The sequence below is a fragment of the Aethalodelphis obliquidens genome, unplaced genomic scaffold, assembly GCF_003676395.1.
Source record: "Aethalodelphis obliquidens isolate GAN/ISIS:26980383/991018 unplaced genomic scaffold, ASM367639v1 scaffold91, whole genome shotgun sequence".
Taxonomy (NCBI): Eukaryota; Metazoa; Chordata; class Mammalia; order Artiodactyla; family Delphinidae; genus Aethalodelphis; species Aethalodelphis obliquidens.
In genome coordinates, this window is record NW_020838035.1 from 552,410 (window position 1) to 624,498 (window position 72,089).

The following is a 72,089-nucleotide window of genomic DNA, read 5'->3' on the forward strand; positions in this document are numbered from 1 at the left end:
CACGTCCACAAGACCTTCTGAAGCTTGAGACAGAGCTGCAGGTCCTACAGGAAGGTGGCCGTTGGCTTTTTCCAGCTCCATCGTCTTGGTCAAGAAAAACCATCTTCTTCCTCTTGGCTTCCCCAAGAGGTGTGTCTTGGGGTGCAGGGAGGTGGCAACTCTGCTTTGCATGAACAATGAAGGGAGAGCAACGTCACCAGGACAGAAGAGTCAGCAGCAGCGGGTGTCTTTATTTCTCCGAAGAAACATTTCACCTTGACTGTATGCCTCCTATCTCCTCTGGAAAGCTTTGCCTGTAAAGGTCCTCATTTGTAAATATGGTGCTGGGCTCGCTCGCTACCCTTTGCTTGGGGTCGCCAGGTGTTTGCCCTCGGAGATGCCCAATCCCGTGTAGCTGGCGTTGTTTGCCCTCAGCTCACAAAGGCAACCGCCTCCCTCCAAGGGGACAGTCACATGTCCCCTGACAGCCCAAGCCTGCTGCCCAGCTCATCGTGGTCCCTTCTGAATCTCATTTCCGTGCCAGCCGCCATTTTCCGTCTCAAGCTGCACTGTATTTTAACGCCGCTTTTCGAGGCGTTTATGATCCCTCCTGCTTTCATATCCTTCATCTTCAGTATCAGATCCTGCGTCTCTTCCCACCGTTAATGAAACTACAGCAGAACAGTGGGTCTGAATCAGAGGTCACCCAAGCGTTCTCCGCCACTTCTTCCCAACCTGACATGAAATCATTAACAATTATTCCGTCACGCTTGAGTTTCCAGACAGTTGCTGTCTAATGATCCTTACTTTACTACGTGTTCCTAGGCTCTTGATGAGATGGTTAGGCCAGGCTCTGTCAGGTCCTAATGGGATTCAGCCACAGCGGGCTCACATTTTCCCTTCCTTGCTTCCTGGGCTTTCTCATCCCGAAATGAATTAATTTATTTGACAGGATTCAGGTGAAAAAATTCCGACTCTGTGGCTTATGATTTAACAACTTGTTGAACTCGAAGGCCCCATTCGATAACCTAAGTGTCGTTGGATTGAAATCACTGCTTAATTCTTCTCTTTAAAAAACTAAATGGCTGTAGTCGTGTGGGCAAAAATACGTTCACACCTCCGTGTTAATATCCCAGGGTGCATCTTATAACAGTGAGCGACCCCCAACGATGTTTCTAGGAGGTGCGATGTTTCTAGAATTATATTTCTACGAGGTGGGTTCAGCCCCCTCCCAGCCGGCCTTGGGAAGGTGGGTCCTAAGAGCGAAGCTGTTTCCTGACCTAGCTCCATTTCTGTAACAAGAGAGATGCCGGCATATTTACATGCCATGGACTTCCAGGGAAGCAGCTGTGTTTATTTGTACGTGTTATTATCTGCAAGCTTCAGGGAGCACCCCAGTCGACGGTGTTGCAGTGCCCCTATTTTCTTCCGACCAGGGAAAAAAATTTTTTTTTCTTTTTATCTTTTATTTAGTTTTTAAGGCAAATCTCTCTCCACACAATGCAATGCATTTTGTAGAGAGCCTCTCTCTCCCTCCCTCTCTCTCTCTCTCTCTCTCTTTTTTAGTTTCACTTCTTCTAATGAGGTAGAATACATAGAGCAGTTTTCCAACATGCCGTTTTAATTGAGACAAAACCAGCCACGAGATCGTCGAATCTATTTACCAACTTCCTCCGTAAACACGACCGAAAATATATTTTATTCAGACGTGTGCATATATTTTTTTCCTCCTCAGTCCCTCAAAAATATGTCGAGTGAAAATGAAGCCATATGAAAATGAACTCTTGTATATGAAATATTTCCGCCGTGGTGCTGGGGTCCTGTCCTTAGCTCTGCTGTGCGTGGCCTGGCTGGCCGTCCGCATGATGAGTGTGCTGTGGGGACCCATCAATTCTTGCATTATTTCCTCGTGTACCAAATGCATGTACATGACATGTCAACAATGTGAATTAAATCTTTCCTTATAGGCTTACTGATTTTTTTTTCCTCCATGGGCCAATAAACGGATGGATGAACATTCTTTTCCCTACCAAATGACAGCACTTCCGTTAAGAATAAAACGCAGGCATGGTTGAGTAGAAGAACATTTTTATCATTCTTTGAAGATGTGGGAAATGAGAGCTATCTAATAAAAAAGGTTCCAGAGACTACATTTTTCTTAAATTGTCTTCCAGAAATAAGCAATTTGCACATGCAAGCTTTTCTTTTTCCATCATTTTTGGGGGGTTGTTGTTGTTCAGGTATCGTTCCCACAGAATTGAAACGATACAGATTCACATCCCAGATAATTCCAGTGTAACCTTAATGAACTTTTTAACACACAGTATAAATGTTAGGATTCCTTGAGACCGTAGGAGATTCTGTTTTCACTTTTGTTCCTTAAACAATGCATGCTCTTGGCGCTGCTACAATTCGGACTTGATTAGTTAAAAATAGCCTGGAAACATTTTGAATTAAATTAAAATAGCACTGTCACTTTCTTTTCATGTAGTGTTCAGCATCACCTAACATTTGCATTTGTGGATGTTTTCCTCCCAGATAAATTGGAAGAATCATCAGCATTGTCAATAAAAATGGTACCAAGAGATGAACTCTGAGATGCACAAGGTTTACTGTTCGGGGTTTAATTTTGGAAAGCCAAGGGAGAGAAGAGTAGCACGCAGCTGCTGTGGATGTTAATACCTTGTCATAGGTACTGCATGTGTGAGCAGGTGTGTGTGAACATGCGTATATGAGTCTGATGTCGGGGGGTGGGGTGAACTCTGAGGGCAGACCCATGTTCCAGGTGGGGCTTCACAGCCCCGGAGGAGGTGGGCTCCCCCTAGGGACCCACATTCCAGGCAGACGTTCGTAGAACTTGAAGGAACCGCTCCAAGCTGCTTTTTCCAGCCACGTCCTTTACTCACCGAGACATTGGTCATGGACTTATTTGGAGTTTGGTTAATATTTTCTAAAGGACGTCTCTTCATGAAACCATATGCCACCATTCTCTCTAAAATTTGTTTTGAAGATGTGCATCTGTTCCAGAGCAACTGATCTCTATTAAAAAAAAAAAAAAACAAGTTGGACACAATGGGAGTTTTGCATTTGTTTATGCAAAATCTCATCCTAGAGAAAAACTAGGTGAATGCAGAAAACTGCACATGGTAGAAACGAGTCTTTAGAAGAATTGCACGTACAGCACGTACAGGGATGCCCACGCCTCGGACATCTCCCAGCGCCCTCCATTCATGGGGATATTAAGAAGGTGCCCCACCCACCCACATCTGGGGTTTCAACTTTCCCTCCAGACAGCCCTCTTTCCACATTCTCACGATAACCCAGGGCTGCAACCCTTCCAATGCCCAATTCCACAAGCAAACTCGGCGTCCTTTTTCAGATCAAGTGCCACGGGCATTGGAATACGGAAGCATTTCTTACTCCTTTAGCATGTAGAAAAGCATGCTACCATTGTTCCTAGATTCCTATCTTTTTTTAAGTGACCCTAATCCCATTTTCCCCCATCATGTCTGCGGTTACAGGGAGATTTTGCACAATGCAGTGATTTTCAGACATGCATATGTCTGTTGTCACACAACGGACTCCGTCATCTCCTTCAATTTCTGTTTTCGCTCAATTTTGAACGTTTTCTGTCCTCTGTACTTGCAGAAGAGGCAAGGGCGGTGGGCTTGCATATAACTCCAAATAGCTCAATTCGGAAAGAGACACCTCGATTCCAAGCAGGGTTTGTGGCAGGACACCGTCGTCCGCATGAGTTTCAAAGGGAAAACTGTCTTGCTGTCTCTTGAGATAACTCTTCTCCCTGTTCTTGGAGGGAGCAGGCTCAGCCCCTGTCACAGAAACATAGAAGTAGACCTGGTACTGGCAAAGAGAAGTGTCTCCAGTGAGACCAGCACATGGTTTTGACCTGATTTCTCATCTCGAGATTGTTGCTAACTCACCAGGTGACTGTGACCCATCCAGGGACAGAGACCTTCACCTGTAAGGTGTGGGGTGGAGGCAGACGACCCAGAGGTCACCTCCACACCCGACCTTGGGTGATTTCAAGGGCACCGTTAGCTTAAGCTAAGCTGAGGCTCTGTCCACCAGCAGAGGGCACAGATGAGCCCACGGGGATGTCCCTTCAAATGTTCCTCTTGAGACCCTGCCTCTCCTACTCAGCAAAGGTGGGACTTGGTGGCAGTAACAGGTAGGTATGGGCAGGTACCATGGATAAGGGCCCGATGTGCAAGGAGACCTACTTCTGGGACAGGAGGGGGTTTGCACAAATGTTTCTAGAGCCTGAGCTTCTTGTCTGTGTCTTGGGGTGACTGGTTCCACAGTGGGATTCCAGGGGGTGTTTCATCATTCATGAGTCAGACCCCCAGTGTGGGTGTGTCTGTGGGGTGCGGAGAAGGTGGTAGAGAGGAGGTGGCCCTTTGGGGTCTGCCTCTTTCCTGCTCCTCCCTGGCATTTCATACCTTGGCATCCCTCTACTGCCTCCTTCAAAGACGACAGTGAGCCATCGGTTTACAAGTTTCGGGAAAACTTTACTTCATGCAAAAAGAGCATCGGTGCATGACACTGACTTTTGGAATGTATAATAAAACACTCCAAAACACAATGAAAATAGTCCTTTTCCAATATCTCCCAGTACAAGACAGTCTATAATTTAAGGATTATTTTTATATACCCTGGTTGAGATCATAACTTTGCCCCATATTTTAAAAATGTCCCCTGTTGATTAAATAGGAGTTCCATTTAGATTTCTGTGAAGCTTACAACATGCCCGTGGTATTTGGGGTATGGGTTATTACGTAGGTGACTCCACCTGTATAAAGTACCCCAAATATACAGGTTACCCCAACTACATAGGGTACCTCACCTTTGTAATGCACCCCAAATATATAGGTTGCCTCGATACCATAGGGTCCCCCAAATGTATAGGATACTCCAACTACATAGGGTACCCCAACTGTATAGGACACCCCAACTATATAGGATACTATACCTGCATAAGATACCCCAAATATACAGGTTACCTCAATACCATAGGGTACCCCAAATATATAGGATACCCCAACTATGTAGGACATCCCAACTAGGTAGGACACCTCGAGTAGATAGGGTACCGCAACTACATAGGATACCCCAACTATATAAGACACCCCGCCTGCATAGGGTACCTCACCTTCTTAGGGCACCCCGCCTATGTTTCATCCACGTTCATCCAGCTGCATAATTCTCACACTGTCACCTTTCTAAGCACATCGTGTGTTGCTGCTTCAATACCCTCATCGACTTCAGCGCCACAAACCCAAGTTTACATTCTAAGGAACCTGCTCTGAATTGAGGACAGTGAACGTCTGTGGCGTGTGATGAGCCGAGTGGGGAATTCCCGGTGTCCTCCATGCATTATGCAAATGCACCGTGTGGTCAGACTCGAAGCTGCTAGGGTGGCACCCTTTGCATCCCCGGCGGGGAATGCTGAGTCCCAGTGTCAGATCCCCGTCGTCCACACCACAGGACTCGTCTTGTACTTGCGTTTCAGCCCCATTTGAGATGATTTTGGAACCAGGAAAGGCTGATGTTCCAGGTCACCTCTGCTTTATGGGTGGGTTTCATCGGACTTTAATACGAGTTTTACTTTCTGTGTCTCCGTGGCTTGATACACAAAGCCAACAGAAAGGAGGGATGAAGGACGTTTTCTGTTCCGCTGAGGACACATGCTCTGCGCCTTCATTGATGAAGGAAGTGGGTCGCTGACTTGCCTCTCATACCTTTTTTACATAATAGGTTACTTTTAATGGCTCCTTGAAAACAATTTCTAAAAATCGGGTAATTACCAAATGTACTGCCCTAGCTCTTCTTTCGAATATGCCGATTTTTTTTTTCAAAGTCTGACCTACTCTCCTTTCCCTGAATTCCTTTCCTTGATTGAAAGAGATACTTCTTCACGTGATACGTATCACCCAGTTGTGTCAGGGCACATATCATGAATGAGATGTAATTGATGTTCACAGATATTACAGAATCTGTGCTAGATTTATTTTTCTAATGGTCATGAGGCTCTTTTGGACACCCTCAAGCCTCATCTATCACTTTGGGGGCATCAGAGCGCTGGTAGAAAACAATGAGGTTTTACTCTTATTTGGGGAGGAAAAGACCTGGGCCAACCTGCTGGACACAGAGGTGGGGGTTCAAAGATGTCCTCGTCCTGCACTGCTGTTTGAAGCTACAATTTAATGATTTATAGGTAGTGTGCAAGCATCCTGGGGCGGCTGTAACAAATGACCATCAACTGGGAGGCTTAAACAACAAGAATCCATCCTCCTCCATCCTGGAGACCAGACGTCTGAGGCCAAGGTGTCCCAGGGCCGTGCTCCCTCCAGAGGCTCCAGGGGAGGGTCCTTCCTGCCTCTTCCAGCTTCTGGGGGCTCCAGGCGTCCCTGGACTTGTGGCCGCCTCCCTCCCGTCTCTGCCTCTGTCTTCCCGGGGCTTCTCCTCTGTGTCTGGGTCCCTCCTCTTCTGTGTCTTAGAAGGACCCTGTCATTGGATGTAGGGCCACCCTCCTCCAGGAGGACCTCATCTCAGACCCTTCACTGCATCACGTCTGCAAAGACCCTGTTTGCAAATAAGGTCCCGTTCCCAGAATCCAGATGGGCATGGATTTGGGGAACATCAATTCAGCCCAGGACAGGTGAGAACCAGATTCAGGAGAATGTGGGACCCCCAGGGATATTTGCAGAGCTGATCACACAGCCAGATACAAGCCCCTCTCATGGGACAGCCCAGCGGCACAGCTGGCAGACAACAGCCAGCAGGGTCCTGCCCACCCCGGGCAGCCACTTCCTTCCTTCAGAAAAAGTGCCCAAAGCACTCATCTTTGATGGAAGAAGGGCCTGTGAACACCCACCAAGCGCCCACCGCAGCTGGGAAAATGCACATCACGCCTGTTCCGTCTTTATCTTGTACAAGTCAATTACAGATGGCGCGTGTGTCACCCGAACCACCCATACGGTCGCCGCTTGTCACGAAGAAGTGAGATCTCTCCTCCGTCAAGTCAGGGGTGACTTTGAAGCCTCCAGGAAACCCACACCCGTGGCAGGTACCGTATTTGATCTCTGGAATTTGTGATCCTGTCCTGCGCACGGCTCCTGTGACTGCAGCAGATTTGGGAGAAAATGAATCAGAGAGTGTAAACTGTGATCTGAAAAGGGGATGCGGCCCGCCAGCAGCTCTGAGGCTGCAAGCAGCTCTTTAAACCAGCAAAGGGTGCTGGTTGCAAAGCCTGACTTCCAGGGGAAACAAAAAAAAGAAACTAAAAAACATGTTTTCCCTTGCAGCGTGAAGAGCATATCAGTCCTTAGCTGGACTTTTCAGCGTGAAGCAAGTGCACTGGTTCATCTCAAATAAACACTCTTTACTCACCTCTGGTCTATGAAGATGCTTTTCCATTATCCACGGCTCCTCTTTACGGCTGATAAAATAAGGATCCCAGTAATAGTGCTCTTTCCTCCATGGGACTCTACATTTTGAAAAAGATGACATTTTATAAAATAGATGACGTGTTAGAAAAATGACAAGTGTTACGCCATCTGACGGCTTAGAAAGAAACATTCCCCTTTACCTTTCTCTGTTATTCTGCTTCATGAGATGTCCCCGGTTCTGTTATCTTTGCACTTTCACGTGTCTTTTTCTAAAAAAATCTCAGCTCATTTTACAAACTGGAGAACAAGCAGCGTGTTCCAATACATGGTGATTTTTGGCAAGGTTTTCAGAGGCGCCTGGGAGTTTTTATGTACTCCTTTCACTGGTGATGAGCTCGGTGCTTTTCTTGAGCTCCTACAAGGTACCAAGATCAGGAATCCGGGCAATGAACAACTGTGGTCACAAGAGCGGGATCAGCCTGTGATTTCTCCAAGACACTCAGAGTTTCCAGGTAGAGGAAACCAGGAGGATGAAAAGGTGAGACCACCCCAGCTGCATCTTGCATCGGTGTGGGACGCCCATTTCCGATAAAGCCTCTCTGTGTGCGTTATTTACCTTAAAGATGTACCTGTATTGTCTGAAATGAAAGTAGTTGGAATACAAGTTGCATGTTACCTTAGCTTCCAAAACGATGATGACAAAACTGTTGAATGTTTAGCCGACATGGGACGGAGGCTACCTGCCTATAGCTGCAAGGCGGGGACAGGGGGGTGGGCGTGTGTTCGGGGCCCCACAAAGCTCACCTGTGTGGCCAGCAGGTCCCTCCCACCTCCGTCTCCATGGGTTCTCCCAGGACCAGTGAGCCTGGAATCTGCCCACAGGTGGGTGGTTGGAACGGCCGCCAGAGCACAAGGTTGCTTTTGACGAGACCCAGCGGCCAGTCAGAGCAGGCGCCCCTGCTTCGGGCTAAGTAGTAGCTTCAGAGCACCCACAACCTTGTTGTATGGGGCTGCCGAGGCCGTAGCCCATAGATCTTCCCCGGGCTGCAGTAATCCCCACGTTTCCCCTTCCCTCTCTGTCCCAGTGCCTCCCGAGCGAGCTTATCCAATCACCATCCTTGCAAAGTTTCTGGCAAACGTGGGGACAGGGAAGGGCTCATTCTGCAGAGGGTGGAGAGCTCTTTTCTTTGTAGCACATGCAAGGCAGTGCCCGGGTGATGAATGTGCAAGGGGGCTGCGACAGGAGCGCCCAGGAGAGTGAGTTTGAACAGCACAGAGGTTTGCTTGCCAAGAAAAGTCATGGAAATGCTATAAAAACAAGCTAGGAGAAGTCAATTTGGGTTCTAGAAAGAAGGCTGAACTTTTTACCTGCACAGAAAAATTCACCTGCCCACCTGGGTTGCTGGGGAGAAAGGGGGGTGCCCAGAAGGAGACCTCAGTGCTGACATTCTCGGGGACCCAAAGGGTATCTGGAAAGTGGATGTTCAAATGGAAAATCATACGCATATGTTCAAGGCAGCATTATTCACAGCAGCCACCCAAGCGTCCATGGATGGATGGATGGATGGATGGATGGAAGGATGATGGATGGATGGATAGGCGGATGGATGGATGGTGGATGGATGGATGGGTGGGTGGATGGATGGATGGATGGATGGATGGAAGGATGATGGATGGATGGATGGGCGGATGGATGGATGGTGGATGGATGGATGGATAAATGGATAGATGGACGAATGGATGGGTGGATGGTGGATGGATGAGCAAAATGTGGTTTATCCACAAAATGGAATGTTATTCAGCCATAAAAAGGGATGAGGCACTTACACACATTCCATGATGTTCAGTGAAAGAAGCCAGGCACCACCGGCCACGTAGTGAGTGATTCCATTATAGGAAATGTGCAGGATAGGTAAATCTATGGAGAGGAAAGTGGATTAGTGGTTACCAGAGGCTGGGGGAGAGGGAATGACTGCTTATGGGGACAGGGTCTCCTTTGGGAATGATGAAAAGAATATTCTGGACTTGATAGAGATGTGGGTTGCACAATATTGTGACTGCACTAAATGTCATGGAGTTGTACCCTTTCAAATGGTCGACTTTGTGTTATGTGAACTGTATCTCAATTTTGCTTTAAAGAAAAGCATTTTGCAGTCCCCACTGAACAGCTGGTGGCAGGCAATGGGCTTGGGTCATTTATCGAAGAGAAGGACTTGTCTCCAGCTGAGGTGCCCGTTTGCTCGGACATCAGGAAAATGAAACTAGAGTCTGTGTCAACGTGAAGGCAACGTCACGACTGGGAGAAGCTGCGTCATCTACCTAACTGGATATCAGAGAAAGACAGGAGTTATCCTAAGTGATAGAAATCCTCATGCTTGAGGAGCCCTGGGAAGAGAGAGACAGACAGAGACAGAGGGAGAGAGAGAAAAGGGGAGATACTGCAACAGTCAAACTCAAACCCATTCTCCCACCTGGACTTTTTCTAACGCCAGAATCCACAAGCAGGTGAGCTGGAATAATTCTAGAAAACAGCTGGTTCCATCTTCTCGTTTTTCCGGCGGGGACTCTAAGCCCAGACTGAGTCTAACCCCTCAAAGATATTTGAAAGTAGGTCTTCAAGCAAAAACGGGTTTGTGGACCTTCATAGCAGCATTATTCACACAAGCCAAAAGGGGGAGGTAGGCACTGCAGGTCCGGCTACGTGTCGAGAGCTGCTGTAGGCTTCTTACTCTCACAAGGGCTGTTTGAACATGGACCAGCCCCAAGGAGTTTAGCAGAGAGAGGTGGGGAGAAAAGAAAGCAGGCGCTTGCAGCCGTGTGAGGTGCCTTGATCGAGCCATTCTTAAAGCTGGATAGCACTGACGTTTGTGTTACATTAAGCAAATACTTTCTGTCTCAATTTGACCGGTTGAGTTTGAGATGTCTCTGAGTGGTGCCCAAACAGCTCTAATGGATACACATCCCACCATCCTTCCTTCTCCAGGACCTCTTACACCACATCCCCACTTCTAGAATGGGGTTCCCACTTCTGATACCATGGCTAAAAGCCACCAGTGTGCCTCAGTAGGGCCACTCACTTTGAAGGTGGCTTGCAGAGCTAGTTGTCTCTTGTCTTCGGGGTGAGATTCCCCTTGAGGTCTGGGTCAACCCCATATTTGGAGGTACCTTGCAAAGCCTTGGCTTCAGACGGTGTTTGTGAAAAATGCGTTTGTGGATGCAAAAACCCCTTCCCTGGAAAAGGAACCATGTATAATTTCACAGCAAGAATGCTTCCGAGTTGCAGCTCTGCATCAGAAAAGTAAATAAATAAAAAACGAGAAAATGAAAACCTTTAAGCATTTTTATACCGTTCTAGTTCACTTAATTAGGAGATGTAAAGAGTCAGCACAAAAATATAGGTTTATCACGTGGGCCTGATTTGGGGGGAAAAAAAAAGACATGGCTTAAATTCTAAACAATGGGGATTTTGTTCAATTTCCATCATTTCACTACTGATTAAATCCGAAAACAGTTCCCTTCGAACACACACGTTTAGGGAATAAACCTGAGTTTTACATCTTTGGGGAACTCAGTTGTCTGTGGTGAGTGTGTGTGTACGTAGAACGGGATCGTCTGATGCCTCCAGATCGTAAGAGACATAGATGGCGAAGTATTAACGGGAAAACCTTTACATACGATCACTTAGACCCCCAACATATTTCAAGCGGAATGAGACTGCACATAGGAGAGCAGATTTATCGCAGACTTGGGGAGGCCAGAGGTGCCAGCTGGGGGACTTGCAAGGACCTCAGAGCCTCTTACTTTTATTTTATTTCATTTTAGTTTTCTCTGGCTCCCTGTGACCTTGTGAAGAAAGAACCGATTCATAAAGGAACTGCAGGCTCGCCCTCCCGGCCGTGACTCTCATTAACACGTCCCCAACTGCAGGCAAGCGTATTTTCAATTTGCTAAAAGGAGAATCAAACTTTACAGCCGGGGGTCTAGCGCACGAGGGGCAGCCAGCGGGCCCTGGAAGCCGCCAGCCAGTGCCAGTGCTTCGGATGCAGGCGAGGGGGCCCGAACAGAGACCCCCCGCACGTGGGCTGCGCCAGCGGCTGGAACAGAGAGCCTCGGGGAGCCGGTGGGGCAGGTAGGCAGGGTGGCCGGCAGGGCAGCCCTCCGTGTCTGCAACAAACAAGGTAACTGGAACACGTGTTTATGTCGGGACCCTGCCCCATGTTCGTGCAATTAACACAGCGGGCATCAAAAGCCATGATCCAGGTAAGACTGACGTTGAACAATTAGACGGATGCTTGGTACAATTTCCAACTTCCCTGCAGGGACGGGCATGAGGTGGCCGGGCCACCGGTGCCCCTTCCTCTCCTGTTCCAGAGCTCTGTCCCAGATCTAAAACACCCATTTCCCAAATGCGAAAACACTGGCTTGGGCTGCGTTCTAGGACCCTCCCTGCTGTCTGTGGGCACGGCATTGTGCAGGCTCCGAACCGCTGGATGGCCCTGGGTCCCCTCCACACCCCACATTCCCACATGCTGCATTTATTTGAGATATGGGGTCCGCCTGCCTGCCTGAAGTCGGCGATCTCAAGAAGGGGTGCCTGGCCCTGGCTGGTGCAGAGGCGCGGCCAGCCGGCCAGCCAGCATCATCTCCCTGCACAGGTGGCACTTGGAAGCTTATTGAAATGTGAAGACTCATTATCCAGCTCCCATTTAATTGTTCCTTTGCCGATAGAAAAGCCCGGAGTTTCTCTAAGAGGCAGGAATGGGATATTCGTCCTTTTGTGCTTTCCCGGGGGAATAATCTTAAAAAATTTCCCTCCCTGTTTTTCCAGTGGCGAGAGGCTGCCATCACATTAAGTTACTCTGTAGAGTCAGGACATTTGGGGAGAAGGGGGGGGCGTGATTCAACCCTCTGGCTCCGAGAGAAATTGGTGAGGGTTGTCTCCAAACTCCCAGCCTTAAAAACCCTTGACACATTGACGTTCTCACTGGTAAGTGGAAGTGACGGAGCCCCGTCAACAAGAGGACATTCTGATCGACCCTGGCAGGGATCACGCCAGCAGCCTGATGGAAAGTGATGACTCCAGCGGGGCGAAGGCAATTGTGCTTCAGTTGTAGCCGGTGTCTGACGAGAAAAGTGAGGAGGTTGCTCAGAGAACTTGTGTTCACCTCGTTTCCACCTCAGTCATCTTGGAAATAGATTGCAAATTGCTTAAACCCCCCAAAATATGGCGGCATGAATGCCTCATTATGAAACCGAGTTTGGATACGACTTGGAAAAAACTAATAGGCTCCGGTGATGGGTTTCAGATGTGGGATCTCTGCCAGTACCAAAACGCCAGGCAAACGATGACGGCAAAAAAAAAGAGAAAGAAAGAAAGGGGAAAAAGGCTGCTGTCCTAGAGTGTGCCGATAATCTTTCTTGCTCTCTCTCTGTCTCTCTCTTTTTTTTCCTCCCCCAAGAATCTAGTTGCATTAATGAGAGACTTTGCACGCCCTGCGTGGCCGTGACCTTTCACGTCGGGGACATGCAGAGAAACACTGCCGGGGCCAGAGTGATAGGAGACCGGTTGGATCTGAAGGCTGCCCACACCCAGGCAGAAATGGTTTCTGACAAGTCGGAGCTGAATTCCCCCAGCACAGACACGGCCACCCCCCTTCCTCGCCCGTATTTTGTTGTTTTTTTTTTTTTTTTAAATGGTCCCAAATTGGCTGTTTAATATCTGAGCACTGCAGAGTCCCTGAGGATGTGGAAACGGAAAGCTAGTGCCGGGGCCACTGGAGGGGCCCCACCAGGTGAGGCTGTGGTGATGACAGCTCCAGGGGAGCCTGCTGGCGCCGGCCCTCCGCTCCTCCCTTCCTCCCATACACACTCCCCCCCAACCCTGGGCTTCCCCCCCCCAATCCGAGAGTGACCTTGAAGACTGTGTAGGAAGAAATTAACGGAAGGATTTGGGGGACTTACCTTCCCGCCCTGCCACCCTGCTTCAGGAGAGGCACTCAATAAATAAAAGGAAAGATGAAATATGTGCATTTCACTGCCCAGACCTGTTGACAAAAATGAGAAATGAAACGTGGGAAGGTGGTGTCAGACGGAGCAATGGCAGAAGAAGGTCTCCTTGGGGTGTCCTGGTGATGGGCGGAGACACAAGAGACCGCCAAACCCTGTGCCCTGATTTATGGGCAGACCTTGGAAGGGACCTGGAGGCCCCCCTATGAAAGACAGGCATTTCAAACACATCCTTCGGAGATATTTCTACATCAAGAAGGGGAGATATCACGCGAGAGTCCACCATGTCACAGAAGGGGGCTGAATCCCACTGGTCTGAAACGCACCTGGAAGTTCTCAGGAATACTTGCATTCTGTAAGATATATGCCCCTGTCCTCCACCTGCATCTACATAGAAATGCCCCTGTCCTCCATCTGGAGGTCCTGCATCTACATAGAAATACCTCTGTCCTCCACCTGGGTACCTGCATCGGATGTAGAAATGTCCACGCCCTCCACCTGGGGTAACTGCATCTACACAGAAATGCCCCTGTCCTCCACCTGGAGGTCATGCATCTACATAGAAATACCTCTGTCCTCCACCTGGGTACCTGCGTCGGATGTAGAAATGTCCGTGCCCTCCACCTGGGGCACCTGCATCTACACAGAAATGCCCCCTGTCCTCCCTCTGGATGCCCTGCACCGAGTGTAAATTCCTTCTGTCACCATCTTCTCTCTGTTGATCTAAAGAACAAGAAGGTTATCACTTACTCCTGAGATCCACTTTGCTTAACCATCTGTTTCTGCAATTTCTGAGCTTTTCTGGGGGGCGACTTCTCGGGAAAGCAAGTTGCAGAAGCATCGTGGCCGTGAAGGCTGCTCTCCTGTCCCTTTTCAGGAAGACTCCACAAGGCATTCCCTCACTTCCCAGTGCTTGGTGCCCCCAGTGATCCCAAGTTTCCCTGGGATGATGAAATCGCTGTCACCCACCTGGGCAGGCTAATGCTGGGGCCCCTCCGTTTTTCTGGGGGCATCTCAAGCACCCCAGCCTCTCGTGGAGGAAGCACCTGTTTCGTCCACACCCGGGGGCCGAGCCCTGCCCAGCTGCCTCCGTCCCTCCTGCTGTGGCTCAGAGGTCATCTCGGCCAACAGGTGTTTTCCCTCAGAATTGCCTCTTGTGTGAATTCAGCCCAGGAATCACAGGGCTGTGTGGCCAGGGGTCAAATGCAGCCGCGCGGGGTCCCCCGGGGGCCGGGGCTTACCAGGTGTTTAATATTATCAGACCTCATTTGCCGAGACGCTGATGGCGTGTTCTCCGTGGTCCCAAATAAATTTAACGAGAGCAACTTTCAAAGCCCACTTATTAGAGCGTCTGCTCAGTGGACGGGCAGGTTATGCTAATTCGAGAAGGCAGGTGGACCCTCTCGGAAAGGGAGCACGTGCGCTCCGCGGCTGGCCCCGTTTGTGGTAATTTTGGGGTCTCATTTCCATTTGTAAGAAAGATAACTACTTACATATGGAAGCAATAAATAAGAGAAGTCATTAAAATTTCTCTCATTTAGAAAAAAAAAATCTTAATGAAGTAATATCTTTGCCAAGGCAGGCAGAAATGTAAATTAGACATAAGAACGAAACCTATTAAAGAGAATTGCTATGTTGCTAGTGTTTTTTTTCTTTAATCTAATGAATTTATGAATTGTTGGTTGTTGGGTCACAGACTTGGTTAATTTCCTATGTGTTTAACTCAGCGGGGAAGAGAGAAGGGGCTTCTTAGGAACCCTAATGGTAAGTCCATTAGCTGCGTCTTGCTAATCAGAAGACAAATGACAATAGCAATGGCCTGATATTAAGAAACATGGATGCATTCTTCTAACTTTGGGGGGTTTTGCCCCGACAATTGTCAGTTGTCGTCAGAGAACTGAAGCAGGAGAAAGTACAGTCCACCTACCCCACCGGCCACTTGACTATAAAGTTTACGACAAGGCTTTCGAAATGTCCCGTTCCCCATGCCTTCCAGCGGGACATACCCACGAAGCGTGGCAGTCCCTGAGAAATGTACAGGGTAGTTGCTTTAGAGCAGAGGGAAATGCTGAACAGAACAGAAATCTAATTCAGCGGTCCCCGGGTGGCTGTGTAATAAAAACAGAGATATTTCTCCTATGCCACTATGGCTCCTGTAGCAATTTGCAAAGTCCTTTGGTTGAATAGGCAAGAGAAGGGCTGCCGTGAGTCTCAGCGGAGTTTCAGGGGGAGAAGCTGTCTGCCTCTGCACCCCTTGCTACACCTTGCTAGCAATCTTGCTACACGGGCAAGATTCTGGCGTCTGGAAGTATGTGATCGCCCTGGGGTTCCCCGTGGTTGAGGACTCCATTGGAATCAGCCAGCAGATGCATCTCAGCTGCACAGCAACTCTGCTGACCTCGCAGGGGTGAGCTCACCTGGGGACCCCAGACTGAAGCAAACTGGGGGCCATTGGCGCTTTCCTCCTTCAATGATCCTCCGTTTCTCTGTCATCCAATCACTGCACATGACTAACGTATGTCATAGCTTTTCAGGGAAATCTCCTCCTAAAAGTAAGAAGGGACTCGTCTTAGGGACTGTCGTAGGCTGAATTGTGTCTCCCCCCCCTCCCAAGTTCCTACATTGAAGTCCTGACCCCCAGGACCTCAGAATGTGGCTGGATTTGGAAGTGGGGTCTTTAAAGAGGAGATGAAGGTACAATTAGATCACTAGGGTGGGTCCTGATCCCATAGGACTGGTGTCCTTATAAGAAGAGGAGATCAGGACACAGACGCACACAGAGGGACGACTTTGTGAGGACACAGGGAGGAGACGGCCTTCTACATGCCCAGGGGAGAGGCCTCGGGAGGGACCAGCCCTGCTGACCCTAGGATCTCAGACTCCAGCCTCCGGGACTGGGAGACATAAATGTCTAATGTTTAAGCGGCCCCGTGTGTGGTATTTGCTCAGCATCCCCGAGCAAACTCATACCCTGCTATGCATGCTTGCAATTCTGCAGAGTCATTTAGGGAGATTTCCCCTTGTCCTAGGGGGAAGAGAAGGCTAAGTTACAGAGGCACTGGTCCTGGAAATGGGGTCCATTCCTCAGATAACTTCCTCCCGGTCATCCTGGTGGGACATGTGCCCTCAAGCGCACGATGACTGGAAAGAGAAATGGGGTCAGGTTTTCCCTGGAGAGCGGGTGTCTGCAGGTCTCAGAGGAAGCAGTCAGGCTGCCCCATCTTCTCAACGCTTTTGGTAAAGTCACTTGTAAATGAACATATCGGGAGTACAGAGACCTGATTTTTGACAGCTCTGACCACAGAAGCACGTGGGTTTACAAAGGAAAACTTGAGGCTGGGTTCTAGGAGAGAGTCCTTCCCGCCTCTCTTAGCTCCTGGGGGTTCCAGGCGTCCCTGGGCTTGGGGCCGCCTCCCCCCTGTCTCTGCCTCTGTCTTCACGTGGCTTCTCCTCTGTGGATCTGAAATCTCCCAGTGCTGTTTTATAAGGATCCAGCTGATGGATTCACATTTGGGGCTTACTCGGGTGAGAAACACAGTCACAAAAGGGATACGTATGGTCTGGAGGTCAAAGGGAGCCATCTGCGTTTACCTGGCCAGGAGAAGCAAGGTGGGACTAACCCCATTTTCAAAGAAAAATCCTGCTTCCCAGGAGCCCCCTCAGTTCCAGGCAAAGTGGGATGGCAATCACTCTGCACCTTGTCATTTGACCTCATCAGGGGTGCTGCCCTGGTCGCCTCCTGTCCCCTCCGGCTTCAGCCGTGTACTTCTTGCTGGCCAGCTGCCCGGGGTGGGGGGCAGGCAGCTCTGAGCATCGCTTGCTTCTCCTCTCGGTAAACCATCCGCGTGTTGGAGACACTCACATTGGAAAAGACTCGTCACGATGGGGTGTTACCTGGCAGGGTGACACAGGTGCTCCCAGGGGAATGAGCTGCTCATGCCAGGTAGCAACAGCCTTGAATGTCTACACTGGCTCCCAATCCTTTCTGAGATTACATCTGTGACCACAGGGCGACAATTTGATCGGAGAAAGGAGCTTCTTGTGTAATGAATGATTCCCTGTACATCTCTTAGCCAAACAGACACTGGGAGATCACCCATACCTGTCGACAGGTGAGGACTCCTGGCTGAGAACGTCCCCACCTGTCTACAAACAACAAGGTGTCTAAAGGGACTTATAAAGGGGGCTCCTCACCTGGAGATGATGCGGATGTGATCCTGGAAGTGAGAGTTCAGCGTGATGCCCTCTGAAGACAGCGGGGAGAGGTTATGAGCCCAGGAACACCAGCCGGCCCACATCAGACAGTTAGTAAAGGGGGAGACTGGGGTCCCACTGACATTTTAGGGTCCATGGTCTTTATCGCTAAAACCACCCAACTCTATCTTTTTAATATTTTTATTTTATTGGAGAAGAGTTGATTTACAAAGTTTTGTTAGTTTCAGGTGTACAGCAAAGTGATTCAATTATACATATATTCACTCTTTTTTAGATTTTTTTCTCATATAGGTTGTTACACAATATTGAGTAGAGTTCCCCATGCTATACAGTAGGCCCTTGTTGATTACCTGTCTCATATATAATAGTGTATGTGTGCTCCTCCCAAGCTCCAGATTTATCCCTCTCCCACCACGTTTCCCCTTTTAAGCCACCCAACTCTTAATGCCTGCTGGTTGGTGAGGGAAATGCCAGCTCTTAATGTTTTCCTCTTTGTCCTACAGCAGCTACATGGTGGGTATGCCTGACATCGTTTCTTTCCTTTCTAACATAGCTTTATATATAAAACAGATAACCAACAAGGACCTACTGTAGAGCACAGGGAACCCTGTTCAATATTCTATAATGACCTAAATGGGAAAAGAATCTGAAAAAGAATAGATACTTGTCTACGTATAACTGAATCACTTTGCTCTACACCTGAAACGAACACAACATTGTTAATCGACTCTACTCCAGTAGAAACTAAAATTTTTTTAATAAAATGGCTTTATTTATACTCCCAAAGATGTGAAGTCGGTCTTGAAGAGACCTTGCTGCACCCCCATGTTCATTACAGCATTATTCACAATAGGCAAGATATGGAAACAATTCAAGTGTGTGTCCGTGGATGAATGGATAAAGAAAACATGGTTTTAGATACACAATGGAATACTATTCAGCCTTGAAAAAGGAGACCCTGCCACTTGAAACAACATGGATGGACCTGGAGGGCATGATGTTGAGTGAAGTGAGCCAGTCACAGAAGGGCATATACTGCACAATTCCACGTATATGAGGTCTGCAAAATAGTCAGACTGAGAGAAGCAGAGGCTAGAACACCTGCCATGGTTTCTGTGGCTTCTTTCCAGTAAAACAAAGCAGGTGACGTGGTTGGGTGAGGTTCTTTGCCAAGTAGGGAAGACACACACGGCTACGTCCCTTGTTCCTCTGTGCCCAGACCGATCTGCAAAACCTCCCCTTCTTCCAAGCCCTGTTCCCCAGAACCACAGCAAGGGATCCCCATTCTCTCTGCTCCAAGGAGACCCCAGCACATTTTAATGCCGTTGTTCAAGTCAGAAGTTCATATTCGGGAGTCCCTGTCTTGCAACACCTCCCTCTCATCCGTGGAGATGCATCCTCATCTTCCAAGCTTTGGGCAGTGCAGATTGTACACGATAGGTGTGACCTAAAGATGCGTCCTTATGTCAATGCATTCAAAGTAGCCTCAGAGCCACTAATTCCCCGCCACAGAAAACCACACGGCTAAGTGTGTCTTCCAAGTGCAGAGAAGACAGACAAAAATACCCGGGAAGGAACATCTCCAGCACATTTTTTGTGCATCTGGATGTTCATCCATGATCCGAAATGTTTGAATATACAAGAGCGACAGAAACTGTGCTTTCTTCATGGGGGTTCTTGCCAGCAAATATGGAACATCGTAAAGGGCGATTTTCCTAAGTGCTCAGGCTGGCGAAGATCATCGTAGCCCAATTCGGAGAAGGAAAAAAAAACCTAAAACGCAGGGGCTGGGGACCTCAGGGAGGAGGGAGGAGAAAGTACTTTGAGAGGCAGTGTGGAAAAATCCACCGCAGACTGCCGTCAGTTTTATGTCCTGACCACAGTGGGTGTACATGGAAATACTTGGGTGGGTTTCTGTGTGAATTAAAACATTTATAGAGCCCCGGACTCCCGTTACCTCTTAGACGTCTTATTAAAGCCCCGTTAGTGTCAACATGGGGCTTGTAACCCTGCTGGACCCCAGCACCAATGAAAAGCAGCTGTCACAAAGTGAAGGGTGTTAGGCAAACTCCCCTGGACGAAGGGAAGGGAAGACCCGGCAGAAGCAGCTCCGCCTAGAGGCAGGGCGTGGGCTGCAAGAGAGAGCGGGCCCACGGGCTTCAGTTCTGATGGAAATGATGAGTTTTCAGGGCTGGGATGGAGCTTAAGGTCTGTGAGAGCCTTTGGGTTAAGTGAGGGGACAAACCTAACCTGCTGTGAAAGCAAGAAATAGGGCTCTGGACCAGCTGTACGGGTTGCGTGTTGTGCAGTGGGGCTGCACCCACACTCGGATCTCCAAGGACAGGGAAGCAAGCACCTGGGTGTCTCCACACTCCTGCTGGACCAGGAACACAGGACGGAGGGGCTAGAGCTGTCTGGGTGCCCTGATGTCCCCGAGCTGGGGAAGGAGGAGACGGGGTTGTCCCTGCACCCCTGATGTCCAAGGACAGGAGAGGAAGGACATGGGTGCCTCACACTCTGGCAGGACCAGAAGCTACAAATGGAGGGGACGGACCTGTCCCCACTTCCCTGATGTTCCATGGCTGGGGTGGAGAACAAAGGGTGTCGCTACACATTGCTGGACCAGGAACACAGTATGGACGGGATGCTGCTGGGGATGGGATGCTGCTGGGGATGGGCAGTGGGTCCCTGGCGACCATGACTCTGGAAAACCCTCCACCCCAGGAGGGGCATGTGCGCGCCCTGGGGACCAGGTTGGCCTGGGTCCTAGAGGGACACCCATGTCCTACACTCCCTGCCCTGTCCCTTCAGAGGTGTGTGTCCACTACTGCACACGAAGGATGCATACCAGCCTTCACACCACCTACCGTCCCACTTGCCTCACTCCCTTCCAGCCCCACCTGCCGTACCCCCGCCTCACCTCCTGAACCTCGGCCATCCCATCACCAGCTCCCCACATCATCATCTGCCGCTCTGCTCATCTCCCAGCCGACCTCACTCCCAGCCCCTCCCTTCCTTATAACCCACCGTCCCCTCTGCCACCCACACCTTCCCCGCCATCAGCAGCACTTCCTCAACCCACACATCCCATACCCAATTCCCAAACTGAAAACTTTCCCATCCCCAGCTTCACCTCCCACACCTCCCGCTCCACCATCCCCGCCCCCTTCCCCACCATCCCCGCCCCCCTCCCCACCATCCCCGCCCCCCTCCCCACCATCCCCGCCTCCCTCTCCACCATCCCCCGCTCCACCATCCGCGCCCCGCCCCCCGCTCCATCCCCGCCCCCCGCTCCGCCATCCCCGCCTCCCTCCCCACCAACCTCACCTTCTCAACCCCAGACACCCCATAACAAATTCCCCAAGCTGAACCCTGTCCCCTCCCCATCTCCACTCCCCCCACCTCCACCAAGTGTCTGCCCATCCCCCAGCACTCAATCACTCCCCTCCTCCGCCTCTGTCTCCGGTCCACCAGCTCCTTCTTATCCCTCCCTCCATCCCCACCTTCCTCACCTCTCTCCTCTCCCTCCTCCCCTCCCCACCTTCCAAGATTCAGTCTCTCCTTTGCAGGACTTCCCACCTTGGAATCATCTCTGAGCGTCACTTTTGGAGGCGTGGAGAAGCTCAGAATTCTCATGGAGAGAATGTCTCAGGGATGTTCGTAATGGAAGGAGTAGAACACGGATAGTAGAAGGATGGGCTGCAGGTGGCCTGAGATTCCCACGTTGAGGAGAAGCTCAGGAAGCGCTGGGAGGAGTGTCGCTGCCACAGATCCAAGTCCGGTCAGCGTTCCAGGCCCTGGACCTGGGCTCACTCCGCGTCGGCGTGCCTCTTGGAGGTACCCTATGCCCCTGAGCTGCTGCCTGGGGAGGCTGTGATGGGCAGGGGCTGGACCCGGATTTGGGAAAGCCTACTCAGTGGAACTGACAAGTCAGCCAGGAGAAACACCGGGAAACTTCCAAGGAAAGCTAGTTTGTAGTAGGTAGGGCCGTCTTGGCTTGAGGTGAGGTCACGGCAACACCTTAAAATGATTTTTCCGCTGCCCACTGTGCACTTTTCCGAGAACCTCTCTCGTTTCCAAATTCATGAATATGTCTGCCAAAATGTGAATCCATCTGTTACCGATTCGATGGCCGTTAACTCGGTGGGTCATCCTGGTTTTTTTCTTCTAGGTTGACGTTTGTTTTAGCAAATGAGTGGAGCTAGGTGAGTTCTGACAACTGCGGACGAGGTTTCAGGGCTAAAAGTTGAAGCGTCCAGATGTCTGGTGTTAAAACCACACGGCTTGCCTGTCCTCCAGTCTGGGTAGACGAGAGAGGGTTCTCCTGGAACCTTCCCTAAGGAGGCATCCTCCACCTGACCCCCACCCCATGCCCAGCGGGCATTCACATTCACGTCCCCCAAACTGCAAGACCTGAACAGTGATGGGGCCCCAGCGAAGAGCTAGACCCTCTCAGATGCGGCACCCAAGGGGATCAAGACTCTTTACTGCTTAGCCAAGGGTTCACAGATGGAAGGTTCATTTGTTTTGTTTGTTTGTCTTTATTGAAGGATAGTTGCTGTACAATATTATATGTAACAGGTGTACAATATTATAGGTAACAGGTGTACAATATTATACGTTACAGATGTACAATACAGTGAATCACAGTTTTTCAATATTATATTCCGTTTATAGTTATTATAAAATATTGGCTATCTTCCCCCATGTTGTATAATATATCCTTGTAGCTTATTCATTTTATACATAGTAGTTTGTACCTCTTCATCCCCTACCCTTATATTGCCCCCACCCCTTGTAATCACTACTTGGTTTTCTGTATATGTGAGTCTGCTTCTACTTCTAAAAATAGAATTCTCGTATGACCCAGCAAAACCAAAAACTGTAAAACGCTAATTTTAAAAGATACACACACCCCACTCTTCATAGCAGCACTATGTACAGTAGCCAAGACATGGAAGCAACCTAAGTGTCCATCGACAGATGAACGGATAAAGATGTGGCACATATATATATATACATATATATATGTATATATAATGCTGTAAATGGCATTATTTCATTTATATATATATATACACATATATATAATGGAATATGACTCAGCCATAAGAAAGAATGAAATAATGCCATTTACAGCAACATGGATGGACCTAGAGGTGATCATATTAGTTGAAGTAACTCAGAGAAAGACAAATACCATATGATATCACTTATATGCAGAATCAAAAAAATACAACAAACTGGAAAATATAAAAGAAGCAGACCAGGTGAGGGATGCATTTTCACCACTAAAGTGCTCACGGTGGACGTGGGAGAAGAGGGTGTGAACAGAGCACCACGGACTTGAGGGACATGTTCACATGAACAAACCACGGGGATTAACAGCATGCCGTAGAAAACTCACAAATTTCGTTTGAGAAAGGACTGCTTTTCCTGCATAGTGTTTTCTCACCAATCTTCACTCAATGTTCCTACCTCTGCACATTACATACCATCAATATGTGTATGCAGATCAAATAAAGGATGGAAAGAAACACCCGTGTTCCTTCCCAAGAGGGGAAAGGGATCTATTGCTTGAAAGAGTCAGCAATATGGAAGGTGTAGCCTACAAGTTAAGTGCAACAGCTGAGCATTTTAGGATAAGAGTAAAAAAGCCACCAAGGAATCATCAGCATTGGATTCAAATGGCGACAAGCATCAGTACAGAACGCAGACTCAGCTTAGCAGGTTTTGTTTATAAACATCATCTTCAGCCCACAGGATACAGGGTCGACATTGTGAAGAAGTGAAGCCCTCTTAGCAGTATTTATTTAAAAAGGCAAAGATAAGAGATGGGAAAAAGAATCATGACTCCAAGAAACTTGGGGGAATCAGCGGCTTTCATGAAAACTGCAAAATCCGTCCTTTTATGTACAGCGTGTGTTGATCACCGCGAAAATTATCCGTGCCTGTTTTATGGGACAGTGAGAAAGGTCACATGGTGGGCGATGTGAATTTTTTAAAGGTTGGTCTATCGTAGTTTAAAAATAATCACTGTTAGTTAATGGCAATGAGGCTTTGAAGTCACTGTGTGTACTGAATGAAGTAAAGTCACTGTATGTATTGAATGAAGATGTATACATGTGAGTATATATATGTATATGTGTGCAGATAGGTAGATGATTGACAGGTAGATTGATAGATGATAGAGATGATAGATAGATAGATAGATGATTGATACCTAGATAGATAGATAGATAGATAGATGGATAATTGAGTAAAAATCCAAATTAGGAATAGCTTCAAACCCCAGGAAGCTGACAGTCTCTGAGGAGTGGGCTGGTGTATCAAAGATGTAAATCACATCAAAGATCAATACAACCGTTATAAGGGAACTCAGGAAGGTCCTGAACCCCCTGAAATGCTTTTCTTTATTGCATTAATTATTGATTCATGCACTTCTGCCGATGGATGATTAGAAGCTCCGAGGTCATACTTTAAGTGAGATCACTTGGTACAGAGACGTGTGCACCTTGAGGCCACGCGTCTTGCATCCTCTGCTCCCTGGTGCAGGTGGGGGCAGGTGAGGCCACGTGGGTGATTGTGCGGACATGCACAGAGCACGCCGTGGTCACCACTGCATTTATAAATGTCACCTCTGGGGGCCACCAACTTGTAGGTCTTTCTTGGAGGTTATCTTTGCATCACGTCACACTCTGAGTTGCAGAGTGTGGAAGAGTACGCAATTTCAGCAATCTTTCCTGAAATGTCTAGTTGTGGAGTGGTTGATTGGATCGGGTCCCTGTTTGGGGGCATGCAGAGAAAGAAGGTTGCTGGATGGGAGGAGAATCATGGTAGATGTGGGTTTCTAGTATCTTTCTGGAATCATCTGCCTATACCTGGAGCACCCAGGGTGGTACCCAACACAGATTGTGTATTTTATACTGAGGAGAATTAAATTAAACCACACCAGGGCTGATGGGTGGGGATGAATCCAGTGGTGATGTCTGCTTTACACGGAGGAAGTGGGGAGGAGAAAGAAGTAGACCGGGGTGCACAGTGGACCATGGTGAGTAGGAGACCCAATAAGTGGATGGGTGGATGGATTGGAAGGGTAGTTTGCCAAAGTCAAGGGGATCTCAAGGGAAGTAATGAAGCATCTTGTTCCGAGGCATAACTTTGGAGACCAGGGTGACATTCTTCACATACAGAGAGACCATTTCAAACAAGACGGCCCCATAAGAAGGACTTTGGGTCCCTTCTGGATTGTTTTGGTGGGGGTGGTGAGGGCAAGGGGCTGCCATATTGAACCCATCAGATGAGGAGGGTACCTGGGGAGGAAACGAATTGAAGGGCACATTTTGGCATAAAGAAGAGGACTATTCATCAATTCACACAGCGTTTTCTGAGCATCCCAAGATCAAGGTTGGGTTACAATGGAAACAATAACCTTTGGCCTCGTGGAGCCCCTAATTGCTTGGGGCAACAAGGGACAGTTTATAAAGACTATTGCAATAGAAAGGTCGTATTGCAACAAGTGCTGAAATCAATCAGTGGATGGGTTGGCTCTTGCCTTGCTGTGGGAGGGACTTTCACCCAATCTAACGAGAGGGACATGTAGGGAGATTTCACTGTGTCTGACAGTGCAGAAGGGATTTGTGGGCAAGACCTTTCACTGCAGGGGTTATCAATAAAGGAAAGGGAAACTGTGAACCCAGAAGCAGGTTTCACACAAATGTCTCTAGTATTAAAAAGCCAAAAGCATCGCCTGACTCTTTGATTCCATCTGAGCAGTTAATTCCTAGCAGATGCGGACTTCCATGGGGGGCTTCACAGCCTTCATCCCTGTTCCTTCCCTGAGAAAGAAAAGATTACATTCTCCACACTCATCCACACACCCACCCCCTTCGAATCCAGTTATGCTAAATTCCACACTTAGTTTAGAGCAAAGCACATTTGTATTGTTACCAGAAGCTCCTGGTTATAAAAATTGGGGACACTTGTTCCAGGACCCAGCTGAGATCCATGGGAAGTATAATTGCTGGAAGATGCAGTTGTTCCTCCTCAGAGTCTGTGGGCTGTGGATTGTGTTCTGAACATAAAAATCATGCTCTGTGTATTGGCTTTTAGGGCTGCCGTAACTAGGCACCATAAACGTAAAGGACCCTAAATCCACGGACATGTGCAATGGAACCTCATTTGGAAACAGGGTCTCTGCAGACGTGATGAAGTGAAGGGTCTGAGATGAGGTCCTCCTGCATCAGGGTGGCCCTACATCCAATGACAGGGTCTTTATATGAGACAGAAGAGGAGAGACACAGACACAGAGGAGAAGCCACGTGAAGACAGAGGCAGAGATGGGAGGGATGTGGCCACAAGTTCAGGGACGCCTGGAGTCCCCAGAAGCTGGAAGAGGCAGGAAGGACCCTCCCCTGGAGCTTCCAGAGGGAGCGCAACTCTGAGACACCTTGACCTCAGATGTCTGGTCTCCAGGACTGGAGAGGGCTGAATTTCTATTGTTTGAATCCACTTGGTCTGTGGTCATTTGTTCCTACTGCCCCAGGACATTCATAAAGTTCATCCTTTGAAGACCAGCAAGGGAAAAAATGCCTTTATTTTTTTTCAGAGGCATTGCCTTTTCCTACAAAAAGCATTCTCTGTAGCTGGAGAGCTCATGGACCCTTTTACCAAATGGTAGAGGATTTGTCAGGTAGGTTCGCTGGGCCCCCGTGGGGAGGGAGCAGAGGAGATGCCTTGTACAAGAACAAGATGACAACCAAACACATCGGTAAACAGGTTTTCGTGTTTCCATTCCTGAGATACGTTCTGACTTACTGTGTGTCAGGCAAAAAAGAGACATCTGAGCACACCTAGAGGGCACTCGGGGAAAGGGGAGCCGGGTTTGAAATGATGCCCTCTTATTCCGTATTTCTCGTGCTGTTCTGAAGTGGCGGACTCCGTGTATGTTTCTTTTCGCTCGATGGGTTATGACAGTGAGAGACTCTGACGGGCTTCTTTTGGGAAAGCTTTTCTTTTTTTTTTTCACATGATATCAGATTATCTTCTTCTCTTGGAGAACCTGAGCAGGAAAAATGCCCAGATGGCTTTGAGCAACTGTTCCGTGACTCAGATGAAGAAATGTAATTTTCGAGAGATGCCTGTCACCGCTGAACGGTCAGGGGGTTCCCTGAGGCTTAGATCTTGACTCTCAGTTTTGCTCGGAAACCTCCAAACCACACCCCCAGGAAGATGTGGTGTAGATGCTTAGCGGGGGCACACGTGGGTCTTGCTCTTGCAGAGGTGGATTAGGCTCTGTCCTCCTGGGGCTCTGTAAGGAAGGACACACCAGCTCTGGTGAGGGGAAGGCACTAGACGTCCACTGGCACAGGCAGGCCACTTTCCATCAGCCCTTGTCCTGGAAGAACCTTCCTGGAGGTGGTGAGATGTACCCGACGGGGTTGCAGGATCCCTACGGCACTGACGTCACAAGTCTTCCCTCTGTGCCTCTCTTTGGCAGCTCTGACCCTCCTCACCTGTTGCATTTCCTTCTGACTTGCTTCCCTCTGGGACCACTTCAAAACTTCTGCTTTTAGTGCCCATGAGCAGAAGCTGCTTAGGAGGCCAGAGTTCCTCGCCGAGTCGTGTACAAGATGTTTGAAGCATCTCCCAGGCTTCTGAATGACTCCACTTGCTCTGGGACATTCTGGTAGAGCTGGTTTTCCATGCCTTTAATGACCTTTCTTCCAGAGGTCTCCGAGTATTTCTGAACTTCTTCCATTATGAATCCCACAAGCAGAAGGAATAAATTCCACATGACGGCTTTTTTTATATATATACATATATCCATTCTTTTTTTTTTTTTTAGATTCTTTTCCTATCTAGGCCATTACAGTGTATTGAGCAGAGTTCCCTGTGCTATACAGTAGGTTCTTATTAATTATCCGTTTTATATGTAATAGTGTGTACATGTCAATCCCAATCTCGCAATTTATCCCTACTACCCTTTCTCCTTTGGTAACCATAAATTAGTTTTCTACATCTCTGACTCTACTTCTCCTTTGTAAATAAGTTCATTTGTACCCTTTTTTCTCCTAGATTCCACATATAAGTGATACCCTATGATATTTGTCTTTCTGCGTCTGACTTACTTCACTCATTAGGACAATCTCTAGGTCCATCCACGTTGCTGCAAATGGCATTATTCTGTGTCTGACGGCTTTTGATGAGCATTTCCACCAAGCTGGTGGCTTCCTTTTAGGACGATCAAGAAACCCTTTAGAAATTGGTATACACTCGAGACACAGTTGGTACCTTGCACACACAATATCCACTTTTCTAAACACATTATTTTGCTTTAGAAATATCTTCAGCGGATTCCAAACTCCATCCCCAAAGCCTTCATAATTATCTTGAGTCATGGTTGAAAACACCAAGTTGTTCATACAAAATAAACATTTCCTGCTTATCAGTGAGGTTCATTTTTAAGTTCTGTGCGTGAAGCGTCACTTTGGGGGATGGTGTGCAAAATGGCGGCTGTGGTAACCCTGCTGGTAGTCAGCCCTCGAGTCCATGACCTCCAAGAGAAAATAAATCCTCCTGAGCTCCGGGGCTGTTTGTTCCACAGCAAATGCTGGCTATGATGTACGATTTTCGAGCTAGAGATCCAATGTCTTAAGTTCTCTTAATAGGAAAAACTTGCCTCCTTGCTGTGAGATGCATGCAGTGACATCTGCCTCTGTAATTAGGCTGTAGAGAAACTGGACAGTTTGATGGTTTTTGTTGTTGTTGTTTTAACTTTTTATTTTATATTGGAGCACAGTTGATTAACAATGCTGTGTTCGTTCCAGGTGTACAACGAAGTGATTCAATTATAGGTATACACGTATCTATTCTTTTTCAAGTTTTTTTCCCAATTAGGTTGTTACACAATATTGAGCAGAGTCCTCTGTGCTCAGTAGGTCCTTGTTGGTTACCCATTTTAAATATAGCGGTGCGTACACGTCAATCCCAAACTCCCAATCTCTCTCTCTGCCCCACCCTTCCCCCACTGCTAACCAGAAGTTCATCTCTAAGTCTGTGAGTCTAAGAAGCTGGACATTTTGAATCAATCAAGTGATTGTTGATATTCTAACCAAGGAGATTGAATTCTGATTAGCAGATTCAGTCGTGGCGAATCCCTTTATTGACTCGGTATCTTTGCATTCCGTTTTGATGGTTCTTTTCTGAAAGGATACCTTATCTATTTTTTTAACGTAAGCTTATATCTGCTAATATGCAAATATATAAATATTCAATTAGGGGCTATAGATAAACAAGATCTGAGCCGTAGTATAAAGTGGTTTTTAAAAGTCTATGGTTGATTAAAGACTGTATTTACTAGAATTTTATAAATCCCCCCAGTGTGTTATAAATTAATAATTCACTGTATTTGTGTGCCGTCTACGCTATCCAGTCAATTATTAATGAATCCATTTATTGCATATAAATAGTAAAATTTCCGTCTCGTAACACGACCAGTGCTTCATGTTAATATACTGAGAATGGCACATAAATAATGAAAGAAAGGTAGAATAAATAATAGTATTGGAGCTGCCAAGCATTTGTTTTCATTTTTTTTAATTAAAAAAGAAATTATGGAAGTATAGTTGATGTACATTCCGAGCATTTGTTTTTATTCAAACACGTCAAAGTAGTGTCTGAAAAGGCAAGGAACAGATTGGCAGTTGGGCTCAGAAGGACGTACACGTAAACCCTTATACTCCAGACAGGTTAACCTTCCAGAGTAGACAGGCCTAGATGTTTCTGCCCTTCAGTGCGGTCATAGCAACAAGCATTTATTGGGCACCTACTGTAAGCCGGACCCTGTACAAGGGGCTGACATGTACTCTGCTTAAGGCTCATGGCCACCTGGCAAAGATAAGCCATTACCCTCAAAACCAGACCCATACCCTATGACACAGAAATCCCACTTCTGGGTAAGTACCTAAAAGGATGGAGAGCAGAGTCTCCAAGAGATATCTGTACACCTGTCTTCAAATCACCATTATTCACAGCAGCCAAAAGGCAGAGGCAATCCAAGTGTCCGTGGCTGGATGACGGATAAACGAAGTATGGTCTGTGCACGCACCACCTGCTCTTTTTGACACCAGCTTCCTGATGAGGTCTTTGTGGACACAGCACTCCCTCCTCACGGAAAAGATGCCCCTCCCCGATGCTCCGTGGGGCATGTGCACATCTGCATCAGTGCTTGTTTTCCACCCAATTACCTCCCAAAGCTTGTGAACCCCAGGGATGCAGTGTCATTTATTCCTGCATCCTGGGATCCGACAGCCACATGGCTGACAAAGGCTTGTGCTCATGGCTTTGCAGGAAAGGGAGCAATCTCAGAAGTCAGAGCTATGGGCCTGGGGCCACCAGGAGAGGGAGGAAGCCCCGTTTCTGTCGCCATGTTGGCACTGAGATTACGTCAGCTTCTAGTCCCTGTCCTCCAACCTGGAGACCCCTCTCTCTTACTCCTCACTGGCACTGCCTTTCTCCGAAGTTCTGTGCATCCTTAAACACTCTGCAGGCATACCCGGTCTTATTCAGACATCTTCACTGACTCGCCAGGCTGAGGATGGTGATTAGGTCTCATGTCTCATGTGAAGTCAGTCAGTTGGAAATGGTTGCCCTCAGCAATGTGTTAAGAAGGGTTCTGAGGCTCTGTCCAGCTTGAAGGGAAGAAGGCTGTGACCTCCCATAATAAGGGGCCCCTGTTGTCTGTCCCAGGGAAGGAGGGGCAGGTGGCAAGGCAGGAAGTCAAGAGAAGGCAGTTTCTGTTTTCTTTCTGAAATTAAAAAAAACAATGGAAAGAAGGAAGCCTTGTAGGGCATCATATGGGGAAGTGGGGTGTCGAGTACTTTCAACCTAGAGTGAATAATGCAATGTCTTTCTTCCTTTCTTTCTCCCTCCCTCCCTCCCTCCCTTCCTTCTCTCTCATCTATCTATCTCTATTCTGTAATCTATCAATACATTATATCTATGATCGATCTATCTATGTATCTATCAGTCTATGAATCTATCAGTGTATCCATCTATCCATCCATCATATCTATCTATTCTATCATCTGTCATCTTTTATAAGTATGAGCTATTATATCTATCTATCGAACCATCCATCCATCCATCCACCCATCCATTCATTCATCCATCTTTCTACCCATCCATCTATCTGTCCACACTCATCTATCTATCCATCTATCTCTCTATCAATGTATCTATCCATCCATCATATCCAGCTAGCTAACTAGCTAGCTAGATATTCTACTATCTATCTACCTATGTATCTATCATCTGTCTATCTCTCATCCCTCTCCCCTCCCTCCCTCCCTCCCTTCATCCCTTTTTTCCTTCTTTCCTTCCTTCCTTCCCTTCTTTCATTTTCTTCCCTGTAACCTGGTTCTGTTACTGATTTGTCTGCAGTACTTTGGGCAAAAAGAAACACAACTACACACTGAGTTTATAAATCTATATTTGGTATCAACTGAAAATTGGAAAGGCATGGGCGAAAATGAGATTAACGGTACACTGGAGACCTCGTTTGCAGAGACCTGATAAGTCCAGGATGACTATTTCAAGGCAAATAGAACCAAATGTCAAAAAAAAAAATACACACACAACATATGTGATGCTTATCATGGTTTAAGCTTATCAGATGGATGAGGGGAAAACCACCAAGCACATGGAGGTTAATTCAGTGTTTACATGGGATTCTCATGATTGGCACCGTCTTTGTAATAAGATAACGTAAAGAAACATGAAAACACAAGAAGGAAAAATCTTTAGGATTCAGAAGTGAGAACAACTTTTGCAAAGTTCCGCATGGAAACCTTTCGTTTTGTCTTTGAAAAGGTATGTTGTTTTCGAATATGGCAACTATCTCAAAGCTGTAAGGGCGGTTATGCAACGCAAACTACTTGGACATTCACGTTTTCAAGTGTTTAAGAGTCTGGTAATGTTTGGCATCCCCATGTGTATGGAGGAGTGACTCTGGACTACAATAGACCTTGAATGAATCTACTGTGGTCTCAGCACCTAAAGGTTAAGGAAAAGGAGCTTGCACTCCCACAGAGATAAGTGGATTCTTTAGGATGAATTTTTAATGACCAAAGGGCCTAAAAATAATCAAATTAACTGTGAAATCCATTGAACCAAAGATTCAAGTCATAAAGCTTAAAAAGACAGCAAATCTCTGTGGCCCAGACTTTATTGTCCAGACCAGGGGATGGTCTATCTATCTATCTATCTATCCATCCATCCGCCCATCTACCTATCTACCATCAATCTATCCATCCATTTATTCATCTATCATCTATGTAACTATCTATCAATGTAACTAGCTATCCATCCATCATACCTATCTACCCATCTATCTATCCATCATTCATCCATCCATCATCTATCTCTCCATCCCTCTCTCCTTCCCTCCCTCCCTCTACCATCCATTCTCCCTCCTATCATATCTATCTATCTATCTATCTATCTATCTATCTCATGTATCTACCTATCTGTCCATCCATTCATCCTGTCTTCCTTCCTTCCTCCTTCTTTCCTCCCTTCTTTCCATCCTTTCTTCATCCTATCTATCCATCCCTTCTATCCATCTGTCTACCATCTATCCACATCACAATAGTTCTCAAGTGTGAACAATTTTGCCTTCCTGAGAACATCTGTCAATTTGTGGAGACATTTCTGGTTGTCACAGCTTGGAGAAGGGATTCTACTGGCATCTGGTGGGTGGAGACCAGGGAGGCTGCTCCACACCCCACAGTGCCCAGAACGCCACACCCCAGAGAATGATGCAGCCCCAAATGTCAGTAATATGAGGCTGAGAAACCCTCAGACAAATATTTGCCTCCTGGATGTAGATCTGGCAACTCTCCGAATATTTCCTTTCCTACCACTTTCTCTGATTTTTTTACTGTCACTCTTCCCCCTCGATATAAAGTCAGGTTCACAGCCCCCAAAATGCACTCAGAACAAAAGCCTCGTGGCCCAACTCTAAGGAAACATTAACCAAGAAACAATCAAACTTGATCCTCTGCTTGGGTCTGGGCACAGCCAAGGAAGCAGGATTCTCTGGGGGTTTTAGACAGTCTCTGTGGCTGCCCCCTGGGACCGAGACATTGTGAAAAAGACAAAAAAAAAAAAAAAAAGGTTGGGGACCCTGCAGAGACCAGCTGGGCAGGGGTCCAGCCTTTGTGAAAGGTCTTTCATATTCAAATATGCCTCCTCCCCTCTTCCCTGGGGCTCCAAGCTCACCAAACTCATTCTTCCTTGGATGTGGAATTTGGAAAGAGGCCCCCAGCCTGCAGGCTCAGAGCTTAGAGGCAGGGTGACCCAAGTGTCACTCCAGGCCAGTATGTTTTCCAAGCAGAAACCCCAAGAATGTCTTCCAAGGAGCCCCTATTACCTGGCGGGATTTCTCACGCCACAGCCAACTGCCTTGGGCTGAGTTGAACAGAATACTCTTATATCGATCGCGCAATTTGAGTGCATCCCTTTCTGGGCAACATAAGCCACATTCTGGCAAAGCCGCCTTGAAGGGCTGGTACCCAGGGACCCAGGCTGAGGGAATCCCAGTGCACAGCCCCTATTCTTGGTGATGCAGGAATACAGCAGCCCAGGGCTGATGCCAAATAGGTAGGAAAAAGCCCCCCTCTCTTTGGGTTGTCTGGTTTGCAGATATTATTGATTCCATTGGGCAAATCCCTGACTCCAAAATAAATTAGGCTAAGTCAGAAGCCTTTGATAGTCGTTTGTTTTAAATGCTGTCTTTTCTCCCCCTCCCCCGCCAAACTGTGGCTGAGGGTCTTTAAATGAGCCTTCAGAGGATTCCAATTACCTTGGTGTATTTACCTCATCATCGCCAACCACACTGTCCAAAGGATATGCTGTCTCATTGAGGATGCCGTTCCAACAAAATTCGTGGAGCCCAGATTCTAATGTTTGGCCTTTTGCAAACCTGCCCATTCGTAGAAGAAGAAAAAATATATATATATTAAATGCTCTGCAATCCTGAACAGTATTTGTCATCTTTGCAAATCAGAACACTGGTTTATTACTCTATTATATAGACTTTTTAACGGTGCAAAGAGCATTGATTCTGAGCTTGGTCACATCCCTGCAGGGTGTAGAATGTAGGGCACTGAGCTACATGAGCTGTAAAATGACAAGGATTTATGTTTGCTTGAAGGAACCGTATAAATGAAGATTGAAGGACCACTGGGTTTGTGTGAGATGTGAGGATGGGTGAGTGACCAGTGGGGAACAGCAGGAGGCTGGTTGGTTGTTGAGTCTTTAATTCAATGCCTCTTTATTGAGTGTCTACTAGGTAATAGGTAAAAGGCAGCACAATGGAAATAGAACCTCAAAGTGCCTGGTGCGGCATCTGCTAATGTGCTGGGCACATAGGTGTGACGGGGTTCAGCTGACATGGGACCCCAAATACGGCCCCTTGCCAGACTGACTGTTTTAAGCGGAAGGAGTTAGTGAAAACAGCAGGAGCAAGAAGGTCACTCCCATCCTGTCTCCCTCTACTTTCTCCCCTGAGACAGGTCATAAAACCCTCATGTGACACAGCCTGACACACAGGTCTACTGAAGGTGGGTAGAGGGCAGCAGAGCATCTCTCTGGGTGGAGGGGTTGGAGGGAAACAGGGTGGAGATGGATGGACACACCCTCGGGGAGTGGTATGCCATCTTGGACAATGGTGATGTGGGCTGCTTGACATGGAGTAATGTTGGAGGGCGAAGTGAGGCCAGCAAACAGAGGTTCAGGACAGTTAGGGTTGTTGGGTGGGTCAAGGTGGTGGTGCATCACGAAAGCTGGCTTGGAGGGCTTCGTGGGGTGGAGGATGTAGGACAGATGAGGCAGAGTATTGGGAAGAGGGCATTAGGAAGTGGCTGTTACCCAGAGACAGGCAAAGGTGTGATGGTTATTGGACCAGAAATGGGGCGACATCACACAAGGGATTTGTAAAATGGGAATGTAAAAGGGACTGCCTCAACATGCTTAAAGTTGAAACACTGGAAGAATTTACGCTGATGACACTGAAGAGGTAATGAAGATCGAGAACCATGAACCAGTAACTGGCAAAAAAATACCGGAGATAGGAAAAGTGAACATATGATGGAAATACAACATGTAGAACATATAAAAATCATGTTACTATTACAACAAAATAAACTTCATAGGAAACGTACTGGAGCAATTGAAAAGGAAAATGCAAGGTTTTACGGAGGCACATAAAAGAATACTTAAATAGAGAAGCATGTTGTCTTCCTGGATGTAAAGGTTTACTGTTATAAATATGTCACTATTTCCCAGATTAAAATATAGACTTAATCCCTTAGGAATTTTTTTCTAAGGTTTGGAAATAGTACAGTGATTCCCAAACTATGTCCATAAGAATACATTGGTGAAAAACTCCAAGCCATTTCTGAAGAAGAGTGGAAAAAAATGAATGTGCATTAGCAGACAATAAAATCCTTTATAAAGACCCAATAAATGAAAGCAGTAAGGTCCTGGCGTAGGAATAGACAGATCAATAACAGTTGAGAAATATATTGAAAGTTTATGATGTGACAAAGGTGGTTTTTCTAATTCATTCCATAAAAAAAAAGCCAAGACTTCTGTGCGTCACAAAATATATACAAAATTAAAGGGAACATGAGGGACCGCTTGGAAAATACATTATACACCAAAAAACATCCTTAATCCATAAAGAACTGTTTCAAATTAAAGGTAATGTTCCCCAATCTGAGAGCCAAAGGACACGAGACAAATGGGCAATAATCAAAAGAAAATGTTCGAGTTCAGTAAACATTACAGAACACTTTCTTTCAAACAGTGGGATCCCATTTGGGTCTTGTAAATCAGTGCTTTTGCCCCAGCAGGGTACTAGCCGTGAGTGAGTTCTTCAGGGAAGGTGGTGTACAATTAGGACCCTCTTTTGGGAAAGCGCTTGGTTGACAAATGAGAAGGCTTAAAAATGCCCTCCCCCTCTGTGATCCAAGAATTACATCTCCGCTAAGTGCTGTGAAGTCAAAACAAACGACATGAACAAGAAAACAATGAGAGGCGTGGACACCCGTAGTGAAGAGTATCTGTCTTCCAGTGGAGAGAGGCACTACGGACGATTTCATAAAATCTTCTTCACATTGTTTTCTCCTTGCACTTTTGACAGTTCATACTGGGAACGTATATAAAGTAGGGTTAAGAAACAACAAAGCATACTTTGAAGGGGTGTCTTGAGTTTGGTTGTAAGAGGGTGGCAGACCCATCATGGCAGTAGGTAAGATGAGCCATGTCTAAGAAGCCTGGGAGAATGGTGGTCCCCGTACCAGTATGAGGCAAATGCAGGGAGATGCCTGATGAGATAACGTGCTGGTGACACCCCACTTGGGATTATCCAGAGGGCGTTTGGACAAGAAGGGCCAGGCATATATCTGCACAAAGCCGTGCACAGAATTCTAGTCCACATGGCTGCATTCTCTGGAGCAATGGTCAGCATCACGAATGATACCCTCCTGTGACAGGGCAGAACCTTTGTATTCTATTGCAAGTTAATCACTACAGGGATGTTACCTATAAGCTTAGATTATACATAATAGTCCATCTCTGGGAACCAGACCTCCCAGGCAATGAGCATGAAGCTAAAATACCTTTGTTTAGCTCACGGGAAACATCCTGATCAGGCCCACCTGTGAATGGTTGCAGGAAGGAAGAAATTAACACATCCCCTCCAGAGGCTGACCAGAACAAGGAAATATTTGACCTTACTGCCTTCCCTTTTAGTACAAAAGAAGCCTGAATTCTAACTCAGGGAATATGGTTCTTCGGGACACAGGTCCAGCAACTTCTCAGTCTGTCGGCTTTCCGAATAAAGTCGCTCTTCCTTGCTCCAACAACACATCTCTCGGTTTAATGGCCTGTTGTGCGGTGAGCGGTATGGGCTTGGACTCATAACATTCCTTCCCACAGCCTCCTGGGTGGATGCTGCGTCATGGGTGCAAACAGAGCACAGCCCAAGGTGAAGAGCACACGCATGTCCTCTGCCAGGAGGAAGTGGACACTGGTCTTGTCCTGCAGTGGCATAAAGTACATCCTAATGGACGTTTGAGCTTCTGCCGTGGGTGGAAAGTTTCGTTTGCAGAGTTTTCATGGGCTGGCAGGAGAAATGATGGATTCATCCCACATGTAAAGTCATGTTCTCTTCTCTGTGCTCAATGGAGTAGGGCACCTAGGAGAACGTGACTGTGATGCTTTCAAACAATGAACATGGCAGGAAACCAACAGGAGGGGTAAATAGATGGTGAGACCTCCCACCAGATGTGCTGGAAAGAGAGGAATCAGCGACACCCCTCCCCCTCAGGAGTCTCATCCAACATCCAGCGGATACCGCTCTTGGGAGACACAGATATGGATACTCACATCCATATGCATAGGGATGTTTCGTTGTTACACGGGTTAAATAAGCAACTATGTGTGCCTCCGTCGAGAGCTTGAACAAGTGCTTTTAGAAACGTTTACAGGGAAGTGCATGACACGTCATACCGGCACTCTTCCTCACCCAGGCTGGCTGTCCCGCCACGTTGCATGCGAGAAGATGGCAGGAGGGGACGCTCAGGACACCGCCAGATTCTTGACGCCTCCCCTGAAACATCTGGTCTGGGTTTTTCTGTTTGTTTTGTTTTGTTTTGTTTTGTTTTCCAGCCGGCCGTGCCACACCAGCGGGGAGGAAATGCAATTAAAATAAAAACGGCCCACGAACGTAGTTCTGAAGGCAGTTTGGGGAATTTCAATGGTGACCTCTGATTGGACCATAAATATAAAATTCATATGTGCTTGGCTTCCTGCCTGTAATTACCTATCAGAAAGTTCAGAGTTTAAATGAAATTCTTTGTGAAGAAGAAATGGCATCATCGTAGAATCTGGCTGGCAGCACCCCCCGCCCCAAACACCCACGGGGTGAAGACACATTTTCACATTTCCAAGATGTACAACGGCATGTGGAGTCCAGGAATGTTGAATGCTTTAATCCTATCACAAGACGTTTGGTTTTTTATTAATGTTCCTCATAGAATGTTTCCTTCCTCCTCTCGAGGCACCTACAACCACGCCGGATGCGTGGAACTAGGCAACAGAAGGTCTTGCCCTTCAAAATTCCAAAACGCGACCATTTGTGAACTGAGGAACTGGGCTGCGTGTTTCCAGCTCTGTGGCCTAGAGGCCACGCACCGTCCGTAGTTATTTGCATGTCGTTGTCAAGGACGTCTTCCCACCTCAGAAGCGAAAGTTCTACGGGACGTAGACAGTCCCTTGATTTTTGCCTCCTTATGTTCTAAATTCTTCCGGGAAATCTTTAATCACTGAGGGCCCTTTCCAAGAACCTCTGTATCTACCCTAGTCACTAGGGAAGCTGATTGTTTTTACATTCTACCATTTCCTCTGCATGGACGTGCTCTTGTTCTCAAATTCTTCCTCGTGTTCCAGAGATTCTGGGTTGTCTGCTCTGCTAACAATTTCCACGGGCACAGCTCACTGGCTCAGACAATGACAGATTCATCTCCGTATGTCGAGAGCCGGGGTACTGGGGGGAAACAAACGCCGTACAGAAGTCAGCCATCACTAACGCTTTTCAAAGGGTCGCCGATGGTCTGGTGAATCAGTATCCTCCTAATGGATGTTTCTGTCTGCTCCGCAAATAAGGCTGCGCCATGTGTTACACATTTTTGTTTCCCTCTCTTTTCCTCTGCATGTAATTTTTAAACTCTTTCTTCTCTCCCCCTTCTTGGCTTACTTGCTAAGACAGAGCTAAATCAACCTAATTCTAGAGGAGTACAAATTCCGGGTTAATCAGAATCTGTGCTTGTTAAGATAAAGACCGTGTAACAGCTGGTCTTTATTTGCAGGGAGGTCTTTGGAGACGGCTGTGCTCTGGGGCAGCTGCGATGTGGATGCTATCTGGTGTAGCCTATGGGATGCGGGGCCACTGTAAGGATGGGTGTGGATCTCAGCCACAGGACTCACCTTGACCCCCACGGATGCATCCCTGTGGCTCAGTGAACACTCTGCTTATCACGTGCATGACCTTAGCAGGAAGCCTTGAGGACTAGCCCCCTGTAGCTCACGCCTTGCTTCTCAGCAGTTCGGAAAGGTTCATCCTCTCTTACCTCCTGATAGCCTGACCAGGTCCTACGTATAAAACCAGAAGGTGTTCAGAAAACAATAGAAACCAAAGAGCACAGGGTATTTTTCAGCTTTAAAACTGACTATGTGGGGCTCCCCTGGTGGAGCAGTGGTTGGGAGTCCGCCTGCCGATGCAGGGGACACGGGCTCGAGCCCCGGTCCGGGAGGATCCCACATGCCATGGAGCGGCTGGGCCCGTGAGCGATGGCCGCTGAGCCTGCGCGTCCAGAGCCTGTGCTCCGCGACAGGAGAGGCTGCAACAGTGAGAGGCCCGCATACCGCAAAAAAAAAAAAAAAAATTGACTATGTGACCCCCTACCCCCCAAAAAAATAGGTAGAAAAATCTCTTTAGCATCACTTAATCCACATTTAAAAGCACCACCGTATCCCAGATCACATTTTCCAAGATGTTGCCCAAGTCGAATGCATATGGCGTCATTTCAGGAAACTATCACCCGTAAGAGATCCTTCTCCAATGGATCCCAAGTATGAGCTCTTAAACTTTAATTCTGGGATTTCCAGTTACATCTACAATGTGCCAGTTTCTCTGGGGGAGAGTTGACGTGATGTCTGCCGATCTGTACATTTCAGGAAACGTGCTGGACTTTGAGACTCAGCCTTTATCAGCCTCCGTTTCCTCGATGGTCAAGTCGATGAGTGGAGGATGCTTCTAAAAGTGCCTCGGCCGTAATGATCCACGGAGCTCATTAACCGAGAGCGGGGGTCTCCTAACTCACTCGCTCACCCAGTGTAAATTGAAATCTTTAGAGTCTTGGCCGGTTCATTAGAAAAATAGGCAACGTCACTCTCGCCGTTCCCGAGACAACATGATAGATGACCTAACAAGCAATTAATAGGTTCATAAGTTATCTGACAAATCGATTTTGAGGCTGGACTCTGTCCATTACTTTAGCCATAGAGATATCAGATTAGGATCGACCGCTCAGTGTCAAATGAATTCCGATGGACCCTCATGGCAACAGGAGTAACGGGTCCAGGGACACCAGCCTTTTCCAAATATGTGAACGTCCACCCTTAAATACAGGTGGATGCTAAGGGCTGATTTTTTCTGAACAGTAGACTTTCAGGTCTGGGGGTCACTCACAGGGCTGGAGCTAGGGTGAGGCAACTGAGGCTTTGCCTCGGGTACAAAATTTAGGGGGGCCTCCAAAAGTTTACCCAAGACAAATAGTTTAATGCAAAGTTTTTAAACAATCAAAGTAAATGCCAAAAAAAAACAATCCGTGATGAACAAATATGAACACTTTAAACGAAGACAGGATCTTTACAGGGACAGGAAGCAGCACATGGCAGAGTCCTGCTGGAGCTTGAGGAGAAGAGAAAAGTCCTGATTTTGCCTTTTCTTAAAGACAAGGCAAGCGAGTGTCTCACACAACCCACCCTCGTCCCAATCCTGCTGGCATAGTTGACCTATAAAATAAGTCATTCCCGTCTCAGGATCACAGTAAAATGATGCCTCTTTTCAAAGCACATCTTCTGGTTCTCTTTTCTTTTTTTTGAACACTTGAAAATATTTTTGCTGTCTTAAGGGAAAAAAGCAGGTCGTAAAACTGTAATTTTGTGTGTGGGTGTGTTGTGAGAACACTTAACATGAGTTCTATCCTCTTACCACATTTTTAAGTGCACGATATATTAAGTGCACGATATAACTATAGTCACAATGCTGTACAGACGATGTCTAGAAATTATTCATCTTACATAATTGAGACAATGAACTACTCCTTTCCCCCTTGTCCCAGCACCCAGTCAGCCGCCACTCTACCCTCTGATTCTATGAGTTTGACTATTTCATGTTCCTCCTCATAGAATTGAGATCATGCTTGTCCTTCAGTGACTGGTTTATTTCACTGAACATAATGTTCCCAAGGGTCATCCACGTTGTCACATAAGGCAAGTTTCTTTCCTTTTTAATGGCTGAATAATATTCCATTGTGTATATTTATAACACCTGCCAGAGGGTTCATGCAAATGACGTTGTTCTCTCCCTTCAACCCTTCAGGAACGAAGTCTGAGGATGTGGATCCACCTTGGTCCTCTCCCAATGATCTGGGTCCCTTCCTTGTAGCTGAAACGCAAGCTCAAGGCACATGACATGGCATCTGAAGACATCCATGTGAAGACATCCATCTTTGTCTGGGGGTATACCAGATGTTCCATTGCCATTGCCTTATTGTCTGCATCACTTGTGCTCAATCTCTTTCCTTTATAATCAGAAGCGCTGACGGCGTTGGTGGGAACATCACCTCAATGCTTGTTGCTTTTTTTTTTTTTTTATACATAGTAGTTTGTACCACTTAATACCCTTCCCCTATTTTTCCCCTCCTGCTTCTCTCTCCCCACTGGTAACCATATTTATGGAAAACATGTTATTGAACATAATGTCCTCAAGGTTTATCCACCTTGTAGCCTGTGTCAGAACTTCCCTCCTTTTCATGGCTGAGTCATATTCCATTGTGTGGATGGACCCCATTTTCTTTATCCATTCATCCACTGATGGACACTTGGGCTGTTTCTTCCTTTTGGCTGCTCTGAACACGCAGCTAGAAACAGACATATGCTCTGCCTGTTTTTAGAGGAAATTTTGAGAGAGGTTAAAATATAGACTTCTACAATGCAAAGGGAGAAAAGCATTTTATGAGACGCTATGACAAAACTCTGCATATGCTCACAGACTATATTCACAGTACAAACACTAGAAGAAACACAACACTTATGAACAATTATCACAACACAGCAGAACTAGGGATGGTGTAATTTTAATGTGCTCTTCAATCCTTGCTGTGTTTGCCAATATTTCTCTAATGAATAGAATTAGGGGAGGAAAAGGTTTTTTTTTTTTTTTAGATATTTTTTGATGTGGACCATTTTTAAAGTCTTTATTGAATTTGTTACAATATTGTTTGTGTTTTATGTTTTGGTTTTTTTAGCTGCAAGGCATGTGGGATCTTAGCTCCCAGACCAGGGATCGAACCCACACCCCACTGAGTTGGAAGGCAAAGTCTTAACCACTGGACTGCCAGGGAGGTCCCGGAAAAGCTATTTTGTAAGAAGACGATATCTGACTCTGATGCAATAGTAGACTTAAACTGTATTACGTAATTTTGTTTCTACCAGAACGTGAAACAATAGAAATTTATTTCATTGCCATCCACTCTCTAAGCCCCTCTGTCTAGGCAAGCTATTTCATGTTTACAAAATAAATTTTTAAAATTTGGACCAGTGAAATATGTTTTTAAAATCAACCAGACTCTATTTACACTTTTTAAAAATGCCTGAGAGGTGGAGATTTGAGGTCCCTCTGTCAGAGGGATGGTGGGGAAATTTGAACCGTCTGTGCTGTATTCATACCTTGTCATATTTTCAGAAGAAACCCATCTGGTCGTGTGCTTTCCCACCAGCTCTCTGCTTGTTCTGCTTTCGGTCTTCTTCATCTTCTGTGCAGACCTGTGAACTGGCATCACCTGGATAATCCCTTCTAGAGGGTATGTTCCAAATGCTCTGATCTCCTCTGGAGTATTTCAAGCCACAGGCTCAGTTTGAATGAGTCTGTCTGCAGCAAGAAGCGGGTCCGTGTCGTGACCTGTGCAAGACTCAGCTTTGCCCAGTGAAGCACACGCTCAGGTAGGGCCAAGGGTACCAGATCCACCTGTAAGAAGCTCACGTCTCATCCTCAGGTGAGGCACATCCCTCTCTCCAGGCACAGGAAAAACTCCTGTCTGGGTCCTCATTCGAAAGAGCAGTGACCTGTGTCTTTTCAGAGGCTGTCTTCGCCGGGGCTTTACCAAGCCTATGAAACATGTCAATATATCCTGACACCTGTGATAACTTGAAACTGCCAGGCGGGGATCCTCCGGGCTGATCAAAAACATTCTCCCCAAACAAACGTGGAGGTTACATTTTTAAAATTTGATCCTTATTCCAAAGTCAGAGACCGCCTTGGAAATACAGCAGCGTTCAGTGTTGGACTCCATGGCTGTACATCGATTACAAAATATGTCGTCATGTGTTTGAAATAAATCCTCATAAAGGGCTGGTTGGAGTAACCTTTTCTCTGCAAGAGACACAAGTTTAAAAGTTTCCAGGAATGATGCTTACAGTGTAGGGAAAGAAGATGAGAACCCCTGGCTCCAGTGCATGGCTTTGCCCACTGTGTCCTCAGAGTCCCAGTTTTTATTTGTACACATTCGCTGGGGGACCTTCGACCGGCACCCCCGTTTTGAGCTGTATCCCTCTTGCATGGGAGTGTGTAGGGAACTCATCCCTTTTGCACCTATCATCTTCTTTCCTTGTGTTTTCACACCTGAATTTTGAGATGTGAATTGGTTTCATGGTTTTCTTATCACTGTGCAATGTTTATGGACCAAAAAGAAAGTGTCTCAGAAATGTGTGACTCAGGGACAGAGATGTTTGAAAAAGTTACAATGTGTTCCTTCTGACGCTCGTTGTTGAGGCGTTGACCCGAAACGCGTGCCCTGCAAGGGGGTCTATCTGTCCCTATACAAATATTCCTAATCTCACCTCTAATTCCCTATCGACATCACATTTATTTTCATCTTAAACCGATATGGCTGCTGCTGTATCCATTTTTTTAACTTTTATTTTATATTGGAGCACAGTTGATTAACCACGTTGTGTTGGTTCCAGGTGTACAACAAAGGGATTCAGCTATACATGTACATGTATAGAATATTGAGCAGAGTTCCCTGTGCTCTACAGCAGGTCCTTGTGTTGCTGTATCAATTTGATGTCACGGGGACGCCTTTCCAAAGGGAACCTTAAAGTTTCGGGAACTTTCAGACTCTTCTGAGGGCACGAGTCATGTTAAGCGTCTACCTGGTCACCAGGAGGAAGACCCCCATCCTGCGAAAATGATGAGATGCCCTGGGGCTGGGGTGGGAGTCCCAAGAAATGGGCTCGGACACATTTTCTGCAGGCGAATCAGGAGAGCTTTCGGAATGGGATGCGGACGTGCATTGCTTTGAGGCTGAGAAGGACGTGGAGATTCTGGGGTGCCTTCCGGACGGAGCTGGCCCCGCCGGTGTCTGGCTGACTCTGGCTGAAGGCCTCAGCTGTCTCAGAAGGGCCCGAGGCTGTGCAGACTTCGCGCGTCAGAAGAGGAGGGGCAGGGGGGCAGGCTTCGCCCGTCAGAGCAGGAGGGGCGGGGGGGGGGGGGGGGGGGGGGGCAGGGAATGATGCAGGGCTCGGATGGCGCCGAGTCGCGTTGTGAGGTAGGTCTTGCGGTGGGCGGTCGGGCGGCCTTGCCAGTTTTCATGTGGACCACGGAAACAACCGTAGCTCCATCAGGCCACACAGCGAGTCGGCTGGAAGGGCCATAGGACTCAGGAACCCGCCAGTCCCCATCCCATACTTGGCATCGGCGTTTTATTAGGATGACTAAGCACCTGGTTGGTGAGCATGGGAAATGTGTTGAAATACTAACGCTGGGGTCTTTGAGTTAATGGTTTAATTATGCGGCCCGGGGATTTCCACCACACTGTAACCTTGGGTAGGGGCGGGGGGTTCTTCTCGGCCCTCTTTCATCCCCTCCTTTCTGAAGAAAATTGGGTGATTGATACAGAGGTGAAGCTAAACGATGGGCAGAAACAATGGCAGAGTCTATGGTGGAAGTAGATGAGAAGCCGGATCGTGGATGTCGGGACCTCCTGCTGGAGGAACTGGTGGCATTGTTAAGTAACTGTCTTGCTGGCGTGGCATCCATGCAACTTTGTCCTTAGCTCTGGGGTGTCCGAGAATCAAGGGAGGGAATGAATGAGGGTGGAAGGATTTTGAATAATAATCCAGCCAGTTCCAGAACCTTACCAGCAACACAAACACAGCCTCGTTTTTCCCGTCAGAGTCTAACTTTCAAAGCACAACAATTACCCTCCATCATAAAAATAAAGGTACACGTCTCTACGGTGGGTCCCGTGCAGCCCAGGCTCTCTGTGCAGGTGCTAACGGCAGACAGCACACGCTGACAGCAGGAGAGCTTATGTGACAGATGGCCTCGTATGGAGCTTTGGAGGGGGTGTAGGTCTGCGCACTTTGGGCGTGGTTTCCAACCATTCAGCTCGAGGTGGAATGTGAAGCGTCGATGCCTGTCAGATACACGTTTTAGGAGATGGGATGTTTAATATTGAAAGTCAGGTCATGCTGAAGGAACATGAGTCCCAGCTGGTTGGGTGGATGTAGAGGAAAGTGGTCATTTTTCTCATGCAGAAATTGCTAACTGTGATTCGGATGCAAAGGAACCCCCAGGACAGGCCAGACTTGGATCAACAGTGCCTTCTTCCTCCCCAAGGTCCCAGGACACCCAAAGCCAGAGGCAGACACTGAACATCCACCTGGCTCTCCCAAGACTCACTCACACCAGGAGCGTCCCCGTTGGCCCATAATTGGCCCAAAACATGGCAGACGTGGAAAGACCCCAAGATATTATGGAGTCCCACCCCCCATGTTTCACAAACACAGGAGCTAAAGCTCAGAGAGATGATGTGGTTTCCCAAGGTCACACAGCCAATGGGTCAACGCTTTATTTTTTAATCCCCATCCCAAACTCTTGTCCAGTTTCAGGACATCGCACTTTCTACATCCATCTTTTTAAATTCCTTGGGCCTTTGGAACTTTGCGTGAAAGAGTGTTTTCACACTCATGAGGGGGTCGCAGAATAAACACAGACATTGCACATCATTTCCTGCTGGCAGGGGCACCATCTGAGAATGGTCCTCCCGGTCTGGGTCTGGATCCTGAGACAGGATCCCCAGTGCTGGTTCTTCACGGGAGGACTTGCCTTGGCCAATGGAATGTAGGCAGGAGGGCCAGCACGCCCAGTGCAAGCCGGCCCTTCCCAGCGCTGGGCATTTTCTCTAGCTGTCTTGCAGGAAAAGAGTATTCTCAGGCTGGACCACTTGCCCCTGGAGGAAGACGAGGGATTCACAGGGAGCTCCCCTCTGCCCGCTTGTCAGCATCATGAATCAAGGATGCTGCACCTACCTGCACCCATGAGAGAGAAAGAAACAGGTGTCCATGGTTCTGCCATCCACCAGCTTCTCCAGATCCCTCCTTGGGCTGAGACACACCAGCACGTCTGAGACAGTGGGATGCTGCCTGCTTGTTGGCTCGAAGCTCACCTGTGAACCTGGCAATGTTGGTATGATGTTGTCATACGGTGAGAAAGAGAGAAATAAGTCTGACAGAGAAAGACTAATAGTGTATGATATCACTTATATTCGGAACCTAAAAAATAATACAAATGAATGTACATAGCAAAACAGACTCACAGATATACAAAGCAAACCAGTTTTCTATATGGTTACCAGAGGGAGAAGGAAAGGGGGAAGGGCAAGTTAGGGTATAGAATTTAAAGATACAAACTACTATGTATAAAATAGATGAGCAGCAAGGGTACATTGTACAGCACAGGAGATTATAGCCATTGTCTTATAATTTTTAATAGATTATAATCTGCAAAAATACTAAATCACTATGCTGAACACCTGAAACTGATATAATGTTGTAAATCAACTATACTTTAATAAATTTTTTTTAATCAAAAAAGAAAGAGAGACTTCCCTGGGGATCCAGGGACTAGAAGGGAAGGACTTCGCCTTCCAGTGCAGGGGGCACGGGTTTGATTCCTGGTTAGGGAGCTAAGATCTCACATGCCTTGTGGCCAGAAAACCAAAATATAAGACAGAAGCAATATTGTAACAAATTCAATAAAGACTTTAAACTTTTTCCAATCAAAAGTACTTTAAAAAAAAGAAACAGGGCTTCCCTGGTGGCGCAGTGGTTGAGAGTCTGCCTGCCAATGCAGGGGACACGGGTTCATGCCCTGGTCCGGGGGGATCCCACATGCCGTGGAGCGGCTGGGCCCGTGAGCCATGGCCGCTGAGCCTGCGCGTCTGGAGCCTGTGCTCCACAACGGGAGAGGCCACAACAGTGAGAGGCCCATGTACCGCAAAAAAAAAAAAAAAAAGAAACAGAAAGAAATAGATATTTGGTCTTCATACCTGATTCATGGCAAAGAGCTCCTAAACCCCTTGGGTTGTCCTGAGGGATGGGATGACAGGACCCAACCTAACGACCTCATTTTACCTTAATCCCCTCTTCAAAGACCTCATCTCCAAATATAATCATATTCTGAGGTCCTGGGGGTTAGGGGTCCCAACATAGGAATTTGGGGGACACAGTTTAGAATGGGGGCATTCTATGCCATGCCCTTTCTGGCAAATTCAGAAGGTAGCCAGAGAGCGCGCCATCATGCAGATCTGTGTTTTGAGAACTTGATGGTGGGGAACGTACCATGCTGACCACTCAGGGCTCTGTTCTTACTAGAAAGAAATAGATCTGTAATTCCTTCCACGCCGCCCAACTCCAGGCTGTCCTCTTTGGAGATGAAAATCAGATAAGAACTGGCAGATCTAGGGGTACGGTTCCCCGAGGATCTCCATAGCTGACTAAATTAGCAGGATCCTATCATTACCAAATGAATGGTCTTGGTGGGACGGGCGGCTGGCGTGATCAAACGGAGCTTCTGCCGCCTTGACAGGTGAGGTGCAGAGTTGCCCGTGTGCCCCTGCGGTCCCTTACATCAGCAGCAGGGGGGGCGGAGCAGAGCCGGGCTCCCTGTGTTCCAAGGCGGTTACCAGGGCAACCGGAGGAGATGTGCAGACACTCGGGGACGGAGCTCTCCGAACGCACGTGGAGGCCCATATTAATCAGAGGACTTGGGGCTGCCGGCCGCCTGTCCGGACCGATGCAAGCAGAACTGCTACCTGTGACGTGCCCGGTGATGGCCCGTCGAAGCTGACACCTGCCCTGATTGCCGCTGTGAACCAGACCCTCACCTCTCCTGCAAGAGAATTGATTTCTGTTTGGAGGCGCTCCAATTTAAATCATTCTCTGATCTGTTGGAAAATGCAGTGCTTCCAACTCACGGTTCAAGGCTTTGAAACAGGAGCATTGGTACCTGGATCCCACAGAGCTGTCACATCGTAGCATCTTATTACGTCCCAGGAGGAAGCAGACTGTGGCTGGGCTTACACCCTTCCCTCACAGGGAACAGCAGAACATCTGTCTCTGCTCTCCTGGGTTTCCCCTGATCCTTATCGTCTGCACATCTGTTTCGGGAGCTTTTGGGTCACACTCTTTCCATCCCAGCCAGACGAGGCGATATGCAGACAGTTGGAGACATAAGTGTGTCTGCTCTTCACTGTTTTGACCCCCATCTGCTGTAGGAACAGAAGGGGAAAGGCATCTTCAAATACCCACTTGTTGAGATGGCTTGGCTTTCTAAACCCAAGAGGGCCTCCATCCAGATTCTCTTTAAGGCGTATCTCCCACTGTTTGATGTGCTTAGCTTTGGGGAAGGAAGAGGTCTTGATGTTTGGTTGTGTGGGGCTCCGCGATGATGAATTTTACATGTCAACCTAACTTGGCTGAGAGATGCCCTGAAAGCTGGTTAAACAGGGTTCTGGGTGTGTCTGGGAGGGTGTTTCTGGAAGAGTTGAGAATTTGGATCCGTGGACTGAGTGAAGCAGATGGTCCTCTGAGGGTGGGTGGGCCTCGTCTGATCAGCTGAGGGTCCGAAGAGAGCAAAAAGATGGAGGAAGGGAGAATTTGCTCTACTTGAACCTAGATGTTCATCTTCTTCTGCCCTTGGACATCAGAGCTCCTGGTTCATGGGACTTCAGGTTTGGACTGGAGCTTATACCAACTGCTCTCCTGGGTCATCAGCTTTCAGGTGGCCAACTGTGGACCTCTCAGCTTCCATAACCATCTGAGACAATCCTGCATAATAAATCTCTTTCTAGATATCTATCTCTTTTCTGTCTGTCCCTCTCTAACTACCTACATCTGTACCTACAGCTATGTCTACATTTACATCTGTATCTGTATCCTATTGGTTTTGTTCCTCTGAAGAACCCTGACTAACACCTTTGGGTCACTTTGAGACTCACCTGCGTCACCATCCATGTGCAAAAGCACGTGAGGTTGAGAATCTGAGGACCAGCGCCCCTTCCAGCTTCCCCCATGATCCCATGACGTCTTCACCTCTCTGCCCTAAAATGTTCATGTTCTTCAACCCAAGGCTGAGCTGGGCTGGGGATGGACGTCCTTCATTTTGGATCCTGGTCTGGCCAAGCTCACATCAGGCAGGTGGTAAATGGGGCTTTGTCCCTGGGACTTAAATTTAGAACATTCACAACTGTAATCCTACACCTTTAAAAATGTATTTATTCATTTAAAGTAGGGTGTTCTGATCACTCAGAGTTGACCTCACTACGTTGGCACCGAGGGGCAAGAATGCTTCGTGTAGAAGGAACCAAAGACCCACTGTTAACAGAGCAGATCCTTGGGTCACGCTGAGAACCCCAAAGTTGCCCCACGGAGGGAGGACACATACAATAAATAGTTCATTGCTAAAAAATGCCAACAATCATCTGAGCCTTCAGCAAGCTGTCATCTGTTTGCGAGTAATATCACAGATCACTGAGTACAGATCACCATAGCAAATATAGTAATAATGAAGAAGTCTGAAATAGTGCAAGAATTTCCAAATTGCGACACAGAGACTCAAAGTGAGCAGATGCTTTTGGGAAAATGGCACCGATAGACTTTCAATGCAAGGTTGCCACAAGCCTTCAATATTAAAAAAAAAAAAAAAAAAAAAAAGCAATATTTGGGAAATGCAATGAAACAAGGTGTGCCTGTTTTCCCGTGATAGGAACGCACTAAAATGGATTCACCCACGTTCCCATGGATGGACCACTGGGTTTCCACAGTTGGACCTCATGAATCAAGATGCTATAGGAATTCAGGCATCCTGTGTCTCAGAGCACATGGTTTTTCCACTCTGATGGACACACTTCCAGGAAAGGAATGTTTGGGTCATCACTTGAGTGTATGTTCAACGTGAGCAGTTACTGCCAGACAGTCTTCTAATGTGCGTGTTCAAATTTCCTCTCCCACCAGAAAGGGATGCAAGGTCCACTTCCCCTCCACATCCTTCCCATTACTTGATATCGGCAGCCTCTTTTCCCCTCTTGGGGTTAAGACATACGCAGGAGAGCCTACTGACCCTAAATGCACAGCTTAGTAAGCTGTGGTGCTTCCTTCATCAGCGACGTTGTGTCTCTGGATTTTTCTCTTCCTGCTTGCGGTGCGTTCTGAATCCCTCTACCATGTTCTTCATTCTTCTGCCAAAGATGCACGATTTCCACCAGAAAGAATTCAGAGAGCAAGTTCCAGTGCATAGACAAATGAGAAAGCAAGAGCGGGTGGCCCTGGGTGTCCATCTCTGGTGGGAAATATGGGACTTTGGAGGAACTTTTCGTTTTCCAAGCTGTGCTCAGAGCCCACGGAGGGTTCTGTGTGGGGGACAGGGGAATGGATGGTGGGAACGGGATTTAGGGTGCTTCGAAGCTCTCGGGGTGCTTGTTACAAGCGGGGCTGCTTCTAATTACCCAGGGTAATCTACAGGCAAAGGCGCCAGGGAGCGCGCCGAGGACCGGTAATCTATGGAGATGTAAGCTAATTACTTAATTGGTTGCATTTGTAAATCGCATTATTGGAAAAGAAATTACTCTGGTGATCGAATTACAGATATTTATCTGCTAATAGCCCTGATTAACTGGTGATACTAATCTGTCATTTTGAAAGCTAATATTAACAGCATCAATCTCACCGGAAAATAAACCGTTTATAGGAAATAAAAGTTGGGTCTATTTAAAGGGCGGAGTGTCAGAGATGCTGGATCTAGGGTGTTCTGGGGTTGAGCCTCGTCAGCTCATTAACCCTTTAGGGGTCACAAAACGCCCCTCGATGGAGAACAGGCGATACCACGGGGCATTTGACTAGCTCGACGAATGTAAATTAAAACAACAACTTGTTACCGGAACAAGTTGTTACTGGAAAGTTCCAAGGGCTTCGGAAAACAGAAACCTCCAAGGGAAAAGGTCAGTGTTGACTTATGAGTCTTCTCAGTGAGAAGCGTCACCTGAAGTTCCGAGAAAGGAAGAATTGATTTACCCAGAAGATACCCGATGGATGCCATTGTCTTCCAAGTGGTCAAATAAAAATTCTTCTCTTTAAAGAGGGCCGATTTCCAGTAAAAGGAAAGCAATGCGATTGGAAGTTATAGATCAAGACCCTCATCTCGTTGCAGGGAAAACCGTCATGGGAAATGAAATTCCAAACAGACTTTGCCAAGTTGTGCGGCATCGTAATAAGTACTGGCCAAAGCAAAGGCTGGCAGTTTCGAGAAGTTGTTTAAATGACCCTCCTCCCTCCCGGGAAGCCCAGAGGTCCCGGGTCTGTGTGACATTCACTTAACGTGGGGACTCCAGCACCTGTGGAATCTGTGTTCCACGGACCTGCAGATCTGGAACCAAGCTGCGTTCTGGGCAGCGCTCAGAAGTGACCCGAAGTCATACTTCATAGATACATCTGGCGGTTTCTTTTCTTCTTATTCGTCTATTTCCTCTTTGATGGAGGTACCATTGACGAAAGTTGCACGTATGTGAGGTGTGCAAGGGGATGACTTGACACACATTGTGAAATGACAACCACACACAGTCACACTAAGGGACACATTTGTCACCTCACACGGGTACCATTTTGAATGGAGTGAGAACGCTACCCTTGGACCAACACCTCCCCATCTCCCCCCGCCACACAGTCCCGGATAACTAGTCCATTCTCTCTTTCTACGAGTTTGACCTTCTCGGGTTCCACATGTAAGTAAGATCACGCAGTATTTGTCCTTCTGTGTCTGGCATATTTCATTGAGCATAATGCCCTCATTATGCCCTCCAATGTTGTCACAAATGGATTTCCTTTTTTATGGCCAAATTTTATATATATATAATAATATATATATTATATATAGTACAAATATATATTTTATATATGCATATATATATTTTATATATTTCTATGTATTTTATGTATAATACACCATATAGAGTATATATTTTATATATACTCTATATGGTGCATTGTATACAATTATGTTTATAATATTATGATTATATATGTAATTTTATATATATATAAAATACATCATATAGAGTATATAGACAAAATCTAGAGAGAAATATAATACACATATAGGAAGAAAATATATATATACCCCATTTTGTTTATCCATTCATTGGTCAGTGGACGCTTAGACTGTCAATGCACCTGGTTTTACAATTATTTTTTTAAAAATTACAAGATATCTGGGTAACAAATAGAAAAACACCAGTGGAATCTGGAGGTCACTAGGCATCCTCTGTTACCACATTACCTACAATAAATGCTATTTCAAATTAAGGCCTTAATGTTGATTAAAATGATCAAGTCGCATGCCTTTCCAAGCAGCATTTCTAGAAGACCATCCAGAAAGTTTTCAGATGCGTCCTCTAGGAAGCTTACACCAGGACGTTCATGGCTGCATGGTTTGTCAGACCTGGGACTCGGAAATAATGACCACCGTTGACTATTTGTTTCCACACGTGCTTCAGGGACTCAGAGATGGAACCAAGGAGACACCCACCATCGGTCTTAACTCACATTCTTGTCCATCTCCAGCTGGCCTGTGATCATTTTTTTGCTGTCTCCTCCCCGTGGAGATCCCACCTGAAAGGAGGGGACGAATAAGGAATTTCCCACCTGTCCGTGCAACGCCAGGCAACAGCTGCTGGGGAGAAGGGATGGACCTTCTTCCTCTTTAATTTTTCATATTCTCTCCAGGATATGGGTGGGGCGAGAAGGATGGAGTAAAGTCTATCCAAGTGAGCTTTATGAAAATGTGCATCTCTCAAAGTCTGTCCATGCTTCTTGCAGCCTCTGGGAAAGACTGAAGACATTGCGAAAGTTCAAAACCCGTAAATGAGCCTGAATGGATCGCTGAGTATGCTTGAGTGGAAACACATTAGACACGGTGAGACATGAGCCCTTCTAAATCCTCAAGGTGTTGCCGAGTGTTACGGGTTGAGTTGGGTTCTAGTTCCTGTGGGTGAGACCTTATTGGGAAGTAGGTCCTTTACACATGTAATCAAGTTAAGATGAGGTCGTTGAGGTAGACCCTGACCAACAGGACTGGTGTCCTTGCAAGAAGAAGAGGTAAAGACAGAGACAGGCACAGACTGATGACCATGTGAGGATGGAGGCAAAGATGGGGGTGAAGCTTCTACAAGCCCAAGAACACCAAGGATTACGTGCAGCCCCCAGAAGCTGGTGGAAAGGATGGGGCAGATTCTCCCCTGGACCTCCAGAAGGAGCCAGCCCTGCCCACACGTTCATCTCAGACGTCTTGTCACCAGGACTGAGCGAGAATGAGTTCCTGTTGTGTTAAGCGCCTCTGGATTTGTAATGGACAAGCTGAAACCGTGGGGCTCGATCATTCATGGGGTGTTCAGGTTCTAATCATCAGGGAAACCAAAGGAGACAACCCAAAGCATTCTGCTGAATTCGAGATCCCACTCCTGGGCATATATCCAGGAAAGATGAAAACTCTAATTAGAAAAGATACATGCACCACAATGTTCACAGCAGCCAGGACATGGAAGCAACCTAAATGTCCATTGACAGACGAATGGATAAAGAAGATGTGGTACATATATACAAAGGAATACTACTCAGCCATGAAAAAGAATGAAATAATGCCATTTGCAGCAACATGGATGGACTTGGAGGGCATGATGCCTAGTGAAATGTCAGACAGAGAAAGGCAAATATCATATGATATCACTAATATGTGGAATCTAAACAAACGATATAAATGAACTTACTTAGAAAACAGAAATAGACTCACAGACATAGAAAACAAACTTATGGTTACCAAAGGGGAAGGAGGGGGAGGGATCAATTTGGAGTTTGAGATGCGAAGATACACACAATTATATGTAAAGTAAACAACAAGGACCTGCTGTATAGCACAGAGAACTATATTCAATATCTTGTAATAAAAGAGAAAAGAAGAGAAAAGAATCTGAAATATATATATAATATGACTGAATGACTTTGCTGTGCACCTAAAATTAACACAATACTGTAAATCAACTATACTTCAACGAAAAACAAAAAAAAAACCACAACAAAAGACTCATTAAAAAAAAAAAACCACTAGGGTTGCTTGAAATACCTTTTTTTCCCCTAAAGTTCTTACCTAAGGAGGTTCATATTTTCCCAACTTCCCTCTGACACTTTCCCCATCTCCACATTTGTTTCCTTCTGCTTTCCTGAATTTCCATTGCCGGGTACACCTCTTGGAAACCTCTAAGAAGCTCAAGACCTTAGATTCACTTACTGATTCTCATCAACCCTGTCGACCTCATAAGCTGTCCGTGTGTGTTCAGCTCTGTGGAAACTACAGAATTTTGCTGCAGTCTTGTAAAAATATAAGTATTCATTCATTGGGAAACAAGACAGCTTTGGAATCAACAATACCATAAATGGCTTTTCGATGAGGTCAGGGTATTGACTGCCTGTAGGCTCAACCAGGCTCAATATCCTTGTTATCATAAAACATATAAAACATGTTATCGTAGGAATGTGTGACCAGATGGGGAATTCTCAGAAGACTACGGGGAAACCACCAAAAGGCACTAAAGATTCTTGAAGAATAGAGTAGACTTAATAGCTATTAAGTCTATTAAAGATTCTCGAAGAATAGAGTAGACTTCCAAAGACCTTAATAGCTGAGCTCTAAATTTTTTCTGTTGAAAAATTTGCTGTCCTAGGACTAAAGTTTATCTCCTGGAGACAGGATCACCCCCAGTAGAGAACGGCTGCCCTGGAGAAAACTTGAGATCACTGATGGCACAGATGCTAGTGTTGTCACCTTTCACAGTTACGGTCCACAGTTTGGTCACATCCTGGATCACCTGTCTCGTGCCACTTTGAGGCAATTTCTCCCTTGGCCTGAATTTCTTCTCAATGAATTGCTCCAATACTCGTTCTTAACAGGAACTGAGTTTGCCAACAGGAATGACAGCTATGTGGATTTCCGTATTTTGTGTGCCTCCAATAATTGGCTAATTACCCATTTTATTCCAAAACATCCATCCAACGCAAAGGCAACCCCAAGGCACATGAAACATACAAAGCTGTCATCTTTCATAATGCCGCTTCAGCTCACTTCACCTGGCTTTTGGCTAAAGCTACCCAGAACTGTGCAAGGCCAGCTAGAATGTTCTCTGTCAAGCCTTTAAGAGGATCATTTCCCCGTCGACCAAAGACGTTCTGACATTTCAGGTCCAGACAAATTAGTTTTCACCGTTTTCCCCTGATATCTGGTAAAATTTGTTAACTGATTTTCTTTAATAACCTCAACGTTCCATTCTGTCTTGTAACGCTCTAAATGGGTCCCATAGCATCCCTGGTATTTCCTTAGAGAAAGTCGTTTCACTTTGATTAAGTTGTACGTTTTCATCTCTCTCCTCTTTCTAAGTATCAGATACTCTGAAGCACATTTTTCATCCTATTTCCACAACATGCCCAAAGCGATCACCAATATTTTTTGATCAATGAGTGTTAACATTTCACACTCAATTCGAAAAAAAAAATCCTCCTAAGTAAAAATTCACAGTGTGTGTTTAATGAATCATTCACACTTCTTTGGATTCGAATGTGAAGGAAATAAAAAAAAGGAAAATGTGCAGGATTTAGGGTTCAAGTCATCGTTATATCTGGATGTTCAGAAGCTCATCCGGGGTCCTTTCTATAATGCCAACAGTGATTCTCCCGGCCCTGGGGAGCACATCCCATGGGGGCTCTGGACCCTGCAATGGAGATTAACCAAGTGCCCTTGCAGAGTGAGAAGCTCCCATTTCTGCATGACACGGGCCACTCCAGAATTCACAGGGACTGCGTTTGCCCTGCTCAGCCCAACCCCCTCATCGGAATCCTTTCCTCTGAGGTCGAACTACGAGACAATTAACACCTCTGGGATGCATGTGAGGAAGCCCTATTACAGCATACAAGCATAGACTTCCATTTAAGACAACTGTGAAGAATCCTTTGCAACCCATTTAAATAGAAGCTCTTATTACCAAAGGGAAGTCTTCCCACAAGTAGCGCTGAGGTCAGACCCAGAACTGGTGTAGCCCGTGTTCTTCTCCAGTGGGTATTAATGGTACAATTAAGGGATTACAAGAGAGGCAGACTCTACCCGAAGCTGAAAAGCAACTTGAAGGCTGTCTTTGGAAATCAGCCGTCAAACAAGAGAGGGTTCTGGTGCTCCCATTTTCCCCCATTTTGGCTGCCTCCCCAAGACAGTGGTCGTGGGATTCCCTACACCCTGTTCATGGTTGCCTGCCCACGCTTCATCCCATGCACATGGCATCCTTTGGCTTGTGACCACATCGATTTCATCTCTGCCTCTGTCTTAACATGGCCACTCTCATCCAACTCATCTTCCCTCTGTGCGAGTCTTTTTCCCAATTTCTCCTTTTTATTAGGACATTACAGTAAGTCCCTATATACGAACGAGTTCCATTCCAAGAGTGCACTCGTAAGTCCAATTTGTTCGTAAGTCCAACAAAGTTAGCTTAGGTACCCAACTAAGAAAATCAGCTATATAGTACTGTATTGAAAGAGGTTTATAATACTTTTTACACAACTAATACATAAAAAACAAACAAACACAAAATAAAGGAAACATTTTTATTCTTACAGGACCGTACCTGGAAAAGCACAGTAGTCCAGTACAACAGCTGGCATATGGGGGCTGGCATTGAGGGAACAGGCAAGGAGAGTTACTGCCTGGAGGAGGGAGAGGAGGTGGGAGATGGTAGAGCTGAAGGATCGTCAGCAATAGGAGATGGAGGGCGAGCTGCAATTTCACTCACGCCTGACGTTGATGGAACGCATGTTCACATCTTTGAAAGTTCACAACTTGAAGCTTCGTATGTAGGGGACTTACTGTAATCCTATGGGATTAGAATCTATCTTAATTTGACTGTATCTGCAAAGACCCTATAACAAATAAGGTCACATTCCCAAGTATCAGAGGTTAGGACTTCCACACACCTTTCTGGGAACACAGAGTTCAACTCAAAACACACTGCGCAGTAGAGCTCTCTGTGAAAATGGAAATGTCCCATTCTGCATTGTCCAATATGACAGCTGCCAACCACATGTAGCCGGGGCAGATGAGGAATTGATTGTCTAATTTAATTAATAGTAATTCATTGACATTTAAAATGCCACATATGGCTACTGAACACCGGAAAAGTGTCTGGGACGTCGGAGGAATTGAATGTTTACTTTAATTAACTGCAATTAATTTACATTTAAAAGTCACATGTGGCCAGTGGCGATGACTGCTATATTGAATGGTGACATTCTGGGGATTTTCTAAGGGATGTGGGGTCCAGAGGGGAAGATGATATGAAATGAATTCATCCTTTGTTCAATCAGAAAGCATTTATTGAGCACCTATGATGTGCAGCTATGACCAGCACTGCCACCAAAGAGGTGACATTGTCACCATGCACACAGACAAAAGAACAACAGGTATCTTGTAGGTTGCGGGTATAAGTGTCCCAGAGAAAAACCCAGCCAGGTGAGGGTGACAGGGGTGCAGGGTGAGGATGGGCACGCAGGTATGTTATTAGGGTGCTTGGGGCCAGCCCTCACTGACGATGGCAAGTACTTCCAGGGAAGCAATGTTTCCCAGTGGTTGGAAGTGCGGGGTCCGCCTCTTACACTGTTGGTGGGAATGTAAGTTGGTGAAGCCACTATGGAGAACAGTAGAGAGGTTCCTTAAAAAACTAGAAGTAGAGCTACCAGATGATCGAGCACATGACCCTGGGCATATATTTGGAGAAAACCATAATTCAAAAAGATACATGCATCCGTATGTTCATAGCAGCACTACTTACCGTAGCCAAGACATGGAAGCAACCTAAGTGTCCATGGACAGATGAATGTATAAAGAAGATGTGGTACATATACACAATGGAATATTACTCAGCCATGAAAAAGAAGGAAATAATGCCATTTGCAGCAACGTGGATGGACCTAGAGTTTATCATACTAAGTGAAGTAAATCAGAGAGAGAAAGACAAATATCATATGATATCACTTATATGTGGAATCTAAAAAATATGATACAAAAGAACTTATTTACAAAACAGAAATAGAGTCACCAATGTAGAAAACCAACTTACGGTTACTGGGGGTAACTGGAGAAGGGATAAATTGGGAGATTAGGATTGACATATACACACTAGTATATATAAGATAGATAACCAACAAGGACCTACTGTATAGAACAGGGAACTCTACCCAATTCTCGTAGTGACCTATATGGGAATAGAATCTAAACAAGAATAGATATATGTATATGTGTAACTAATACACTTTGCTGTACACCTGAAACTAACACAACATTGTAAATCAACTATAATCTAATAAAAAAAATTTTTAAGTGTACAGTCCAGAGCCAGTTCCTCAACCTCTGTGTGCCTCGGTTTCTCCTTCTGCAAAAATGGGGGTAACAACAGAACTTATCATGCTGAGTAGATGAGCTAATAGGGTCAGGGAACTTCAGGAGAGGTTGGAACCCAGGAGGCACTCAGCGAATACCAGCCATGATACTTCCTGTGAGCAACTTGGTTTTCTGGGTCCTCGTCAGTGGAAGGAGAGATTGGGGGTGACCTCTTCTTGCTGGTGTCTCTTGAGCAGTCAGTCACTGAAAGGGTGGGCTGGAGTGGCCGTGCTGTGGCCTCTGGTTGCTAATGGGCAGGTTGAGACTGTGGGGAACAGCAAAGGCTGCTGGGCTCCAAACGAGGGATGGTGCTGCTGTTTCTAAGCCCCTCCGTCTATGGTATTGGTTATGGCAGCCCTAGCTGACTAAGACACATAGCAAGAGGGACTTTGCAGATGGAATAAAGTTAATGATTTTGTATTAGGGAAATGACCCTGGATTACCCAGGTGGACCCGAAATGTAACCATTAGGGTCCTTGTAAGAAGGAGGCAGGAGGTCATAGTAGAGAAGGACCTATGGGGACAGAAGCATCTTCCAGAAAGTCTGGAAAAGACCAGAAAACAGATTGTCCCCTGGATCCTCCAGAAAGAAGCAGCCCTGCCCACACCTTGATGTCAGCCCCGTGAGATCCATTTTGGGTTTTGGACCTCCAGAATTGTGAGAGAATAAATTCGTGCTCCTGAAGCCAAGTTAGTGGGCATTTATTATGGCAGCCCCAGGACACTCACTCAGAGATGAACTCACAAACATAGCCTTGGGACCAAACGTGTGGGCCAAGTCACCTCCGTGACCCCCTGTATTCAGATCCTGGCTCAGAAGCCAGAGTGACATCCTTCGATCCTACACGTGGCTATAAAGTGAGAAAAAATTCTAGAAAGCTCCAGTGGCCAGCACGCCAATGGCTCTTTTAAAGAAAAAAACAAATGCTGGCAGTCCATGAACGCTGATGTATTGGGTTTGGTTTTTTCTGTAAGATGTTACAGGAAAATGGAACAAGCTTTGTGGCCAACCCAGTATCTTCATAATAGAAATAGTTACAAGTCAAAAAATAAAAATTAGAGAAAAAAAGAAGCCATGAATATTAGTTGAAGTGGTTCACAGAAAAAGATCTTCCCAGTTATGAGGAAAGCATAGTGAACTCTCCCCTACAAGAGTATACATTTATTGCCCATCTACATTTTCTAAATAATTAGCCTCTGTCTTGAAAACTGTAGCGAGCACAGAAGCTCAAGAAATCTTTTCGAGTGCTTGAGGGATCATACAGAGAATTTTGAAATGCTTTGTTGAGACTATGGGTGAACTGGATGTACTGTTGTTGTTGTTGTTGTTATAATTTTTAATTGCTTTTTTAACAGCCATACATTTTATTTATTCTTTTGATTGAAGTATAGTTGCTTTACAATGTTGTGTTAATTTCTGCCGTACAGCAAAAAGACTCAGTAATACACATATATACTTTTTTTTTAATATTCTTTTCCATTATGGCCCAAGAGACTGGGTGTATTTTAATTAATGAAACGGAATGGTTTTCAATGTGCTTCAAAAAAAAAATACTGTCTTGGAAATCCCAGCTGCACCAGTGGTAGACAATTGCAGCCCCTGTCCAGCCTGGCATGAGGTTGTGCATGGGGAGAAATAGAAGCTTTGCCTCTTTCTGTATCTCATCATTAGGACTCAGAGCTCCAGGGTCCCTCCTTCATCAGCTTGCAGCTCCCGCCTTGCCTTCAGCATCTCCGATTAACTCAGTAAAGAGACACGACATCATGCTGCAATTTGTTTCCGTTGAATCTACGCCCATCGGCCCTGTGAGGGGCTGGAGTGTTTTCAAACATCACACTGACTTAAACGAACGTCGCCGAAATGCGCGGGAGCCTCTCGGCTGTCAGACCCACGGCTAATAATCATGTTGGCTTCAGACGAGAGAAGAGGCATCTCCCCGCTTACTTGAAAGCGCTGTCAGAGAAGACGGTCTAAACAGCCTCTTCTAATTTTTTTTCTCTTTAAAGGAAAGGTGAGTTGATAATCACCCCTCTGTGTTAGGAGGAGACTCCAGGGTGTGAAGAAGTGGCCGGCGGGGAAATGTTTCTGTGGCCATAAAAAGACATACTACCGTGGACCCTGCAGGCTCAGGTTTCTGGAGGACTCAGAGTCCCAGATACCGACGAAAGACACACTGAATGACAGGGGAGGATGGAGGGATGGAGAAACCCCCGACTCCCCTCACAGCCTTGTAGGAAACATCAACCATGAGACATTTGGCCGCCAGATCCATTTTCATCGGCCTTCAAGACACATTTCCCTGGTTCTATTTGTGATATCAAAGAAGATTGCCTCTAAATTTATCACTGAATCCTAAATAAATCACCATCTGACGCTAATCCCCTCAGGGCCCAGCGCCGTTCCTGCACACATGTGCAGGGCTGCAGCCCGTCACACGTAGGCAACCCAGACTTCCAGCCTTCAACTCCCTGGTCTCCGCACCAGGCACACGGCTGAGTGTTGAGTGAGGTGGCCAGCACTCCCAGTGTCCTCGGGAGCGATGGCCCCAGAGGGACTTTCCTGACCCTGTACTGCGGCTGCAGGTCAGGTACGTTTATCAGGTTCCTAGCTGAGAGCTGTGATCTTAAGAATGTTAAAGGTAGTGCAGTGCCCACCCTGGGGCTCCCAAGCAGGGTGCAGTAGTTTTGAGTGGTGTCCTCCAGTATGGACATCTATGTCCTGACCCCTGATACCTGTGAATAGAACCTTATTGGAAACAGGGTCTCTGCAGATGTGATGCAGTGAAGGGTCTGAGCTGAGGTCCTCCTGGATGAGGGTGGCCCTACATCCAATGACAGGGTCCTTCTAAGAGACAGAAGAGGAGAGACACAGACACAGAGGAGAAGCCCCGGGAAGACAGAGGCAGAGACGGGAGGGAGGCGGCCACAAGCCCAGGGTCACCTGGAGCCCCCAGAAGCTGGAAGAGGCAGGAAGGAGCCTTCCCTGGAGCCTCCGGAGGGAGCTCAGCCCTGGGACTCCTTGATCTCAGATGTCTGGTCTCCTGGACTGGGGTCGGATGAATGTCTGTGATTTTAAGTCACACGTGTTGGGGTGATGTGTTATGGCAGCCCAAGAACACTCAAACAGATGCGATACTCAAGGGACTGGGGTTGCAACACCAGCCAGCAAACCCCAAGCAAGACTCAGAATGCGAATAGTGGAAAGCAGGTGACAGAGAGTGATGTTTTTAACTATAATATAGCAAACATATCTGTCCAAGACTCTGTCATCCAACCAGAGTTAATTTACAGATACTGTAGCCAGGGGCAGGGCCACAAGGGGTCGAAGAATAAATGGATAATAAGCATGGAGAAACGATGCTTTGCCTGCATCTCCCCTGTTTCCCCATCAACTGAGGGTGGACGAGCATGGATACAGCCCCCAAATGACCTTGGAAAGCGAGTTGTTGGGCTGCCAGGCTGGTCAAGACAGAGGGTTTCTCTTCTGCTATAGAATGATGGTGGCCCAGGGGACAGGAGTCTTTTGGTCACTTAATAATCACCTGCAGTCCCCAGCCTCTATGTAGATTTGTGCCCGGTGAGTCACAGGCATTGGCGGGAGAGGGAATTCTTACAGACCCCAAAATTAGTGTTGTCTTCATCAAAGAAGAGCCTCACCGAGGGCCTGGGCAGTGGGTCAGGCTTGGCATATGCACAGCAGAGAAGAGAAATCAAAGATGGCTTTTCTTGTGTAGATGGAAGCAAGCCTGTGTCCACAGCACCTCAAATTACCCAAGAGAACAAAGTCCTGTGGTTTCCTGTGTTCTCTGCCCTGTTGCCCAAGACCTCTCTGAGGTCATTTGAGGAGCCATGTCTTCATTAAAGAAATGTCACCAGAATGAGGGTGCGGCCAGTGATCTTTCTTGTGGTCCAGGGAGGGCTGGGCTCACAGCAACAGGACCTTGAGTTACTCGTAACCACACAAGAGAGGCGTTTCCATCATTGAAAAACTGCTGGAATGTGCTCTGACCTATCATGTGGGCTGTAAAATATTTTACGAGAAGTTCAGTGTGGGGAAATTGGTTGTGAAATATATCTCCATAGACGACTCCTTTGAGTTTCCATTGGGTGGTCCATAAACAGAAACAGGGAGTGGCAATAAAGTAGAGATCCAGATTCATGAGTCTCTGTTACAGGAAAAGACCTGCCGTGAAAGCAATGTCACAAATGCAATTCACAATGTATAGACACGTGTTGCCTCATTGAATGGTTACTGCCCCTGGGGAAGAGACGATGAAGACTTGTCATTGTGAAGAGATTGTTGGAGGATCACAAAGAGCAAATTATGAACCATGGCCCTCACGCCAAGAGATGGTGAGCTCCAGGGCTGGTAGAATTAGGACTTCCTCCTCCTCTTCCCCCTTCTCTTCCCCTTCCTTCTTCTCCCCATCTCTCCTCCTCCCCTTCTCCATCACCATCACAGTCCTCAGTTCTTAACTGAGCTCATTAATATCAGCAAAGGCAGCCTTATGACTCCACCCTTGAACCTTCAAAGAAAACACAACCACCTTTCCTTAAAACCCAAAGTTGACTTTGGTTTATGTTATAGATTTCCTGTGTTCACTGGTTCACAGCAGAACCTTCCAAACCCAATCTGATGCTTGAAGAAACTGAGTAATAATGAGCCATATGCTCTTGCAATCCACGCTCACAGACGCTAAGCGGGTACTGGCACTCACCCACAGAAGTGACGGTCTTACTTCTCCAATCTTTCATTTCCATTCTGAAGTTTGACCAGACTTCATTTTCTACACAGCATTGAGAAAATATCTTTTCTTTTCATGGCAACCACTCTCCCACTCTCTGGACACTTGAGCCAAGTTGCTCAGTACAACTTACCTGTCGTTACTTTGGATTCTCATAGCCCCTTTACTCTTTGCTACACGTTTTGTTTCTTAGTTGTGCACGCATTGTGTTGTCGACAGCATCCTTCGGACTTAACTCCGCAGCTAACCAGTGAGTCCTTTGGAGACTGAGCTCTCTTCTTCCTATTTTTATTTCTTAAAGTATTTTGTTCATCTATTTCATTGCAATCAGTAAAAATTTGAAAATTGTTGCATGTGGGATAATTTGGAAACAGAGACGAATGAGATCATTCACAAAGTGTTGAGGAGTTTCACAGCCGGGAACTCTGTTAGTGTTGAGTAAGACCGAGAGATAATTTCCTACACTTCAAGGAGCTTACAGTCCTGGAGGGTGTCAGCAATGCACAGATAACCACATAAATGTGCCTAAAGCATCCTGAAAGAGTGGACGGGCGTAGCCACCAGAAAGATTAGTCTTTGAGTCATGCCCACACCAGGTTGCTAGAAGATCCTGCAAAACAACAGTCTGAACTCTTCCCAAGGAGTATGTCTCTCCCCAGACTCTCGTTCTCTTCTCACTCATCCCTCTGCTCCCCTGCCCCCAGCAAGAGTGTCAGACCAGGAGGCCTTGGTCTTGGAGAGCAATGGGTTTCTTCCAACCAGAGCTGGAGGAATCTTAGACCCTTCTTTTCCCTGGAGGATGCGTCAGTTTTTCCAGGTTGTTTCGACTTCCATGTCTGCAAATGAACCAACCCTTTATCTGGTAATATTAAGCGTGTTCCTACGGTTCAGGAGCAGCAAGGATTACCCTCAGGCTCAAAAATTCAATAGACACAGAACTCAGAAAAGCTCTTATACCCGGGGTTAGGGTTTATTACATCAAAGGGTACAGATTAAAACCAGCAGAGGCAAAGCGAGCGTGAGACACGCTCGAGGAGAGACCAGGCACGAGCTGCGAGTCACGGACAGCACTCAATTCTCCCAGCAATGATGTGTGACAACACACATGGGGTGTTGCCAGCAGGGACGTTCAGCTGAGCTTAATGGTCAGGGTTTTGTTGGGTGTCAGTCTTGTAAACGTGACTGACCAGCTGTGTGGCTGACCTCGGTCTCCAGCCCCTCCAGAGGTCAAGCTGATACAGCAGAGCCCCGGGCCCACACCGTCAGTCACATTGTTAGCATAGAGTGCCTAGCGTGGCCATAACCCCAGCTAAGCAATTCCATGCTTATCAGGGAAGTGCTTACAGGGGACCCCCCGTCCTAGAAGCCAGTCTTCCAGCAAGGTAAATGCTTCTCTGCACCATCGCTTAGCACAGCAAAGATGCAATATATAAACTGCATCCTCTATCACAGCATTTTTGCATTAAAAATGTTGCAGATCTGTTCTGATCATGAACTATTCACTCCACTGGGAGTAAGGGCTCTCCATACTGGGAAGAGAAGACCAGCTTAAAGGTCTTAAGTCATTTAGTGGCGTGAGTTACGTGCCAGCTTTTGCTCTGAACCTTCGGGGTCCTGTGAATAAATAGCTGGGTGGCTCTGAAGATGAGGGTGGATTCTACCATCCTCGTTGTCCCTGAGCTGAGCTTGGAGATTATTGTGCTGAAAAGGCTTTCCCCCTACAAGACACCCTGTCTCCCTCTTTCTCTTGCCTTGTGCTAGGCCATTATCTGAACAATTTCCAAACTCACTGCCTTATTCCAGGGCTGGTCTCTGATATCGCCAAGGTCTTTCCTGCCTGTACACAAGGAGAGGGCAGCCTCCTTCTCAGTCAGGAGCCTCCCTCAGCCCTCAATCCATTTGCATCTCATGATGCTGGGCTTTCTTCCAATGGTCTTCCTCCCTGGGCATTTCAAATGTGGCTGGTGAGGTCACTGGGTGCCAGCTGGCGTGGACTTTGGGACTACCTACAAACTGTCTCCAGCATGGGTACTTGTCATACCAGCAGTGGGGTCTCTCTCACCCTCTCATTCTCCACGCCGTGGGAGGGCTTTGGGCTTGTGACCTCATCATACCCCAAAGACATACCCCAATTTCTCGATTCCTCTCCATCCTCTGTTGGAGGCATCCGTCACTCATTGGGTCCTTGCCATTACTGATTTGTCTGATTGTTGTGTGTTTCTGTCTTTGACTTTTACACCAGTTCTTCTTCCATCAGGTTCAGTTTCCATCAGCCCCAAATATTCATCCCATGAAAGAAACAGAAACCGAGAAGATGAGGATGAAATGGGCTGAGTACGGAGTCCAGTCAGGTAGGCAGGAGGGTGGGCTCCTTCTCAGCAAGCTGTGAGATCTACCCTGGGAGCCAAGTTACCAAGGGTTTTGGGCAGCTCAGTCAAGGCGTCCTGGGGCTGTCCTGGGAGCCTTCCCGAAGCCCACCGTGGGAGGTCGAGCAAGGGAACACTGCAGTTTCATATTTCACTTGCCTATTGGAACAGCGAACCCCATGACCACTTGGCTCTCCGTGAAGATACCACACCTCCCCTGGAACCCAGACTTCGTGGCCCTTCTGTGGACACAGCCCCACCCTCCAAGGAATTTCTCTAAGTGGGGAGATGTGAGTCTCTTTGACCAGCTTTCTTGTTCTGAAGATGAAAATTAAGCACTGGTGGAAACAGGCTGAGGCCGTGGGCCTCATGGGAGATGTCCCATCTCCCGTGGACATCTCCAGGGGGGCGACCTATTCTGCCCTGGCAGACCCGTGAGTGAGGAACCTCATAAAAAGGCACTCCAGGGCTTCCCTGGCGGCGCAGTGGTTGAGAGTCCGCCTGCCGATGCAGGGGACGTGGGTTCGTGCCCCGGTCCGGGAAGATCCCACATGCCGCGGAGCGGCTGGGCCCGTGAGCTATGGCCGCTGAGCCTGCGCGTCCGGAGCCTGTGCTCCACAATGGGAGAGGCCGCAGCAGTGAGAGGCCCGTGTACCGCAAAAAAAAAAAAAAAAAAAAAATTGTTCACGCAGGGCTTCCCTGGTGGCGCAGTGGCTGAGGGTCCGCCTGCCGATGCAGGGGATGCGGGTTCGTGTCCCGGAGCGGCTGGGCCCGTGAGCCGTGGCCGCTGAGCCTGCGCGTCCGGAGCCTGTGCTCTGCAGCGGGAGGTGAGAGGCCCGCGTACCACAAAAAAAACAAAAAAAACAAAAACACAAAACGAAACAAAAAGACACTTCAATCCAGAGACCAGAATAGACACTGTACATGCAAGATTTCCTGCATTTCACAGTCACTCTTCATGGGCACTTAGCCAACATCGTTCTGGCTACAGCAGACACACTTGAGGAAGAGCTGAGCTAAATTCCTTCCACCCGCGTAGACCCTGAGTTTCTGAAGCCATCATGATGCCCTGCGGTTAACCATTCGTACCTCTCCATCCTCTCGAGAGGCTTGAGTGACTGGGAGTAGAGTCCAGCAAGACCTGTCTCGGGTTTCACTTTGAACACCCAGGGGAAAGAACACCTGTCGGACCCCAAATGTTGAAGGGGTCAGGAGGGGAACAAATCTCAGAGGACAATTAACACGCAATATTATGAACAGAGAACTACTCGAAACCAAGAACGTAAAGGAGGAAGCATTGTCTCATCTTAAAATGGATCGTAAATACTGGATGTTTTAAATGGTGTGGTGCAAACTCCCGAAGACTCATGTCATTTAGAAGAAAATTTAGAAAACCTGGAAAACAAACACGATGAAAACGCCCGTTGTCTCTGAGAGTGTGTGTTAAGAAAGTCGAATCCATGTATTAAATGCCTGGCTTTGCTGAGAGGGAGAAGTTTCCCCCGCCTTCAGGGTCCTTTCTTGCGGCTGCTTCCTTTCCAAGGCTGATGCATGATAAATGGACTATTTGGGCATTTAAATGTCTCCTCTGGTCTAAGATAAAGCTTCATAATTCTATGCACTTTGAAGTATCCCCTCCGTTTTCCTGTAGAGAAGCTTCAGGACAGAGAACAGGAAATGGAGCTGGAATCAGTGGTTATGCTTCTTCTTTCCTCATCCATCCAGCTGGTTACTGTTATTGCTGCCACCTCCACACTGGGGTGGGGGTGGATGGATGGGAGACCACTGGCAGAGTCAGGTCCCCTCCAGGGATGGGATAGGGGTGGATGGATGGGGACCACTGACAGAGTAGAGAGGTGCCCCTTTTCTTCTGTGCAGCTCGTGTCCAAACCTTACGACTCTCTGTTCTTGCATTTACTCAGTAGATTGAAATCAACAGCGCCAGCCCATGCTTGTGACAAGCAACAGATGGGACGACCAACATAACCTGAGCCTCTTCATGTAGGTCCTTCTTCATGACCACTGGGATTTTTCCTTTAAAATCTAATTATGCAACAGAATCCAGAATACCAGGTTTTCATATTTTTTTGGTAAGTAGGGATATTAGTTCATGCATAAAGTTGTAGGGTTTTTTTTTACTGAATTGCAATCAAATCTTTAAAATTGACATTTATCCTTCCTTCAAATTGTTGTTTTCTCAAGGTAGTGTGCTCTTTTTCTCAGTGTTTTTGTTGTGGTTAAATACACATATAAAATTTACCATTTTAACCGTTTTTAAGGGCACCGTTCAGGGGCGTTAAGTATGTTCACATTGTTGTGTAACCACCCCCACCATCCGTCTCCAGAACTTTCTTATCTTCCCAAAACGAGACTGTGACCCCACTAAACGCTCTCTCCCCATTCCCCCCCCCTTAACCCCTGGCCCCCACCATCTACTTTCTTTCTCTATGATTTTGATGACTCTGGGGACCTCCTAAAAGTGGGATTGCACACTAATTGTCCTTGTGTGTCTGGCTTCTTTCACTGAGCATCATGACCTCAAGGTTCATCTACATCAAAGTACGTGTTGGAAAAAATCCCGAACCTCCTGTCCCGAAGCTCCCATGGCCACCTGGAGACAGCAGGATCCTGCAGCCGGCGGTCTCCCTCCCCAAGTATGTCCTGGAGGTGAGCCCTTTGCTCCCACCTAGGGATTCCCAGGGGCCAGAGGTTATGTTAGAGGCTTTTAAGCTTCCTGGATAATTCTGAGAAAATGAGTCGCAACCAACGTCAGGACAGAGAAGCAGTTCTGCAAGTTTGCAAACATCTTTGTAAGAATGTGCTTATCACACTGTCCCTCAGAGCAGGGAAATATTCAAACATCCTCAGTGTTTACACTGGATTAAATAAATCATTCATCCTCATAACAGAGGACCACACAGCCGGCAAGAATAACGCTGCAGACCACAATGCTTTTCCAAAACGTGTCCTTGGATGCCCCGCCCCAAGTACAATCTATGTGGGATGGACTCCGACAATAGAGCTGGGAATCCTATACACCCCACCTGAGGGTCCCTCAGAAGCTACCAGGTTGGGCTTCCCACACAGTCCTTTAGGGTCCAGGCTTCCTCCAACCGTTTGCTCAAAAAAACAGTTATTTTTGATTTTGTTACTTTCCCCCGACATCTATTTAGGATTCTTGACGGTTCATGAAACCCATTTTTGGAAACACTGCTGTGTGCGCATCAAACACAGGAACGTGATCACAATCCACTGACTGGCAAAAAAAATCAGGTGCAAAATCACGTGTGTCCATTTCTGTAACCACAGTCATGGGTCTGAAATCGCCCACTGTAGGGGGTTAGAGCATGGTCGCCACCTCCCACCCAATGCAGGTGCAGTGGGACCTGCACACGCGCCTTCACTGGGACAAAGGTCTTGCAGATGTGGTTAAGCTCCTGGCGGGGCTGAGGAGAACCTGCATTTTCCACTTTCCGGGAGCATCTGTGCTCTGTGTGTGTTATGTCGGGATCTCAAAGCTATTGTTTCTATATTGTGCGGCTTCCTATTGTTTTTTCCTTTGTCTGCTTAAACGATCAATGACAAATTGACATGTGCTAGCACCTCTCGTTATGGATGGCAATATGTGAATTCTTGTCTTGCCTTATGGGCACAAACGAGGCTGTGTCCTTAAGTGCCGTACAGGTATAGAACTGTCACGTCTTCCCCCTAATTGAAATGTTTATAATCTGGCTGTGACTTTCTCTCTTCTCACTCACTTTTTTTCTTTAAAATTCTGTTCTGTCTCCTATTGATGTAGCTACTCCTGGATTTTTTGTATTTTTTAGTTGGTATTTGCTTGGTATTAGCTTCTCCATCATTTTATTCTCCACTTTTCTGTGTCTTTACATTTTAGGGAGGCCACTTGTGAAGGGCATCGACACGGTTTATTGTTTTACTTTTAATCCAGTCTCGAACGGAGATTTTAGTCCATTTACGGGGAGGTCTCGATTTTTTTCCTGCAATCGTGTTCTGTATTCCATAACGTTTCTGCTTTTTATATCTTTTCTCATTTCTGGCCATCTTTTGGTTTAGCTGACTCTTCTCCCCCTGGTTAACAGTTTGAAAGTAATTCCCCCTCTCTCTCACTTTTAGCATCTGCTCTAAAAATTCTCACATTTGTATTAACATCACAGGTTATACACTTAATCTCTTTCATTTTCAGCCTGCAGAACATCACGCCTCAGAACGATTTAACACCCCTCTTCTCTCTCAGAACTTATATACCCGGCTTGAAGTTTAGTAGGAAATCAGGTGGACGGCGAGAGCATCAAGGAGTTTTCACAGAAAATGAGTTTTCAACACTAAAATACCCAAGCAGGCCATCTGAAAAATTGCCCTTCAACACGTCAAGATACAGTAGTTTGGAATCTGTCTCATGCAGTACATTTTCTCTTGTAGGCTAAAAAAATTACTAATCCACCAATCAAGTTTGTTGGTATTTACCCAGGGGCGTCGAAAACTTGTGTCCACACAAAAAACCTGTACATGGATGTTTATAGTAGCTTTGTTCCTAATTGCCAAGACTTGGAAGCAACCAAGATGTCCTTCAGTAAGTGATGGATAAACTGTGGGGCAGCCAGACAATGGAATATTATTCCACACTAAAAGGAAAGGAGCTATCAAGCCATGAAAAGACATAGAGGAACTGAAATGCGTATGTCTCCAGCCACCCACGAGATGACCAGGCAAGCGACAGCAAAGCCCGTGGTGAGCCCCAAGCAGAGAAAATAACAGCCAACCGTGGGGATTCACCTGGCCGACCAGAACGCCCTGCTGATGAAAAAATGAGACAAATCCCAAAACTTAGCCAGGAAGAGTAGGAAAATTTAAGACATACTTCAGTAGTTGCCTCTTCTCCCATGAACCAAATAAGAAAAGTGTGTTTAACAGCACAAACGTGACACTAAGGAAGGTAATAGCAATGGTTAAAATTCACTGGTCAGAGAGGAAGAAGAGGAAATTCTGTTGTTATACTTGTTCCGCAGAGAAACAGTAAATATCGTGAAAAGACGTCCACACCAAATGGTACCCTATGTCGTTTATCAATGTGAAGATGACCACCTAACAAAAACTATCCAACCTTTCCAGACATAATAAGAACAGCTCACAAAAAGGAAAGAAACATATAATAGGAATTTTTTAATGAAAATACCCTGCTGTACCAAAAGCTGTAAAGAAGTGTATTTCGTAGGTTTAAAAGAAAGAAGCGCGTACAGCTGTAGGGGCATATATGTATATGTGTGTATAATGCATGTATGTATGTGTGAAGTTATCTTCCTCTACCAAAGAGAAGGTTTTTCTTTTAATGGGGGTGAAATTCACAGAACATAAAATTTACCATCTTAACCATTTGAGAGTGTACGATTCAGTGGCATGTAGGATATTCACAATGGTGTGTAACCATCACCTCTGTCAAGTTCCAAGACATTCTCATGCCCCAAAAATGAGACCCCAGACCCATTAGCTGTCAGTCACTCCCCATTTCTCCCTTCCCCCAGGAAGCTTCTTGAAGATCAGAACCTTATGTAGTTTTCCTCCCCATCATTCTCCTATCCTCTTAACAAGCCATTCCCCCCTCCCTCCTTTATAAAAACCGGATTTGGCTCAGTTAGCCCTACCCCCATCCCAGGAGATAAACCCCTTTCCTTGTGGTTGAAACTGAGACTTGGGAGAGTGTGTGACAAAAACAACAGAGGAACAGGCAAAAAACTCCTTTTGTGCCCATGGCCTTCCTTCTTGTTGGGAATTCTATCTTGAGGGCATGATGTCTGGAGCTGCAGCAGCCACTTTGTGACAATGAGGTCAGACATCACCAACAAGGAAGATGGCATTACCTGTGCTCACCCTTCAGTTCTTTATGTGGATGTGTAACCTGAATTTCCCTGCCCACATCACTGCAGTGGATGGTCCATGGCGCTTTGGCAGGAGGCAGAAGGATTCACACCTCAGGTCTCTCTGATTCTTCCCAGCTATTTCTGCTGATGTGACAATGCATCTATGGTCAGGGAAGACGTTTTCCTTGTCAAAGTACAACAGACACTGGGGAAGAGGGTCTGACCTGATCCACGGGCATTTCTCATAGTCCTTGTGTCTGGCTCTGTGCATTTCTAGGCAGGAGGGGACTTGCCTAACTTGAGTGAGAGCCATGCTCAGGATATACGCCTCATAGGACCCCTTTTGAAGACGTGAACTCCCAAATGCTTCTACTGAAGAAAACCCACCCCTTCCAGCACAAGGTACAATGAAGTGTTGTTAGAATCCTAAGTTATTTCTCTTGCGCCAAAGAAGAGATGCCCGTCTTATGTTTTATCACGTGGCCCAAAAATTACCTTTTCATACGCGGCGGCGACGCTGGAACCACGCATGCCTTCTTCTTGGTGCCTCTTTTCCTTCCAATTTCTAGGGCACGGATTCCTTTTCCAATCATTCATCTGTCGGCTGCCCACTTAAGCAGCGCCTCGGAAATCCTTTCAAGTTCCGAAGCATCTGCAGATAGAATGCTCGGCACGGCTCCGTCCTCAGCCACACTTTGCATCCCTGCCATGGTCTCCGCCGCGCACATCCACTTCCTCTGCTCCCAGAACATGTGTTTATAATCACCAAAAACTCA